The sequence below is a fragment of the Lemur catta genome, chromosome 2, assembly GCF_020740605.2.
Source record: "Lemur catta isolate mLemCat1 chromosome 2, mLemCat1.pri, whole genome shotgun sequence".
NCBI classification, from domain to species: domain Eukaryota; kingdom Metazoa; phylum Chordata; class Mammalia; order Primates; family Lemuridae; genus Lemur; species Lemur catta.
The window spans coordinates 98,160,275-98,232,363 of record NC_059129.1 but is presented as its reverse complement, the minus strand read 5'-3'; positions in this window follow the sequence as shown (position 1 = coordinate 98,232,363).

The following is a 72,089-nucleotide window of genomic DNA, read 5'->3' as shown; positions in this document are numbered from 1 at the left end:
TTAAAAATATGTACATTTACATTTTTGATAGATGCTCCCAAATTTCCCTATAAAGAGGTTGTTCTAATTACACTCCCACCAATACTGTATGAGAGTACTGTTTCAGTTCTTTAATAAAATTTATAAACAAATTTTTGTTTTTCACCAATCTGATAGTTAAAAAGTAGAATAGTATATTGAGTACATATGGTGTTTGTTTTTCCATTCTTGCGATGACTCAAACTACACAAAAGCAAATTATGTACCCAAAATGTGTGTACCCCCATAATATTCTGAAATAAAAAAAGTAAAATAGTATAGTGCTGACTTTCAATTATTTTGAGTGAGGTTAACTACTTTCTAATATTCTAGAAGGCCATTTGTATTTCATTTTCTGTGAATTACTGTTTTGGGCAAATTTTTTTGAGTTGTTGATATTTTCTTATCGATTTGTTGGAATGTTTTTATGTATTGCTAATAATCTCTCCCATTTGATATTTGTAAGTTGAAGAAAGTACGTTTTCAGGTAGAGAGAACAGTAAGTGAAGATATCTGGAGACATACGAGAACAACAGAAAGAACCATGGAGCTATTTTTTTCCATGTTGTGATTTCTTTTCTTGCAGAAATTAAAAATTGTTGTATAGTCAAATTCATTGTTTTTTATATTTCATCTTTCAAGACCATTCTATTTTGAGGTTGTAAACATTTCTCCCATGTTTCCTTTTAGCAATTTTATTGATTTCATTTTGTATATTGAAATCATCTACCCATCAATAATTTTTGTGAAAAGTAAAAAGTAGCCTGATGGCTACTCTGTTACTCTAACAATGTTTATGGGACAATTCATCTTTTACTTACTGATTTGAAATGAACCTTTTATCAATTTTTAAATTCTTGCTTGTATATAAGTTCATTTTAGGACTCTCTGTTCTGCTGTATTGCTCTATCTTCCAGGTGTAATACTGTACTGTTTTAATTAGTATAGCTTTAAAATATCTTTTCTTCTCTGCTTGGACTTACCTTCTCATTATTCTCCTTTATCAGAATATTCTTGACTATTCTTGCAAGTTCAATTTTTCATATTAGCCTTAGAATTAGTTTGCTTCGTTCCAGATATTCCTATTGGTACCTTTATTGGGGTAGCATTGAAGGGACATGTTTAATTTAATAATGAGTCCTACTAACTATTCATCTGAATTTTAAGGTGAGTTTTCTTGGAGTCAACAACTGTATGAGAACAAGTATTAATAACATTCTCACTATACAGAGGCAGCAGAGATCTTCTGAGAGGTCCAAAACATTCCTTGTTCCTCCAGTTCACAAAACTGACAAGTCTCGGAGAGGGCCTAGGCCTGGATGGTCTCTCTTATACCCTTGATCTTTCTATCACAGTCACTGTCTACCCATCTAGCCAGTCTCATTTATGCCCTTATGGCAGGGAGAGGTGGGTCCTGGAGGCCAGGGACACACCTGTTGTGGCACGCAGCAGGCACAGAAGCATGGCATAGTGAAAACAGCAGGGCAAGACCCCAGTTTCCTTCATGACATTGCTATTTTCTGTCTGTGAGATCGTGGGAAAATTAGTTAACTTTTGTAGAAACTCAGTTTCTTCTTCAAAAAATGATAGATAGTACTTAATTTGCAGAGGATTAGTGGGACTGTGCCCTATCCAGTATTTGGCACTTTGCAGGCACTCAATAAATACTATGTTCCATCACTTCAGAAAGGTGTTTAATTACTTTCCCATGTGACATTGTGATCTTTGGGATCCCTTTGTAATGTTAAGTTTACTAGACTGGAGATGTTTTTCCCCCACAGTAATCACAAGTTTGCATGAACAAAGAATGAATCAAGATTGATTCATTTTTGGTAAAAAAAAGTTTTCAAAGACAATTGTATGATTATATATGATATTTATTTCACAGTTTTGCATCATAAACAAAAAGTTGAGAACTTCATCAGTTTTCCTAAGGCTCCATCTTAATCAGGTTGTATTTAAATAATTTTTGCTTTGTTGGACCTGGCTGTTATTATCTCTGCTAATTTTCTGTTTTTTCAATTGTAGGAGTTCTGTCTCTACAGGATGCTCATTTGTCAATGGCTTTGCTCATAATTCCAGCAGTTTTCAACCATAACTTTTGCTGACTTTATGAATTCATTCATCTTTTGCAAATCTGGCAATTTCACTTTGGATTTGTTTTTCATTGAATTTGCATGATTTTTAAAATAAAGTTTGTGACATCTGAGAGCCAGTGTGGTAGGCTGAATAATGGTCCCCCAATCATGTCCTCGTCCTAATTCCTAGAGCTTGGGAATGTTACCTTACATTATAAAGGGGAATTTGCCAATATGATTAAGTTAAGGCTTTTGAGATCTTAAGGATCTTATCCTGGATTATTCAGTGGGTCTGATGTAATCACAAAGATCCTTATAAGAGGGGGCAGGGGTCACAGTGAATAGTAGGAGACATGATGATGGCAGCAAGAGATTGGATAGGTGCAGCCACCAGCCAAGGAAAGTGCTCTGCCTATGGAAGTTAGTAGTGGCAAGGAACAGATTCTCTCTCCAAGGAACTTCCAGAAAGAATAAGCTCTGCCAATACCTTGATCTTAACCCCATGAGACTCATTTCAGACTTCTGACCTCCAGAACTGGAAGAGAATACATTTGTGTTGCTTTAAGCCACTAAATTTGTAGTAATTTGTCTCAGCAGCAATATGAAACTAATACAGCCAAACACTGACCCAAATTCTGCTGAAAGCATGGGAGTAAACAGATGTTGTCATAGAAATGTGAGGTAGATGGAGTCAGTGCATTAGTGAATATTTTCATCATGACTTTGGCTTCTCCATATAGCCTGTCACTATGGTATAGGAGTGTCTGTGTGTGTACAAATGAAAACTAATATTCAAAGGGCAATTTATATAAGCATTTTCTCTCCTCTATCTTGGAGCTGGGATTCTATCTTGGAGAACTACTATATGCAGTGGAGGAAATGGTGAAGATAAAAACTGAAGAAGCCACAGAGGACTGATGACTGAACATAAGGAAGAGCCTGAAACTGTCTGAGGCACAAAAGAAAGATGCGGACAGGTAGTGAGATGCAGAGCCAAGTGATGCTGGAATATTTTCAGAGACAGAGAATGAGAGGAGCTGTGGCTGTGCCAAGAAGGAGGACTCTGGGGTGGGAATGGGGGGACAGAGATAAGTAAGGAGGATTTTAGAAAGTTTTACTGAGTGTTGTGTGTGTTATAATTTATACCTCTGCTGCTCCCTGACCAGCTCCCCTTCCTGAAAATCTTCAGTAACGATCTGGAATTAGGCTTTTGTGTTTAAAAATAGCTCTCTAGAGCGGCTACTCCTAAGGCAGGAGGAGGCACAATTTTGTTTGGATTGTATGTTATCAAAAACTTTTATTATTTCTTACCAGAGGCTTCTAAGCCAGGTCTCCCAGGCTGGGACCCAAAATGCCCGTAGCTCTGGTCTTTAGCACTTTGGGTAAAGCCTTCCTGTTGATTGTCTTCTTAGAAGGTGCCTTTACGGCAATTTGTGCTTTCTGGGCAGCTGCTTTGTGAGCAAGGCTTTCGGGAGAGAAGCCTTTCTAACCTCGGCTTTATGCTTCTGTTTCTCATTTTTCTCTGAACTTATAACAGTCAAACATCTGTCATTTTGGAATTCTTTTCTCTGGCTGCAGTCTCCTTGGTTTATCTTGTAACTGACTGTTTTGGATGGATATTCCTTTCTGGGACAGCTCCTATACCGTTTTGACAAGTACCGTGTGGGAAGTTGAGAGGAAAGTCAATGAACTGTGTGCGTTTGCACACCAAAGCTCATATCATTACACCCCTTCATAAGCCATCAACCAAAGTTCGGTTCTGATCAATAACAACTGTGATTACAACCAGATTCCCAGCATGTGGCCCAAAGGAAATGCGGACTACACAGCCAATTTTCACATAGCGCTTGGTAACTGCCAGCCTAAAGCAAGGGAGGCTTCTGGGCAGTTTCAATTAGATGACTCCTTTATTGTGTCCCCTGCCCTGGCCCCAGAGAGAATTAAAGACGGCTTTCAACTTTGAAATATCCTCTTCATGTTATTGGGCTCGTGGGTGCTGCTTGAAATTATCCTAAAATGTGCTGTGAGATTTGAGTGTTTTAATTTTATTATCACGATTTTCTCTCCCCGTTGAAGTTTGGCTGAATGATTAACAGTTGGTCAGAGAGGTCATTCAGGAGGCACAACTTACTGCGAATTCCACTGCAGATCTACATGTGTTCACGCTTCTCGCTCCCAGCAACGACTCCCTCACTGGAAAGAGGGGCTCTGTCCAAGTACTTATGGCCTGAACGGATAAAGTCAGAGAGAACATAATGGGATTTATTTTTCTTTAGGGTCTGAAAGTCCTGTGTTGCAGTGTCCATATGGACTATCTTTTCTTGCCAGTGCTCAGTGAAACATGGCTGAGTCCGAAGAGCCAGGGCCCCCGGCTGGCCCGTTTAGCAGGCAGGCACATGGTGTGGCTGGTGTATGCATCTTTTTTGGCGCTGAGGGTATAATTAAGTCCTGAGTGATTACGATAGAAAACTAATAGCTCTGGATGTACCAAACAAGAAAAAGAGTCTTTAGTGCAAATGAAAAGCAAAGATTGTGTCAAGAAATTTTTGACAAAGGTGAAACAAATGGACAAGTCTGAGTTACTGTAAAAAAATATTTTTTTTGTATGGATTTGGTGAGCAGAAGGAATTTGTCACTCACAGAGTCATTTATTAAACAAAGATGACAATTCTTAGATAAATATCTATGTTTTGCCTGGTGGCTGGCGTGCCAGGATTATTCTGACAGAAAGTAAATAGCAAGGTGATGTGTAAGACTTAGGAGGAAAACAGTATTTGGATCAACACATGTTATTCTGTGAAAAGATCCAATCAATTTTACTCCCATTGCCAGAGGAAGAAGTTGTGTAGCCATGTTGGGTAAGGCTTGCAAATTACTCTACAATCAAGAAGTAAACAATATCTATACCCTACAAATTGAATTTTTATTAAGAAATTCATCTCTGGTTACCTCAGGGTTTATAAAATCTTTTAGAGCTGTGGAGGAAGGCAATATATCTCAATGTACAAAACCAGAATGATTGGGGTGAGGAATTTTAATTTTTAGGGTCAGGAATATGCCTCACCTTTTAAAACAGGCTTAATGAGTAAGGGAATAGACCAACATTGCTTTAAAAGCCATTCTAATTCTTCTTGTGTTGTCTTTTATCTATATTACCATTGCTGTTGCTAGTTTCATGTACTTTACAAATTGGGATTAATGGCTTTTTGCATAAGAGTTTCAAGGTCACAATTTCATAAATGGAGTAAATAAATAAATCCTTCTCTACCATTGACTTTCTGTGTACTTAACATCTATATATTCATTACTTTCTGCATTCATAAGATGCCAGTACTGCTATTAATAAAATTTATATTTCCTGCACAGGGCTGCTTGTTGAACTAAAAAATATAAGTAGCAATGCTTAACGTAACATTTTTCAGAGATGAACAAGTGAAAATGTTTATTCTGCTCTTACACTGCCCATTGTCAGATTCTCTTTTATAAGAACAGGTGATAAAATTGAAGCTGCAATTGGAGAATTTATTATGTGAAAGGTATTTTACATGTAGGTTCTCATTTAAAAAGGGTATTACCAACCTTATTTTATGATGGAGGAAACTGAGATTGGAAGAGTTTAAGGAACTTGCCTATGTAATCAACAGTAGTATCAGAGCCAGGTTTTGACCCCTGGTCTTTGTTGATTCGGAAAGCCTGGCTCTCTTTACAATTCCCCACCACTGTTCAGGAACTATATCCCTTTACACCTCTGCCACTGGTGCCTTCCCTGGCCTCTACCAGGTGCAGAGGCCTGTGACATGGAGCATTGTTGAGGTAAGGTCTTCTGGTGTGGCATCAGTCAGGGAAGGCTGGATTATGCTGTGGCATTCACAACCCTGATATCTCAGTGGCTTAAAATAGCGAAGACCTATTGCCCATCGGTTGTGCAAACCACATGTCCATTTTGGAGGTGACTGTGATTCACAATTTCCTCACTCAGGGCCAGGCTGTTGGAGCTCCCATCATATGGTACATTGAGGACCTTGTGACAGGTGAGGGAACAGGGCCAACCGGACATTGGCTCTTCGAGCCTTCTAACCAGAAATGATACATGCATGCATGCACTTCCTCTGTCATTTCATTCTCCAAAGCAGTGTACTTGGCCCCACCTAACTTCACAGCGGCAGGTAAGCGTGGTACTACCATGTGCCCAGAAGGCAGGAAACAGGCATTGTCAGTGAATAGCACCATACCACATGTATTCAAAACAAAGCTATGTTGATCTTAAAATAAATACGTATTGGCTTAAAAAAATTCTAATACAGAATAGTTGCAGTTTTAAAAGTTCCCTAGATCTGTTCCTAAGGTCCAGAAAGGCATGGCTGTTCCAGAGAATGTTCTAATTCAGTTACCTACATTAATGACTTCCTTGTAGCAGAGTTCAGAGGTGATTTCTTTTCCTAAAAAGGCACTATTTATAATGATTTGTTTGTTAGCTGGATTTTAAGGAAGAGATAGAGGTAGACTTAAAAGCAACCAGTACAGATATGTTGAAAAATAATTTAAAAGGATAGAAAAATTATCCTAGTTCATCTGAGCTTTCCCCCTCAAGTGTTCCCACTTAGATAATCCACAGGACAGACTGAAAACCAGAATTTAGACTTTTAATTCAAATGCAATAGATCACTTGGTAACTTCTTCTGGATTGTTTTTGTAAAATAGGTGTAAATTAACTCACAGGTGTCAATTTGAACAAGCCTGTGAGGCAAATGACAGGAAGATTGGTTAGAGAAATTTCTCCAGCAGAGAGGACAATGTTGGTTGGGGCTTGAAGGCAAGAGAAACCTTAGCTGTCATAAAATAAAAATTCTGTGCACTGATTGCAATTAATAGCCTGTCACATAAAAATAGAATGAAATCATCTGGAACTCTGTCCTGCAGTTTAGTCTAGAATTTGTGATTTTTAACTCTGGCATTTTAATTTTGTGCTTCTTTCAACATAAGCTGAGCATAGCAACCCCACAAAAGCACACTATAACTCCCGGAGCTCTTAGCCTCTGCCTGGCAGTGCCTGGCAGTGCTCTTGCATGCTCTGTGAAAGATGCAATCACACAATCAAAGTAATATTTTCCTTGAGATTTCCTGGGGTAGACTGGTTCTGCAATTTTCCAGTAATTGTTTTGGAAAGACAGCCCTAGATTTGTTTTTTTCTCTTAAATCTTTTCCCCTCCAATCTCCGCACTGCGGGTCCCGGCTTCTCTTTTGCCAGCCTCACTTAAGTACCTGGGATGGGGGTGGAGTGGCCTGTAACATTCATTACCCGGTAGGATTTGGTGCCTACTCGAGAAATCCCCTCTATCTCTGCAGGCTGGAGCCCAAAATATCTCCCCACAAAATGTGAAAAGGTTCAAGAATTCTTGGGCATCGTATCCTGCGGCATGAGGAGCTGAGGTGGCCTTTGGAATTAATACACTTCTCTTGTTTGGGGAAGCAACTAAGGTTTATGGCATATAGATTTTTTCCTTTTACTTGTCCGCCCCCATAGCAAACCTGTGAAGTTGATTAGCCAGCCACAAGCGATTGCTATTGGTATTTTTTTAAACTCCATTTCACATATAAGAAAATGGAGGCTCTGGGTTGTTGGCCGAGTCCAACAGCTAGGAAATGCTGGAATCTGGCTTTTCAGACTCCAAGTCCTAGACTCTTTTCTTGTGCCATGCTTTTTGGTATTCTGGCAATAATGCTAACAATAGTCCAATGCACCCAACTTCCTGCGAGGCGCGGCTGCTGGGTGGCGCCTCTCGCGGCGGGTCTGGCGCCCTCTGCTGGCGCGCGGCCGCCTTCCCTGTGGCTCGCTCTGCTCCGGCCTTCCGTCTCGTCTCCCTGCGGGCACGTCCTTCAGCAGAGCGCGGCCCTCGCGTGTGAAGGTAGGAAACTGCTCTGGTTGGCACCTTGCTGAAAGAAAACATCAGAGAAAATCCAAGAAAGTAGCACGTGACGTTTCTGGCCCAATATACCCGTGTGTGTGAAAGTTCTCTTTCTCCTCCCATCACTGAGGGGCCCTTCACTGACCCGCTCGCCCTCGCCTGGGCTCGGCGCTCCACGCCCTCCTGCGGGGGGTGAACATCCTTCCCCAGAGCACCCGGGGGGCGGCCGGGAGAAGGGGATTTGTCGCCCACCGGGAAGCCTGGGAGCCCTGGCGGGGATGGGCCGAATCCGTCAGACGCTGGGGGAGCCAAGACGGGGAGGACCCCGACTGGCCCCCGGGAGGCAGGCGGGCTTCTGCGGGGCGCTCGGGGAAGAGGGAGTCACCGGGTGGGCCCGGCCCGTAGAGGGGCTGAGACTGCGGGCGCGCAAGGAGACAGGGAGCCCAAGTGCTTAAGCCGGGGCCAGATGGGTGGCTCGACTAGTTAGGATCTGGCGAATAAACGAGGCCAGGGTTCCCACGTGCTAGCTTGAGAGTTTTGTGGCATAGTCTTCTCTGGGAAAATAGAAAAATAACTGTATGGCTGCGTTGCCCCATGTCAAAAGGAGTTGTCAATTTGCATCATCTGTAATACATGGTCTAGGCGTTGTTAATTAGGATTCTCACTCTGATGGGTCTTGGAGCAATTTATATAAATTACAACACCTGTCACAACATTATCTGGAACACGTACCAGAAGAAAGGTGGCAAATTACCTATATCGGTGGTTCTTGAAGTGTGGTCCCTGGACTAGCGGCAGCATTATCACCTGGGAACTCATTCAAAATGCGAATTCTCAGGTCCCATCCCAGACCCACTGAATAAGAAACTCCGGGGGTGGGCCCAGCCATCTGTGTTTTAACACACGCTCCAGGTAGATTTTGGTGGACACTCAAATTTGAGCAGTATTGCCTTAGATTATAGTACAAATGACTAATCACCGGATCATTTCTACTGTGGAAGGACTATAAACGTGATGAGCGGAGGGAAAGGACGCAGGAATGTAAGGCAAAGGTTTGAAAGACACCTGCCTATGTTGTGTTCTGAACGGTTCAGATTGTTTGAAGTTTGATTGTTAGATAAACTGAGGTAATAACGATACCATACAGTGTAAAGGTGAATTGCCACGACACAAAAGGCAAAGTGGGGAGTCTGAAAGAAATGATGACAACTAGGATTGATCAGGCCCACTCTATGACTGTCCTAGGGCACTGTCGTGGGGCTGCCCTGTATTCTGACACTGTGACCTTCTTTGATATAGATGCGGTGAAAACATATCTTCCTGAAAAGGTCAAGACCAAAATTATTTCATAGAAATTAATTTTCTTGGGGAAAAAAAGGAATTGGCAATGTCATGTGAACATTTTATTGAAAAAATGTTAATTCAGTTTGGGGAATGATAAATGACAAGGCATCAGAAAGTGTTTTCTTTAATCTTTTATTAAAACTGTGATTTACAAGGCTTCAATTAAAAAAATACACAAGGGCCATAAGCATAATTCTAGTCTTCATCATCTACTTATTTCTTTCTTGAAACACCAGCATTTCTTTAACATGGTGTTAGATAATAAAAGTGCTTCTGGAGAATTTAGTCCTTATGGCTGAAATTCTTGAAATTGCAAAATAAGTCACTGATTGTCATTTTGTGGGAAAGAGATGAAGAAAAACCTGTTTCTAATTACTGGGCAGCTGGTATGTTTTAATTGTTTGCTTTTTATAAGCAGTAAAATAAAAGGAGTATTCCTTAAGTATCCTTATACACTATTAATGCAGTGCTTCTCAACACTTGTCCTGCATCATGATCCCCAGGGAACTTGTTAAAAATGCAAATTGCTCACCCCTTGAGGTTCTGATTTAGTAGGGGTATGATTTTTAACAAGCATCCAAATGATTTTGGTGCAGGTGGTTTGAGGACCACACTTTTCCAAACCCTGCTCAGAGCCTACCCATAATTTACATGCTCATTATTTGAGCATATCTAAAAGTGACTGACAATTCATAAAGGCCGGTTTAATTTAGATAAAGATTTAACCGTGAAAACAGATGCTTATTCCAATAGATCCTTGTTATTTAATATTTGGCATTTGGGGGAAATGAGTATTATACTCAAAACAATTTAAAAAAATTAGTACTTTATTTTTTTGGAGCAGTTTTAGGTTTACAGAGAATTGAGCAGATAGTACAGAGAGTTCCCATATATTTCCTCTCCCTTACCTCTCAGTTTCCCCCCAATAACATCTTGCATTAATGTGGTACATTTGTTACAATTGAACCATTAGTGATACCTTATTATTAACTAAAGTTCATAGTTTACATAAGGGCTCACTTTGTGTTGTATATTCTATGGATTTTGACAGTTGCATCCTGTTTTGTATACACCATTACAGTATCCTACAGAATAGTTTCACTATCCTAAACATCCTCTGTACTCCTCTTAGTCATCTCTTCCCTACTCCCTGGCCCCAAACCCTTGGCAACTATTAATCTTTTTATTGCGACTATAGTTTTGGCTTTTCCAGAGTGTCATATAGTTGTAATCACTTAAGTATGTTGCCTTTTCAGATTGATTCTTTTCACTAAGCAATATATATCTAAGAGTCCTTTGTGTATTTTAGTGGTTTGATAGCTCATTTCTTTTTATTGCTGAATGATATGTATTATATGGATATTCCACAGTTTGTTTATTCATTTGCCTTTTGAAGGACATCTTAGTTGTTTGCAGTTTTTTGCAATTATGAAAAGCTGCTAAAAACATTTGTGGGCAGGTTTTTGCTTACACATAAGTTTTCAGCTTATACTGAAATATCTAGGAGTTCCACTGCTGAATCGTATGGTAAGACATTACTTAAGCTTTATAAGAAACTGCTAGTCTTCCAAAGTGACTGTGCCATTTTGCATTCCCACCATCAAAGAATGAGAGTTCCTGTTGTTTCACATCCATGCCAGCATTTGATATTGTTAGTTTTTTGGACTTTCACCATTCTGATAGGTATTTGGTGGTATCCCATTGTTATTTTAATTTGCAATTCCCTGGTGACATATGTTGAACATCTTTTCATTTGCTTATTTGCTATCTGTATATCTTGTTTAGTGAGGTGTCTGTTCAGATCTTTTGCCCATTTTGTATTTGAGTTGTTTTCTTATTGTTGAGTATTAAGAGTTCTTTGTATATTTTGGATACAAGCCTTTTATCAGATATGCTTTGTGAATATTTTTTCTCAGTCTGTGGCTTGTCTTTGAAATCTCTTAACAGTTTATTTGGCAGAACAGAGTTTTTGATTTTCATGAAGCCCAACTTATCAATTTTTTTCTTTCATTGATTGTGCTTTTGGTATTGTATCTAAAAAGTCATCACCATACCAAAGTTCATTTAGATTTTCTTCTATTTTGTCTTCTAGGAGTTTTATAGTTTTGCATTTTACATTTAGGTTTATGATCCATTTTGAGTTTTTTGTGAGGGTGTAAGGTCTGCATCTAGTCCCTTCTTCTTTGAATTACTTTTTGCCATTTTTTAAAACATCAATTGACTCTATTTGTATGGGTCTCTGTTCTCTATTTTGGGCTCTCTGTTCTGTTCTGTTGATCTATTTGTCTATTCTTGTACCAGTACCATACGGTTTTGGTTGTTGTAGCTTTAGAGTAAGTCTCAAAGTCAAGTAGTGTCAGTCCTCTGACTTTGTTCTTCTTCAGTATTATGCTGGTTATTCTGAGTTCATATTTTTATATTTTATGATATTTTGTATTAGTTTATATTTTTGTTAATACACAAGATAACTTGCTGGCATTTTGATTGGGATTGCATTGAATCTATAGATCAAGTTGGGAAGAACTAAAGTTTTAATAATATTGAGCCATCTTATCCAGAGAGGTAAATTTTTTAATATGTAAAAACATTTCTTTGTAAGCTTTAAACCTTTAAATATTAAAATATTTTAACTAATATTTAGAAAATATAATGTTCATTTTTCTAACTTTCTAAAAGTTTATGAAATAAAATTTGACATTTTCCTTATGATGGAGGATCATCTTTGTAAGCTTTCTTGCACTGGATGTTAATATAATTTGTATCTACTGCTTATTCTTTCTCTGCATTGGGTGTTTTAGTTATCATTATGTTTATTGTTTGCATGTCTCTGTCAACAGCTGGATCATGGGCTCCTTCAAAGCCAGGATCATATTTTGGCTATTGATGTTCCCAAGTCTTATAGATGCTTTATAAATGTTTGTTGAAGGAGTTATGACTATCTCTAACATTCATTTCTCTCTCTCTTAATTTTCTGTTTCAGATTTCTTGTACTCCAGAAAAACAGATAAACTTCATTAAGAACTCTGTGTTTAAAGAGTCAGTAAGGCTCTAAACAAAACCCGTAGTACAATCTTTATGAGAGCTATTGTGGCTTTTGGAGAAGTACAGTGCTACTGTGTATCTTCAGCTATGTAGAAAATTTGAATACCAATGTGTCTTCTATCTAAATAAAATAATTAACATATTATCATATTTTTTAATCTCTCCCTCTCAATATATTAATGCATACACACACATGTTCTGTGCCTTGTGAAAATTAGTAATGAGTAGTGAAGTCTTATATACTTCAACATGATTCATCTATGAATAAATATGATGGAAATACTTTATTACACTTAAGAAATTAATAGTAATTACATATCATTTAGCAGGCATTTCATATTTAAGTTTTCCCGATTGTTACAAGAGTGTCTCTTTTTATGATCCATTCTGTGTTCCCGAGTTGCATTTGGCAGGTGTGTCATGTTGTATGATGTGATGTGTCGGTTGTACCGTGTGGCCCTGGGTAAGTCCCTCACACCCCTGGCAGTGTAGGATGATCTCTAACCTCATTTTGAGCTCTGAGAGCCTATGAGTCTATCATTATAGGCTATTTCAATTCTATAATTTTGTGATATATTTTTAAGGAACCACAAAAGTAGAAATGTTATGCCGTGATTTGACAGGAACTGATAAACTACCAAGTAAAAGAGCAATGTATTGAAGTCAAATTTAAAATACTAACCAAGCTCAGGCTTATGGCTGTGGAGTTTTTAAAAAATTTCTTCTATATACAACTCAGTTGTGTGAAAGTAAAAATCTATCTATTTATGGAGATTGATGTCTTTAAATACCACAGAGACCCAAGAAGAGAATTGAGGCCACACACCACTTACTGAAGCTTTTTCCAGTACCTTCTGAACTACTGTGAGCCTACTGAGATATTAAAACTTTTTAGACAATTGAATTAATTTATCATGCCGAAATAGTAATAATTTTTAAAGATTAAAAAACTCCATTTTGTGATAATTTCAGACATTTAAAAAATTACAAAAATAAAAAAAACCCTAGGTATCCTCAACCCAGATCCCTTAGATGTGTACATTTTGCACAGCTAAAGTACAACTATCAAATTTTCCTTAAGGAAAAGTGTTTTTTTTTTTTTAAACTTCAGGAATATCTTCATTCTTTTTCATATTAGACTGTCCATTAATCTTGGACTTTAAAAAAAATCTCACACCTACTTGCTAGCCTGGGTAAGACTATTCTATGTCATATCCTCATGGTTATCTCTAAACGTTCTAATCTTATCTCCAATATTTTTCCTTATAAGGAGCTAGAGAGACACTAAAAATATGGTAGGTTAGGTTCTAAATTTGCCTTTGATTTAAGCTTAAGGTTTTGTTCTGGAGAACTCTGCCTAGAACATAACACAGAGGCGAAAAAAATATTAGTAAAGCACTTGCATGGCAAAATTGGCTGTAAACTCTAGAAATGAATGTTGGCATCTTAGCTTCTTTCCAGTTAGAATTTTTAAAAATTGTTATTGCCCAGGGTGCTTAGGAGATTATGGCCTTTACTTTTCCATTTAAGAGCTAAAAGATTCTGAAAATAAATTACATTCAAACTACTTATTTTTGTTATTTTTGAGAAGAATATGTAACATTTAAATAGTGCTGGGCAGTGCCTCTCCCCTACCCCTGGCAGCTGTAGTATACTGTTCTATCTTTCATATATAAGCATTTCATTTTTATTTTAATATGCTCCAGACTAAATAAGCTTAGGATCCTCAAGCAAAACATTTAAAATCTAATTGTAATTAACCTTGACTTGTGTTATGATTTATAATTAACATAGGCCTTTCAATTACTCTGGTTGATTTTATGAATTCTGACACTTGTCTTGAAAACTCACAGAGAGAGACATTTGGAAGCAGTATCGATGGAAATATGACTAAAAATTCAGGAATTTGGGCAGGAAGTTATATAAATTCAATGTTGATTTATATTTTATTTTTATGTATACAATTTAACCATTTCAAAATTTAATAGAATATTTTTATATGAAGTTCACCATTATGTTCATCTTCCTGAGAGGATTAGTGAGATTAAGGGAATAATGTTAACTCAAAGCTAAGAAATTAAACTGTGAAAGCCAAATAGTCAGGCTTCAAGGAGTTGCTGTAATGAAAGTTTATGAAAAGAAAATTGCGATAAGCATTAGAAAGCTTCCACGTATAACTCACTTTTTTCTTTTTCTTTTTTTTTTCTTAAATGGGGAAAAGGTCTTTGGTCAAAATGGATATGTTTGACCACCAAACCCACTGTAGTCTCATACTGCTATTTCCATGACCTTCAGAATATAATTAGTGCCCTACAGGTGCAGTAACCTGATATCTCTGATAGCTAAGATCACTTTCTTAAAGTAGATTGCCAAGGTAAGATATAGACCATGAGGATAAACTTAAATGTATCACAGAAGAAAGCTAAAGTCTGTCTGTGAACAAGCATTAATACCAATTAAATCACGTTAAGAATAAAAAAAAAGTTGGCTGGGTGGAAGAAGAGAACTAATCCACATGGACCAGTTTGGATGTGTTTAGCTAAGTGACAGAAAATTCTGACTAAAAATGGCTTAAACAGTGAGGAAGATTTAGGATCTCACGTAACAGGAAGTCCAAATGTGGAGCAGCTCCAGATTGGTTGATTCAGTTGCTCAACAATAGCAGACTGCTAAATTCTTTGCATCTTTCTATTTTGTCATTTTAGACCTGTTGACTTAGTTCTCCCACATGGTTGCAAGATGGCTGCCACAGCTCCAGGAATCATCATGGCACAATGACATCCAACAGCAGGGGATGTTTATCCCCAATCATTCCTTTTTTTTTCTTCAATAAGAAGAGCTTTTCCCATATTTCCTACACATCACAGTAACTGAATTGTATGCCCATGTCCAAATGAATCCTTGACATGGGAATAGGAAACCAGGAGGTGGGAAGTGGGGGCCCCCTCTCCTGGGCACTGGGATATATAGAGGAGAGGGAACACCCAAACAACACAGGCGCTCTTTTAGCAAGGAGGAAGAGAGGACTGTGGGCTGACAACAGTATCTCTTCTAATATGGGTAACTTCTTTTTCCCACCATTAATGAAACTTAAATATTAATATTTAGTGTGAAGGGATTGGGAGGAACTATCAAATGGGTTTACCATATATGCATCATGAGTTAATAATAATGCTCAGATGAACTCAGCTTAAAGACATTGAAGGAAAGAAAGAAATGTGAACTGATTCAGTCAATGATTTTTAAAAGTTTAGCTGTGCTCTGAGGCTGAAGCACATCAGTGCTGTGACCCACAAAAGAGCTGTTAACCTTGTTCATCTCAAATCTTTCTTCAGCTAGCTGTAGAAGAAAATTTCTATTTTAAGCTGCAGAGCCTTCTGAAAAATATCTGGCCATGGAGTTTTTAAGGATTCAAAAAAATGATGTGTTTGGTCTTATCTTAATAAAATGTACTCTCCTGAGGCATGTTTGAAGTAGGTAAATAGAAGCGTGTATTTCCAAAAGAGATTTTGGTGTATATACCTATATGAAAAACATGCAAATTTTAAATACATTTGAAATGTAAAAATGCAATTCATTACTTATCAAATTATATTGAAGACAAGAAATGTGACTGATACTTCTTATCCTTTACTTTGGAACTATGTTGAATGGCTTGGTCCATAACTTCTTGTTCTTCCACTTAATATAACAATAACATGAATAATCTAATCCTTAGGACCCTTTACTTCACCACTTATATATGTGTAATGAATTATATAATTTTGGTTAATTGCATGTCCATCTAAGCTCTAATGATGGTTTCTGGATATTTATGCATGATTGGCTTGGGACAGCAATCTCTTTGAAGAGGGGGACAGTGTACAGGGCTTGAAGTTTTGTTTTTCCAATGTGAAAATAATTATGAAAAATCAAAATAGTGGTGGCGAGGGTAGGCATGGGAGAGTTAGTTGAGATTGGGGCCTAATGTGCCTGTCAAACTACTCCTTGGCTATGGTGAGCTCCTCAGAGGCGGGGACTATGTCTGTTTTATTCATTGCGATATCCCCAGCACCAAGCAATGTGGTTCAGTTGCATTCTCTAAACACTTGTTGAATGACGGAATTACCAGAATCCATTCATAGTTGCCAAAAGTAGACACTAAGTAATTTGCTGCATGAAGTAATGAGTGCTTTCTTTGTTTTCCTAAGTGTGAACTTCCTAAAGGAAGAATGGAAGATTTTTTTTCAAGTTGAGTGGCCCAATTGTGCAGAGACCTCCATTTCCCTGCTTTCTGGCATAAATTTCATGCAGTTTTTTGGTGAAAGAGTACAAAGGAAATATACTTTCTCAGTCCTTTTATGTCTGAAATACCTCTATCTCACTCTTGTATTCGATAGGATCCCTGGGTATTGAATTTCAGAGTCAAAATTCCTCTCTGAATTTGAGGCCTTTTTTTTTTTTTTTTTTTGCTATCTTCTAACATTTAGTGCAATTTTGGAAATTGTCTTCAGCCAAAGGAGCTGCCTGTGAATTCAAATAAAGAGCTATCAGAGCTGATATAGTCGATGGAGACAATAGCGTCTTCATGTTGCAAGATCAAAAATCACAACATAAATATAACCAATAGAGTTTGTGATCTTGAACTTTGGAGTCAGACAGACCTGGGTTTGGGCCTTAGTGCCCCTGCTTCTTACTAGCTGTGTTGCCTTGGGAAATTACTACTTAATCTCTAAGTCTTAGTTTCCTCATACCTAAAATGTAGGAGATCATAGTATTCCACCATAGTAGTTGTGACAATTCAATGGGAGGGCTCATTAAGCCTTTAGCATGTAAAAAGCCCTCAGTAAAATTTAGACATTATTCACGATTATGGCTATAATTAATAATAACAATACTTATATAAATATCTTGATTAGAGTTTATGAGGCAGACCACTTATACAAGAAGCACATTTCTTTTTAAATCTAAAAAAATGCATAAAAATATTGAAGTGCAAATGCATAGTATAAATATGAATAAAATAAAAAGACTTTGTTTCCCTACAACTTTAACCTCACTTCCCAGAGGAAACCACTGAAAAATATTTTAAAATTAACTTTTAGGTAAAGTATTTCTCAACATTCATTAAGATGATTAATCAACTTCAAACAGTGTCAGTTAACTCCATGCCGTAAAAATTGGTGGATGTAGACTATTTACCCATTTTCTTTCTACCCCATCCATACCAATTTGTGCTACTATAGTTAGCTTTTCTATGGATTACTTCTTTAACTTTAAATTATATGCATAAAAGAAAGTAATACCATTTATAATAGCCATAAATAAAATAAAATACCTAGGAATAAACTTAAAAGAAGTGAAAGATTTCTATAATGAAAACTATAAAACATTGATGAAAGAAATTGAAGAGGACACACAAAAAAGGAAAGATATTCCATACTCATGGATTGGAAGAATCAATATTGTTAAAATGTCCATACTATCCAAAGCAATGTACAGATTCAATGCAATCCCCATCAAAATACCAATGACATTCTTCACAGAAATAGAAAAAATAATCCTAAAATTTGTATGGAACCACAAAAGACCCAGAATAGCAAAATCCATCCTGAGCAAAAAGAAGAAAACTGAAGGAAGCACATTACCTGACTTCAAATTATACTACAAAGCTGTAGTAACCAAAGCAGCATGGTACTGGCATAAAAACAGACACATGGAAAAATGGAACAAGAAATAGAGAGCCCCAAAATAAATCTGTACATCTATAGTGAACTTATCTTCAACAAAGGTGCCAAGAACGTACAATGGAGAAAGGACAGTTTCTTCAATAAATGGTGCTGGGAAAACTGGATATCCATATGGAGAAGAATGAAACTAGATCCTTATTTCCCACATTTGATAGAATTCCTTGGTATTGAATTTCAAATTTGAAACTATTTCCTCCAAATTTGAGGCCATTGTTTTGCTATCTTCTAGTGCAAAAGATGCTATCTTTTAGTGCATCAGATGACAAATTTGATGTCATGATGGTTCTCATTCCTATGCAAGAAACTTGTTTTTTTGTTGGTTTTATCTCCAGGAAGAGCTTTCGGAACTTTCTCTTTGTCCATTGGGTTTTAAAATTTCACAGGGATTAGTCCATGTCTTCTGTGTGGCTCTCACTGGGATTCCCAGTGGGAAGACTTATGTTTTTCTTCAGTTCTGGGAGATTTTTTTCAATCATTTATTTGATTATTTTATCTCTTTTTTTGTTGTTCTTTCTTTCTGAGACTTTTATTAGATGAATGTGTGTTCTTGAGGATTTATCCCCTATGTATAAACTTTTCTTTCATATTTTCTATATCTTTTTGTTTTGATTCTATGATATATGATCTTTTTATATTTATCAATCATATTTTTAGTTTCCAAGAACACTTTGCTTTCTGTTTCTTTATTTTTTTGGAGGGTGGAATATCATCTATGTAATCTGAAATATCTCTGGGAATATTAAGTAGCTTTCTTTCATATTTTGTAAATTGCTTTCTTTGTTCATCTTGGTCCTTCTCTTTTGGATTATTGGTGCTCCTCAGATACTGTTAATGCTTTTGTTCAGAATTGTTACTGCAGAATGAAGTTCATTAATATAATTAACTGATGTGGGTTTTCTTTGTCATTGTCATGAGGCACTGATTTTTTAAAAACTCTTTTTTTAATTAAAAATTAATTCATACCAAGGCTAAAAATCTAAAAGCAAGAAAATATAATAAACAGCAAATTTTCCTCTAACCCCAAGTCACCAATCTCTCAGAAACCCTCTCAACTATCAACCACTGTTATTAATTTCCTTTGTCTTCTAGAATATCTCTAAGTAGATACAGAAATATGTATGTTCCTGTCTATCTACCTACCTACCTATATACCTATCTAAACATACACATTTTACAAAAAATGGCAACATGTTATACATGTTGTTTTTCACTTTGCTTTTTTGTAAACAATTTATCTTGCAGAGTATTTTGTATGTGGATATATTATTCTTTTTCATGGTTGCAGAGTTTTGCATTGGATGTGCTAGAATTTATTGAACCATTCTCCTACTGATGAGACATTAGATTCCATCTAAACTTTTGTATTACAAACATTACTGCACCAAATATCCTTGTAAAAGCTTTTTGGTGTTTCTTTATAAATATATTTAAAAGAGAAATTTCTCAGTCACAGAGTATGTGTATTTGAAGCATGGATTAAAAAAGAAACCCAACTCATGTTCTATTTTTTAATTTCTTGAACATGTAATACATGTTCATTGGACAAAAACCCCCAAAGTACAAAGGGGTATAGTAAAAATTAAACGTCTTACAACTCTTCCTCGTCTGTTAATCCCTTCTGCCATCCTACTCAGTCTCAACTTTGGTTATCATGTGTGTGTTTCCTCTTTTGGGGATAAATCCTATAGCTTAGTCAAAGCTTTGGGAGGCATTCCTTTTTAAAATTGAGTAAATATTTTTGCCATTAAAAGTTGTCACATTTGACTACTTTTAAATTGAGCCATTTGAGCCCTCCCCAGCAGTGTGCCCAGAGTCAGGTCCTGAGGGTTCCTCCTGTGCCTCCTTCATCCACTTAAGCTTTCCCAGCCCCACGTTCGATCTGGATGCCAAGGGTTTTTCCAGGGACTCACTTGATCTTCACCAATATTATAACGGAGCAGATTCTTACGGTTTTATAATTTCTGTTCCTTCCTTCTAGTGTTAGAATCCATGGCAAATGACAATAATAAAGAAATGGTGCTTGGCTTTTTTGGTCTCTCTTCAGCACTATAGAAGGTAAATAGTGCAATTAGATTTTTGTATAACAACTTAAAGAGGCCAGTGTTTGATGATGGACAGCTTTCGGTGCAGAACAATGTAATTGCTGAAATGCTGCTTGTCTTCCTACCTTTTCATTACTGTAATCTTTGTTCAATTCCACTGACTTTTACAAGCTTTCATTTCTCCATCTGCGGATAGTCTTGAGTATATGAGGTTTATAATAACACTGATCTACAGAGAGGCATATGCCCCTTATTATAGCTCTAAATGAGAATAATATCAAGGAGGCATAGCTTTTGCATTGAAATGCTCAAAGATAGGTAGTTAATTAATTTTCTTTGTGAGTTTTGGGGAACAATGTGAAGATTTACATTAGTAAATAAAGCAAGACTGGATAGTAAAATGTTAATGGGATTTTAAAATCAGGAGATTTGGGACTGAGAACCTTCTGTATCTGTATAAAAGAGTTGAAAGAGATTTAATTTTTACTGTATAAAGTGTGTGGCATTGAGAAAGTCAAAATAATATCCTTGGGTATCAATTTCCTCACCTGCAAATGTTCACAGGATTGTTATGTGGATTAAAGAGGTAACATAAGCAAAGCACTTTGTCAAGTGCTATCAAGTGTTATGTAAAATTATAATCATAGTGTTGGAGTGAGAAATGGGCAGCTTAGTAAACTTAACAAGAATAATTTTCATTATAACTTCCAATGTTGCACATCATGCTAAAGTTTTAGCTTCATAAATGTTGTGGTTTTATAATTCCATAAGTGGAAAATATGAAAGGCCAGATACTTTTTTGGATGGGGCATCTCAGTGATTCGGATTCTTCTTGGCCTCAATAACTGTTGCAAGCAGCACATTGGGATCTGAGCCAGGGTAGGTATGCAGATGTAGGGGGAGACAAGGCCAGAAGGACTGGTGAAGCCAGACTGGGAAGGGCCTGGAATGCCGCCCAAAGGGGCATGGATCTTAGCTGTTGGGTACTGGAGACTTGTGGAGCTGTCACTTTGGGAGGGTGATGTGGAATATAGAAAGATGTCAACAGATGTGATGAGAGGATAATCTTCAGTGACAAAGGATCCAGAAATGTACCCATTTGGAAGTACAGTCACCCCTCAATACCTGAGGGGAATTGGTTCTAGGGCCCCTGCAGTTATTAAAATCCACAGATATGCAAGTTCCTTGTATAAAATGGTGTAGTATTTACATATAACTTACTTCACAACCTCATATTCTCTCGTATACTTTAAATCCTAAGATTACTTATAATACCTAATACAATGTAAATGCTATGCAAATAGTTGTTATGCTGTATTTTTAAATTAAATATATATTTTTAATTATATTATTTTTAGATTTTTTAAAAGTATCATTTTTTCTTGCAATGTTGGTTGGATCATGGGTTCTGTATCCTGAATACAGAGGGCTGACTGTAACTACATAAGGCAGGAGTTTCTTTGGCAGGTTCCCAAGGTGGAGGCCTGGGTCTCCCAAAGTTCCTATAGAGGGCATTGCTGTTGCTAAATCTACTTCTGTGGGTGAAGATTCAGCCAGGAAGTAGAGGCTTACCTTTGCATTCTCGAGGGATTTTATAGCCTCCTGGCCACCTGACTGACTGTGGAAGAATCTGGCTTTGACCTACCTGCTCACCAGGTGCAAGAAACTATTGCAAAACAAGCTCAGGGGTGGGCACAGTGGCTCAAGCCTGTAATCCTAGCACTTTGGGAGGCTGAGGCAGGAGGATCGCTTGAGCTCAGGAGTTCAAGACCAGCCTGGGCAACAGTGAGACCCCAGTCTCTACAAAAAAAAAAAAAATAGAAAAATTAGCCAGGTGTGGTAGCACGTGCCTATAGCCCCAGCTAATCATGAGGCTGAGGCAGGAGGATCGCTTGAGACCAGGAGTTGGAAGCTGCAGTGAGCTATGATGATGCCAATGTACTCTTGCCTGTGTGACAGAAGGAGATCCTGTCTTAAAAAAACAAAAAACAAAGCTCAGGGCATCCCTGAATCTTTACTCAAGAGGCTGGGTGATGGAGTGGGGCACTGCAGCAGACCCAGGCTGCAGGTCTCTAAGTCTATTCCTGCAGGGTGCAAGAAAGGTTTATAAGAAGGAGGAAGCACACAGTCAGAGAGCAAAATGAGCTGATTGAGGAAGAGGCTGGGAGCAGGGAGATTACTGAGGACCACTGCCGTAGTAGGACAAGCATGAAGTAGCAGTGTCTTAAGTTGGGAGGTGGTAGTGGAAATGGGGAGGCACAGCCAGATGGCACAAACAGTGTGAGAGAAGAATCAGTATGACCCATAAAGGTGAAGCCAGAGGGAGGAGTCAAGGATTGTGTCAAGACTTCACACTTGAATGGCTGAGAGAATGAAAACAGTACACAGTAAAGGAAAATTGGGAGAAGGGGAAGATTTGGGCAGTTGGAAATGCAGAAGTAAAGTTTGTAAGGGTATGCAGAGTCGGGGAGATAGAAAACAGATTTGGAAGGTTCCCATTTAAAAGCTAAAAGAAATGCCTTGGTGTAATAGAAGATTCTTCAAATTATATGACAAGGAAACAAACACTTTACTTTCACAGAAAAGTTTATTCAGATTATACCAGATACAATCTGAGAGAGGATGTTCAGCAAGCTGTGCTAGCCTTCTTGTAGGCCCACGGCATGGGGCACATCACAGCACTCAGAAATACTCATTGAATGAATCAGTGGAGCTGCACTGGCTGGCAGACCCTGAAAGTAGCAATTTGCATTAGGTGGAACTCATGAATTTTGAGGAGTCACTTACTTAACCACCATGTATACCAGCAGTGCCCAACTCTGCTGCACATTAGAATCACCTGGGGGGGCTTTAAAAAATCCTGAGTCCAAGCTATAACTTAGACCAATTAAATCCCACCTCCAGGTAATTTTAATGTGCATCCAAGGATCAGAAACACTATAAATACCCCCTCTGCATTCAAAGTACAGTTGGTGCTTATCTTAAAAAATATTGTCCTCTGGAAAACTGCCCTTGTAGAGTTTATTGTCCAGGTGTTCTCACCATAGGAACTTCCCACATGTATGAATGGCTGCATCACCACGGTTGTATAGAAAGGCGCGGGAAGAGAAGAGGAGGGAGAGCGACTGGGAAAGGAAAAGTTAGTGAAGGAAGAAAAGAAACAGGAAAAGACCATGTCATGGAAACCAAGAGAGGGGACTCCCAGGAGTGTCAGTCACTGGTGTCAAATGCTACTGATGTCAAATGCTGTGGCTGGCAATTTAGGGCTGGTAAGGACTGAGAAGAAGCCAGAGAGTGTTGTGCTGAGTTTCAGGATGGTGATAGCAAGAGTAGTCAGAGGAATGGACTGGCTGCCCACCAGCCTCGCAGCTGTACTTTGATTGACCTACACTGCGCTGTCCCACAGTGTTCAAAAATTTAAAACAAAATTAGTTTCAACATTTAAAAATTGGGAGGTTTTGTATAAAACATAATTTTTGACTTGTCTTGAAAAACTGGGAGATCTGACAACATTAGGACTTTGCTCCCTCTTGGCAACAATTGGTTGTCCACCTTAGGAACGATGAACTCTCTCTCTGTGAACCACACATTCGCCACCCCCAATAGGTATCCTTTAAACCAGGCTCACTTCTTTTATTTGCACGGCCTCCCTGGCTTCTGTAGGCAAGTGAATTGGGACTTTTTTATTTGATCCAAATATTATATCTGGTTTGTCAGAGAAAGGGAAAGGAGAAGTCCTGATCACCTTTGTAGGAGGAGCGAACAGACAGAGGGAAGGTGGAATAAAGGAAATGCTTCTCAGGGTTAGTCTGGAATAGGAGGGACACAGAAATGGGGAAGGAAGAGAGAATGCATGAAGATGCAGAGAGAGATGAGGAAGGAGATGAGAGTTAGTATCAGTAGAACAAGTTCATGACTGCGAGTTAGGTGGAAGACACAGCATTGAAGTTTGAGTGATATGGAGCAGATTTGAAACAGTCATAATGGGAACTAATGAAAGGAAAATTTAAACTCAGGGGTGGGGCATGGAGATAGAGGGAACTGGCCTTGGAGTGTACTGAGTATATAAGGATTTCTCATAACTTATTTCTTTTTTCTATCTTTTTTTTTCTTTCCAATAGTTGAACATGGTAGAGAATCTCATGACTTATTTAGAAATACCTTTTTCTTATTTATTTGGAGACAACAGTTTTAAAGTAGAAACTTACATTTTGTGGCTTTTCAAGTTCTGTTATTTTAAAACCAATCTTTTTCAAATGTACAATTTTAAGAGTATTAAGGAATAAATCCCATATAAACCATTAATTGTATAATGAAACTTAATTATCACTCAATTGGATTTTGCAAAGTTTTCTGTTTCATTATTTTCCCAATTTAGCACCATTTTTATTAAATTATGTAAAGGAATAGTTTAAAATCACTTTCACCAAAATATTCAAATGTTGTGGTACAACACCAGTGTTTGTATTTGAAAGAACGTAAAAGCAATTTGTTTTTATTGAATGGAACAAATGTCTGTTTCCTACAGAAACTTTTAATTTCTTTTGGTATTCAGATCTGCTTATTTTTAGAGATGGAGGGCATCATATAAGCTGAAATGGTGTTGCATCAAAATTATCCTTCATCAATTTGTTTTACACCACTTATTTTTAATTGATGCTGTTAGCGCTAAGGTTGCTCATGGGTAAATTTGTTTTGCTGATGTAAGTACTTGGAGATTGTTACATGGAGTCTGGAAAGCATTACAAATCCTAAGTGTGTATTTGAAAAGGCTATGGCTTATAGAAAAACAGGAGGGTCAAAATCATATTGTTTTATTGAAGACTATGAGTTAGGGACAAAATTGATTTTCATAGTAAGAGTTTGCATAGCTATTTTTTTCTTCCCTTCAGAACTGTGTTATAAAACTGTACCACTTGATTTTCTTCATAACGAGGGAAATCTTTCTATGATTGACAAGGCAGTCTTAGTTAACTAAATTATATTAATAATAATTTGAGGGATAGATATTGGGTGCTGGGATTTGAGGTGGCCGAGTAGTCCATTTCATCTCCTCTCTGAGTTTTGAACCGAGAGACACAGGAAATAAACAATGAGAATCGAACACAGACATAGACATAGGAATTTTATTATGAATAAAAGTGGAGATTGTGGCTTTGATGTGGGGCCAGAATTAGTTGGTGGGAACACCACAGGAGATGGGTTGGGTCTGCAGAGTGATATTCCCTTAGCCAGCTTCCTAAAGGACTATGGCCCAACCCATACCCACTGGCTCAGAGAACCCAAATGAGAGTCCACTCATAGATAGCAGCTGCAAACCCACTGATCCACGCAACAGAGCAATTGGACCAGTGGATGTCAGGCTCTTGGCACAGGACACAGAAAAATTGCTCCTCCTGCTGGAAGCCAGTGAGTAGGATCCAGAGAGTCACAGTGGCCATGTGGTCTTTCCACTAGAACAAAAGTTCTTAGTTTATGAGCCAGTAAGAATGTGAGGATGTGAAAGGATGGTTCCACTTAAACACTAGGAAACTTGATTCCTATGTACGTCCAACTAAGTGCCATATTGCATGAAGTTTTGGAATTAGAGATTAATATCTCTGGGCTAAACAGTCCTACTTTTATCCCAGTGATTCATTTAACATGAGTTTGATGGAAGGAGAAGGGCAGCCACATAGAAAATGAGAAGCACCATACTGTGTGTTGGGTAGCTTTTTTACATGTTGGGAGAGAATAACATAGCATGAGCTATGGAATTGTTTGCCCTTTCCTTTTCTTCCCTCTTCCCACTCTTCTTCTTCCCTTCTGACTGTACCGCTGAGGCAGGTAGCAAACCCATGACCCTGTGTATCCCCTAGCTCAAGCCCAAAGCTCACTTCTGTGCCCCAGTAATTGGTAAGTAATAAGCAAGCCTACCTTGCTATGGTAAGGCTTTTGATTCTTGCCGTGATTGAATAGTTGCCTATGATTTAAAACAAATAAAAGAGCCAAAGGTTTTTTTACTTATAAAAAAAAGTCATTTTATAAATTTATCTGTTGCCTAAATTTTATTTGGCGAAACATGATCTGGTGGCTGCAGAAAGCGCTTATTAATGATGATCAGCCAAACTCAGACTTATGCTGTGTTTCCTAGCTGGTGTCCTGGCCTCCAGACTGGCTTCCAAATCTTCCACAGTTCACCAGAAACAACTACCAAATTAAATGGAAAAGCAAGGGAAGGCTAATCACAAAGTTCAGGATAGTGGCTACCTTGGGGTAGGTGGGTGAGAATGGGCAGGGGTGGGGTGTGGGGAAGGTCTTATGGGGCCATTACTGGTGGGTATTTTTAAATTGGGTGGTAAGTACATATATTCATTTTATTGATATTCTATCTTTACAAATATTATTTGTACCTTTTATGAATATTTTAAAATAAAAGAAATACTTTGTCATTTTAAATTATAGCAATAATTTAAAACAGAATTCAGATCACCTTTCTTCTTGGCTCTCTGAAGCCTCTGTTCACCAACTTCTAGTAGTATGAATTTAAAAACTCAATTATTAATTCATAAATGCTTAGCATATGAAGCTATGTTAGTCAGTACTCTGAGTGTGACAGAAATCCAACTCAAATTATTTATCCAAACTCTCCCTCCTGCCAAAGAAAAAAAGAAAAAAGAGAAAAAAAGAAGTTATTGACTTACATAACAAAGAAGGACAGGTGTGCAGTTAATTTTGAGTCTGGCCACACTTGGGCTTATTTCTCTCTCAGCTGTGTTTCTCTTTGCATGTTGGCTTTGGTTTCTCTTACTACATATGCCTTCGTCTGGCCAGGAAATAGTCACTTGCAATTCCAGCTCACATTGTCCATATAACTTGGGGTTCTAGAAGAAAACATAACATCTTTCTTGATAGCCAAGGCTGGCAACATAAGTTGTGGGATCCTTGTTCAAAAAGCAGGAAAAAAGTGAACTAAAGGTACTAAAATGGAAATTTTTTGTCTTTCTTCTGTATTCTCTCTTTCAACTTGTCATGGTATTTAAAAAATTTTCTATTGAATGTCTTTCACTGTAAAGAAAAATTAAAAATTTAAATTATGAACACGAATCTTACTGTTTATATTGTGCAATGCCAGTTGTCAATGAAATATAAGAAGAGCCTTTAATTCAAATATGCAATCACTGAAATGACACAATTTATATTTTTTTATATGTATACATATTTCATTCTCACTAGAATAGTGGAAGCGCTGTGCAAAACTAATTTAACTGTTTATATTTCACTTCTTAATGCACTTACATTCTACCAACACTCTTCAGCATACTGAGTAAGGAAGAACTGAAAGGGAAAGGAACTATGGGTTGTCCTATCTTTCCCTTTTCTGCTGTCATCATTATCAGTGAATTTGTCTAATAAAGGGAAGTAACACAAGTAAGAAAACATATGATAAAGTTATTTGGTCTTGTTTCTTAAAACTCCATTGCCTTCTTTCTGTGTTGGAATAAGTTCTGGTATGAATGAAAGACAGGGCCTTTTAGGGATGCCAATGCCCCCATTTGTTCAGTTTTAAATGCAAAACATTTATTTGTACTCACTTTGAGTCTTACAGAATTGCCACACAGAGTGGGTCTACTGGAATGCTGTGCTCATTTAGCATCATAAATGCTATATCACAAGTGAGGTATGTATTTCCTCTGCTCATGTGCATACCCTATCATTCCACTGGACTCCACTTACAGAACACAAGACCAGAGCTGAAATTATTAAGAATTTCAAAATGTCAACAGCAGAGCATTAAACCAAGTTCAGGACCCTTCTAAGCACAGGGACTTTGCAACTAACAAGTCACATGCATGAAGCCAGACCTGCTGATAACCCTGACAAGGATTCTGATTGTCCCAGTTTGGGTCAAACATCTGTCCTTAAACCTATCACATGGTCCAGGTATATGGAGCTCTCGGATTGGCCAGGCCTGGCTCACTTGTCCACAGCTAGAGCTGAAATCACGGTGTTATCAGCCTCCCCAACTAAGAGAAGTATGAGTGGATTAATAAAATGTGGTATATGTATACCATGGAGTACTACTTAGCTATAAGAAACGATGGTGATATAGCACCTCTTGTATTTTCCTGGAAAGAGTTGGAACCCATTCTACTAAGTGAAGTATCCCAAGAATGGAAAAATAAGCACCACATGTACTCACCATCAAATTGGTTTCACTGATCATCACCTAAGAGCACATTTAAGAATAACATTGATCGGGTGTCGGGCAGATGTGGGGGGGGAGGGGATGGGTATATACATGCATAATGAGTGCGATGCGCACTGTCTAGGGGATGGACACGTTTGAAGCTCTGACTTGGGTGTGGGGTGGGGGGGTAAGGGCAATATAAGTAACCTAAACTTTTGTATCCCTACAATATGCTGAAATAAGAATGAAAAAAAAAAAGAGTTAACAATGGGCAGATGGCATATGTTTATTGTAAGGGGCTTTGCTTCTGCCCCTTCCTGCCCTTTACTTTCATTTCCTGCCAGTATTTTAATCCTCAAACACTCCATCTGATTGTTTCAAGGGCCTTTTAAAAAATTGTTCCTAAGACATCCAGCTTCCTGCATGACGGTGCTCTTGCACATGCTTTTTTTTCTTCTTGGAATGTATTTCCTCTTCTCCTGGAAAACTTAAAATTCTTTAGCACTCAGTTCAAATTCACTTTCTCTCTGGAGTCTTCTCTGACTTCCTCAGGGAGAATAGTTGCTTGGACCTTAAACATTTGCAGTCTGTGTTTATTTTTCGGTCACAGCATTTATTGCTTATATTCCTAAGTATTTGTTTTCTTATCTATTCCTCTCCACCAGACCCTGGGCTCCCTGACAGCAGGGACTGTGTCTTACACATTTTCCAGTGCTCAGTATAAAGCAAATGCCTATTACATAATAGGTCTTGAATACGTGTCTGTTAAACAAAGAAATGAAAAGCTTGTGTCATTAAGTAGTGTTTTCAAGTTGCCTTCTCTGATATTAATCCTGTACCCTAAAGGGATGCTTTCATAAATGAATCCTGTGTTTAATATATCACAGGGGGCATCAGAGAGTTTTCAGATTCTTCTTTCTCAAGCACTGTGCTGTCTTCTGAGTAAACTGAAGCCTCTCTTGCTTGAAACTCAGAAAGGAAACCAATTAAATGCAAAACGCAGAAAAGTAATATTTAAAATTCAGATAAATTTCTGAGAGTCTATTTCCTAAGATGAAGCACACTGTCTAGGGGTTGGTCCTTGGATACTAGATAGGAAGTCAAGATGTGTGCTCTCTGTGGACAAGAAGCAAATGCTGCTTCCCACCTTGTCCCACTGGGCAGATCAGCTGGGCTACACATGTGACAAATATGATACTGGTCATGCGTCACCTTTTGTCTTGATGTTCATTCTCACACAATTATGCTTCTTTGTAGCAGTGCTGTCTAGAGGGTGCAGGAAAACAATATGTTCTTTACTTACCTTGAGATCCTCTTTCCAGACACCGCATATTTAGAAGCTCCAAGACTAAAGGACCACAGCTCAAGATTCTGCCTTTGGAAAATTTGCTCCAGGAAAGGAGCAGCCATTAGAACAATGTAGGTAATTTCCCCATGTGAGAAATAGGGGTAAGCTGAGAGTCTGGAAGCTCTTCTGAAATGAATTGTATGGAATTCCTGGGTCCCAACAGGAACGATAAAAAAAATGGAACTAAAGTGTACAAAAAAGGGGCAAAAAGTAAAATGACATAAAAATCAGTCAGTTATCCTTAAGATAATGGTATGAATGTGTGAATTAGGCTTAAGAGTAAAAAACAACAAAAAGAAATATGACAATTCAGAATTGTGAGAAGAAACCTTTATTGTCATAATATCTCTGTTCTGCTTAGTAAAATCCTGATCTATTTCTTTCTACTGTACTTTAGGTTTAATCTTTAAATCTTGGCTGTTCTCCAAGGAAATAAAACATATACAGATCATTTTATACAGTTCTACTTAAAATATTGTTTTCTCTGTATAAATCACACTACTGGCTATTACTTGCAGTTTGACATCACATTAAAGTGCAGAAATAGCTTCATGGTTTGAACTTATTTTCTACTGCTTCATAATAGTAAAAACAAGCTGATAAAAGAAACCCTTAAATCTCAGCTAAAATTGAGTTTATAATTAAAAGACTGCTGGAATTTTAAAAACATATAAAAATTGCACTGTTCGTGTGTCTACTCCCATATTTCTAGCCCTGAATACTTTTTTTTGCCAGTTTATTGATTCATAAAATGTTCACTATCCATTATACCTATAAGAAAACTGTAAACCATGATTAATGTACTCTGTAAACATTATATTTGATTGGTTAGGATGCTGTACCATCATAGAAAAATTAATCACTTAAATCAATATTGAATTGAGATATATGGTTAGGATATTTAAAAACCCTCTGTCTCTAATCATTATTTGGTGATTTTTCTAGTCCTGAAAGAAGATGAATGTCATATCAGCTAATGACATCTGACTCAGGGTATCTTGTAGCTAACAGCCCTCAAGGAGAGGCAGTCCACTAAAGGAGGTTGCTTTAAAGGGTAAAGGAATGAATATGACAAAAAAAAAAAAAATTAGAAGTGCCAGAAAAAATAGGCTGTAAATTGATAGTAATGAATGTGCAATTTTCCTCTTACATGGCAACAATAATCTATCACCTCCCACACCCTTCTTAGATGGAAAAAACTTAATTGGCCTTGGAGGTAACTTTGACTAAATGTAGTGTCAGAATAACAGGTGGTTAGAAATGTGTTAAATGGCACACTAATTAAAGTGATGCCCATATATTTTCAAAACTTTAAAGCTTACCATTAAATGATTACATACATTTGAAGAAATGTGTGGCTTTTTTTTTTTAAAGTGGAAATACTCTAAATCCAAATTCAATAGACAGCTCTCATTGCCTTAAATTCAGAATTAAAGTAAAACTTACTTTTTAACCTTTTGATACTTCATAACCAGAAAAAGAAAGAGAATTCTTGGGGGAAAAAGTTGAGGCAAACAATTGAATGTTCAAAGCCTTTGTGTATCCACGTGAATGTGGAATATATACCATTAAACAGATATTACATCACCCTGCTATTATTAAATTTAGCATATGTATACATGCCAGTAATGCAACACAAGGTTTCTACTTTCAAGTTTGGCCTCATTTAACCTGGTCTTTATGTTTTGGAATTCTATAATTCAAGTCATTCCTTTAATCGTACAACCAAATGTAAGTACTTGCTATTACACAGGACTGTTCTATTTCAGAAAATATGTTTAAGAGGAAGGTGAATTACTTAACTCCACTTGGTTCTGCATGCAGAATACTGGTTCCCAGGTATATTGCTACTAATAGGAAAAAGGGTTTTGTGCTCTATTGATGTTGCAAAAACACCTGGTAAAACAAAGGTAAACATGTTTTTATAAGATGAGACTTCTTAAAGCCTATGATATGACTAAGGTGCATTGTGACTCTCTGAGAAAAAGATAATGAACTTAGCATTGCCCTAAATGTTTTGAACATGAAATCCTGGACGGCGGAATCCTTGACCATAAGATAGAGGAATGTATTGCCCAAAAGCAATTTGTCTTATTTGTGAAGGTCATTATCTCTGTCAGATGAGGGTTAGAATTTGAACTGTGAGTGAGGAAAGGGATACCTGCCCACTAAGCCAGGTCAGGCCCCCCCGCCCCTAGGCTGGAATCCAAAGTGTTTTCCCTGCATTAGGATGGGCTTTGGAAGAAATGGATGATACAGATGGGTATCCTCAATAGCACAAAGTCAGGAATGGATGAAGCTGGGTGAGGTGCAAGGGGACCCTTTCTCCCTGTTATATTTAGAGGTGTTCTTTCAGTTTCATAGAATTTATTCTGTAGTATTTATATTCACTGTCTTATTTTTTTATATTAACCTATCAATTAATGATTAGAACATCAATGAATGGATGATGAGGGTGAACTAGGGCTTGATCCTAACAGAGAAATTGAAGGCCAGTTCCTTGGTTTGAGGAGGTTGAAGAGCTGCCCCCAGAGCGGTCTTCCATTTAGGCTGTGGAACTTTCATGTGCCACATATCCAGGACTTCCTCACCCAACCATGTCACCCACATATACTTTGAACTGCTTTTAGTTTATTGCTACTCATTTTTGTAACTACCCTTTACTAAGATCTTAAATATTTTCCTGTGTTCCTCCAAGTTTGTCCCTCTGTGACAATATTTGTGGCAGTGATTTATGTTATTGGATTATTTCTAAGTAGCTCTCCCATTCTGGCCCTGGAAGTGGCCCACCAAGGGTGTTAGTGGTAGCTATGGGCCTCAAGTGCAATCAGTTAGGGGGTGCATTGTCTGCAGAAAATTAAAAACAATAATAAAACCAGGTTGGTCTGCTTTTTATCATCATCATGCTCCAGCGATTCTAAACAATGCCAATAATAAAAATACTCCTACCTCCAGGGGCAGGCGGCTCCCCCTCCAATGACTATCTGTTAGAAATTTGTGTTGGAGAAACTAAGCATACTTCACTTTTATACTTTGTGCTTACCCTTCCTAACCTATCCCAAAGACAATTTAATTTCTCTTATTTGGTAAAATGGAATTATATAAAATTAGGAATCTTACCCACAAAAATCAAAACCCAGTTTTTCATTGCATTGCTCCTTCTTGATTAGTTTACTGAAGGAAAAATATGTATGTAATAAAAAGCACTAGGCTTAAAATACATTAAATCCTAGACTTTTCTTTATTTTGAAAGAGGAAGCATCATATAGTATAAATTACTCTTGAATGCAAAGACTTCATTTGTAGTGGTGGCTCTGAAACTGACTGTGTGGCCTCAGGCCTGGCATTAGATCTCTGGGTCTCAGTCTCCTGCTTTTAAAGTCAGGCTGAGGTACTTAAAAGTCATTAGTGAAGGAACTAGCCAGATTGCTTAACAACATGATCAATGCAACTGATTATACCAAATTAAGATGATTTTTAAAAATCTGGATTAAAGAAATAATAATTGATTATATAGCCATTACAGTCTTGCCTATTTTCAGAAAAATAAATATGTAAGGCCTACCAACTCTCAAATACTAGACTCTGGGCATTTCAAGATGGTCTTTCAGATTTCTAGAACTCTTACACGAGAAGAGAAGGAATTCTTTCATGACTCAGAAATTCTCTTGCAGACTTTTAGGAGGTAAAAAGTCCCCAGAAAGGCATGATGTTGACAGCTGGCAGACATTTTGCAATCAGGTTGAAATCAGGCTGCCATAAAGATTTTGCTATTCTTGCTGCCTCTGTGCTTCACCTCATTGTTTTCTCTGAAGTTTCTCCCAGATCTCCTCTCTATTTTCAAACCCTCCAGAATATACAAAAACAATCAGAACTTATGGTGGACATAACTGAATCCTTCGGGTTATCACCTGGGGAATGGGAATTTTAGACATGGTTCCCAAAGATCCATAAATGCAGTTGCTTTTTCCAGTGATCACAAAGATTGATTTTTATTCATTCTTTAAAAAAATGTTGCTTGCTTAGTCTGTGCCAACACCATTGTAGGGTCTGGGATACAGCAGGGAGCAAATTCTCTGCCTTTGAGAAACTTGCCTTCTCCTTATGGGATGGGTGTAGCAGAAAACAGATGGAACCAAGATGTGCCTATGCAGTTTTTGATTCATTTAGAATCCTTGTACAATATACCTTTTTTTCTAAACATTGAACACAGCAATGTAAGAGTAATGTACTTTTGGGGGTTAAAAGTTCCTGTAAAGATTTCCAGATGTCAGTTGAACCTTATAGTTTTGACTTAACCTGAGCAGCCTGCCTGCCTTTCAGGTCAGGCCAATCCAAACTCCTTAGGCCTGGCCTCATCACTTCCCTAAACCAATACAGTCAGAGGCTTCATTTCATTTTCTGTATCAGTGCCTCCCAAGCTTGCCTATGCCTCAGGGTTATGTAGGAAATCACTCAAGGTAGCAGTTTAAAAAACATATGTTATGTATGTGTAATATATATTAATATACATGTGACTATTCTTTTAGACATATGAATTGAAATTTCTAGGAATGAGGGACCTGGGATCTGTATTAGTCACAGTGCTCCAGGTGATTCTGATTAAGCCAGCTGGATTCATTTTCCAAACCAGATTTTAGAAACTATTCCTAAAATTAGTCTTTCGAATGCAAGGATTTCTTCAACCTTCTCTTCCAAAGTAACCTTTACTGCGTGGTAAGGGAGAAGGTATTTGGAGTCTGCCTTCCTTTCTAATGCCATCATTCATTGCTTCATTACTGGCACCCTCTGCTTCAGTCAAACTCACTTGCTGACTTTTCCTTGGACGCCATCTGCCCTCCTGCTTTCGTGTCATCTTCCTGCCTTTCCTCACATTCTCCAGGCCCTCTTCCCTCTCACCCACTCTTTCAAGGCCCATTTGGGTCTGACCTCTGAAATGAGAACCTTGCCACCAGCCACACTGAGTGTCATCCTTTCTGGACTCCCCTGCCTTTATCCTTTGAGTCACTAACTTGTCACTTGTAGTCATTTGTGACCATGAGGTCCAGTTAGAAGACTTCTAAGTGACTGGAACACATGACATGTCATTTATAGCATTTCATTAATGATAAATGAGTAAAGAACATTTAGCAATACTCTTAGAAACTAGTGCTGCTGTTTTGTATTTTAGAAGACATTCTGTAAATTCAGCAAAGGCATGCACCGTACCTGTCTTATTCACTGGAACTGTGCTCAATGTCTAGTGTATAAAAATCTATAATTATTTGTTGAACTAAGTTAGGAAAAAGCCTATATTATCATCTCAAAACCTTTGGTGTTGCTTTTTGTTAATTGTTTGGTGCCTCCTGTAATGAGGGCTTGAAGCTTTTCTTTCCACTTTTCTGTTCTCATTATTTCTGTTTTAGCACATGGCAGGAGTTTAAGCTGCCCACTTGACTCCATGCCTAGTTCCTGTCCCAGAATGAAGCTGTTTATCAAGACTTCAGAAGGTGAGTAGAGTAACCTGAGTTATCCTGTTAGTTCTCCTGTTATTAAAGTAACATATAAAACTAGAGGCTACTCCACAATGAACATTCCATTAGTTCCAAAAACTCACTGTGCTCCATAAAACTGATCTTGTTGGTATCTGGGCTTGTTTATTGTTATGGGGTTTAAGGCAGCTTTGAGGATCTGACTTTGATTCACTAGCGAAATTTCTGTTTTATATTTTTCTTCATGCTTATCTTTCCAAGCACTCTTAAATTTTTCTGATTTTAATTTTGTTCATGCCTTGTACTTTATCTTCATTGGATCTGATCTTTCCAATAACTATCAGAAATAGTCCCTGGTATGTTTGAAAGTAGAAAATCCATTAATTCTCACAGTAAATTGTGTAAGACAAAAAAAAGCACTTGAGAAAGCAGTAGCCTATACATATCTGGATTTAGAAAGCATCTTCTGCTGTGAACTCTGTAGTTCTAAATATTCCTTGGTGACACACATATCTCGCATGAAATGGTAGTGAAACTTTGCTTACTTTGGTGTGGATATTTTCTGGAAGTTAGACAGTGGTTCCTTGACTTATGGCATGTTAACTAAACTACATAATAACTACAGTTTGATTCTAAACAGACCCTTGAGATTCAGGTTGTTTTATCCAGAGCTGAAACCATAAACCCTGATATTTCTACTTGCAGTAACTAAAGGCTTCATTCATTAATTTAATCAATATTATTTATGGAGTATCTTTGTACCATAGGGTACAAAGATGAAATAGACAGGTACATCTTCGTCCCAAGGAAGTTATAATTTATTCAGATAGAGAGATATTTAGCAGAGTATTATACTAGTAATAATTTAGATACTGTTGTGATAGTGGTATAACATAAAAATCTAGTGTGTATATATATATATATATATAGAGAGAGAGAGAGAAAATATAGTAAGAAGCCCCAACTTCATCTGAGGTTTGAGTTGCAGGGAGGCATGAGAGTGGGAAGTTTTCAGAAAGGCTTCCCAGGATGGGTGTTATTTACTCTAGGGTTTGAAAAATAAGTGGGAAACAGCAAGGCAGAGAGAGGAGTTAGCAACTCCACAAATATGGGAAGGATGAATGCATATAAAAACTACATTATTATGATAAAATATCAATTATGCTCATCAAATCCTACTTTATATTTGTTCTGTCACTGATACTAGGTAAGAAGAACTGTATGATCTGTAAAACCTGTTTAACCTGGTTAAAATAACTAATTATAAAGAACTAGAGTGCTGTTAAGGAAACTTTGAAGGTTAGGAGATGAGATAGAGATTGTAAATATTTGTAAGGAGAAAAATACCCGTTATAGACATCACATGAGGGTTCTAACCCATTCTAGCAATTATTTACACTGAGCAGAAGAAAATTTTTCTTTGATATGTTTCTTGACACATATGGATTAGGACATATTTTAGCATTGTAGATCAAATTGTACCTAATATATTATCTAGCCATGAGAAAATGCTTGCGGGTGTTTCATAATGTAACTATTGTGTTCACCATATGTCTAAAATATCATAAGACAGAAAACAGAAAGAAGGAAAGTCAGACATAAAGGAGAGTACAGGTAAGAAGAAAACAAGCAAGATTGGTAAATGTAACACTTAATTTTATAAAAAATATGTTTAAAATCAACTAGAAAATTTTTTATTCTCCTTCAGAAAGTTAAATGCTCATTAAGAACTGTAATCATTTTATATTCACAAGAACAATAAACATATGTTGAGTGGAAAATAGTACATAATTTTCCCTATTACTCAATTTGGAGCCACTAGTCCTTTAGTTGAATCCAACATACAGTTCCTGTGTAAAATTCACTTGTGTTTCCTCCCAATTATGGATGCTGTACACGGTTTAAGGGCCAAGAGAGGGAAAAGGAAACTAATATTGTAGTTGCGGTCAAATGTTGGCTGGCGCTGCAGTCAATCTGAGGTAGCTACTTGACTTATGTTATTGAATTTAATTCTAATAGCAACTTTTTTTACACGCGGGAAAACCAAGGGTCAGGGAGATTAACTAATTTGCTGAAGTATTTGAGCCAGGATGCAAATGCAGTCTAAAGCCCATTTTATTTCTTCTAAATTAAAGAAAAAATGTTCCTCACCCCACCCCCAGAGAAAGAATGCCTGATTTTCTTTATTATTGTGGATTAGTGGTTGCCTATAAAATTCTGAAAGGTCTCATAAAGGTAAACTTACATCTGGTGTGTGGTTCAAAGAGAATTTTCTTAACTAGATGTTAAATTGTTCCTTCAAAGAGCTGAGCATAGAAACAGAACTTGGATTGCTAATGACTTTCTTTTTCATATTTGTGCTTAAATTTTAGTTTTCTTTCATTACAATTGTAATGACTTTTATTCTAGATTAGAAACACATAAGAGCACAAAGAAAAATATCCCAACAAACCAAAGACAACTGGTTTATTAGCAATTTGATAACATTTTCTCCTAGTCTATTTTCATTGAAAATATATTTCCAAAGATACATTCATACCAAAGATAAAATTTTGTATCATTTTTCACTTAACACTATAAGACTTTTTATCTCTTACTAAAAACTGTTCATAAAGAAAATTTTTAATATATGCATATTATTGTATAACTTAGAAACACACATGAAATATTTACTTCCTAAATCAATTATTATGACTCATGTTTAGAACTATTAAAGGAAATATAAAGTACAATAAGAGTAAATATTTTCTTTCAGTGAAAATGTTCCTAAAAAATAATTAACTTGTTTTAGATTAAGACATTTGTCAAATGGGTTAAATTCACAGAAAAACTCCTAGGTCAAACTGTTTATCTTTCATCCAGGTTTTTGGATTAAATTTTGATTCAATTCTTTAAACTTTACTGTAATTTGACAAGGCATTGCTTACTTTTCCCTCCTCTTAAGATATATTTGGTAGGAAGCTTTTTATTTTTTGCTTTTTGGCTAGATAAAGCAAATTATTCAACAATTATAGAAAAACAACAAACATACCCCTTTTCTGGACTTGTAATCAGCAAATATTTCATCCAGGAAAACCTGAAGCATTGATCCACTTTATATATATAGTTCTACCTATAGTCTGATATTTCCTTACCTGGCAACTGAGTTAAGAGCATGGGTTCTACAGTTAGACAACCTGAGGCCAAATTCTGGTTCTGCCACTTAGGCATTGTGTGAATTTGAAAGAGTTACTCAAACTCTGACCTTATTTTCCTGCCTGTTATGTGGGCATAACAACCATTACCTACCTCAGGGGGCTCCCGTGAGGATTAAGTGGATTACCACATGGAAGGCATTTAGAACAGTGCTGGGTACACTGCAAGTGCACAATAAATGCCAGCTATTATCATTGTTATGATGCCCTTTTCTTTCATTTGGTAATAAAGAGCTTGTTAACTGGATCTTTGGTTAAAATGAGCCATTTTCAGATTAAAGCCTGATACAACCTGAATGCCTCTGAGGGCACAGAAGCTATATCCCTCAGGTAGGCTATTTGTTGTTTCAGCTCAGTACCTGGTGTCAGGTATTTATTTGTAGATGTTTATTTCTGAGATTACACATTGGTTGAGTTGCTAATTTGATTATCGACAATATAATTTGAGCCCTTGGAACTCACTGTAATGGTGCTGAGATACCCTGCAAGTAAAGGAGCTGATTCTGTAGCAGAAACTGATTCTCCAGCAGAACTTCTGCCTGCCCCTGTCCCCACTTGGAGGGAAAGAAGAAAGTATGGACTGAGGACAATGCTAGTCTGGGTGGGGTAAAGGCTTTGTTATGGGGAAGGAAGGATGAGTCAGGAAGTGTGAGTGGACACTAGATTGTAGACCTTGACTGTGTCAGTAAAGCCATTGGATTCTCGTCTTTGAGAGGAATAAGATGAAAGAGGATCATCTTTCCAAGGAACCCAGAGTATGAGTCACCAATCTGTTTATACCACAAGTCCCCCAATTCTTGTGTTCTTAAATTTGAATCATTTCTTCCTCAGCTGGAGTATGTAAGGAGGGCATTGTCTTCACATTTCCACTAATCACCAAGTAGATTGGTCCTTGAGGAAAATATTTTTTGGGCATATAGTTCTTCCACAATTCTCAAGTCACCAGATGGCTGCCTCTTCTGTTCCTGTAGTGCTGGCCTTGGGCCCCAGTGATTTTTTGGGTAAAATTTCTATTCTTTGGGAGCCCCCAAAATTGAGATTTGACTGTTATAGAGGCATGATTATGTGGATTATCATTTCTTTAATCCCTTAACTGTAATAAAATTTTACTCTTATGAGTAGTTATTTGCTAGGCTATATATACTACATACACATGCAAAACAGATACTCTATATTTTCTAAGTGCTATAGTCAGAATCCCTGAGAGTTGTGCCTAGATGCAAGTGGCTGCGTTAGTCTAAAAGGTTAATTATTTTATCAGCTAAAGAAGTTCTCAAGCATCTTCCAGAACAAAAATGTCTATGTGACAATGTTGCTGGATAATGAGGGGAAACATTTCCATTAATAATATAGTGCTGGAACTGGGAGACAATTGCAATGAAGTTAAAGGGTGAGAACAGAATGGCAGAAGGAAGTAGGTGATTGAAAGTCTATCTAATTTATATTGTGTTTTGCAACAAATTCTGTGGAGAGTTTATGTACCACCTCAGACAGAAAATGGCAGACATTAGTTATATCCAGATCTGTATTTCCACAGTTTGTTTATACTGTCCTTTTAGCACTGCCACATCATGTTCATCCAGTTATGTCTGTGTTCCCCACTAAACTGCTGATCCTTGACCTTAGGGACAGGCCACTTATCTTCTGGTCCCCAGCACCTAATATAGGCATGGTATGTGGTACATGCTTAACCAATGTTAGATTCTTGTTGAATGAGAATCTGTGCTTGTGAAAGTCAGTGTAAAATAATAGATGATTGCCACCAGTCAGTAGTGGCAGCAGCCTAAAGAGAACAACCCTCATTACAGAGAGTCAGTCTTAGAAACCGGCTATTTCACAGGGGTGCGGTCAGCAATGACAGGGACTGAAACTGACACTTGATTTATTTTCCATGACCAAGAAGTAGATCTACTAGGTAACATCTGCAAATTATGTTATGCAGCATTTTTGGTGAAAAGTGAGTATACACAAAAGATACTGATGGATACTGATGCAGACCTAGGCGTATATCTGGACTCCTCTTCCCATGGAGACTGATTTCCTTCCCCAGCTAGCAAAGATGCAGGAGTTGGAAAAGAAATCAGCTCTGGCTTTGTCCCATGTCCAGAATTCCTTGGCTTGCTAGGACGGGGTGACAGGGTGGTTCTCTGCTTTGCCTGCATTGGGGTTAGTCCAGGAAGCCCATGTGAAAACTTTCCCCTGTAGAGTGCTTGTCTCAACTCCCTCTGGTCATCCCACACTTTCTTTCTGTCCTTGGGTGCTGTCCTGCTCCAAGGCATGAGAATAAATTTATTGCCTCCAGCTGTATCCTTGGTTTAGGTATAGAAAACCTGTTGCAGGCATTGAGAGGCAAAGGAAGGGGAATTCACCACCATAGCATGCTCTTACAGATCAAAACCAAAATACACTCAAATCTGTCCACTGCCTCCATCTCCACCACCAGCTAGTCCCATCTGCTATAACCTGTATGTTAATGGTGCTTGCCAGGTGCTAAGTGCTGTGTGATGTTCTTTTGGGGGGTTGCTGCACTGAATCCTGAAAAGGACCTTGTGAAGGAGGAGCACCCCAATACCTTTATGATCTTGGTAAAATTGGTTACTGAGAGTCCCCAGAGCAAATATTCTATCAAACCGTAAAAAATTAAAAGCTCTTTGTGTGGCTGGATGCTGGTGCCAGAATACACTTTTGAAGCTCACTTGAGGTTCCAGAAAGCAATATAGCAGTGAAGAACATTTAAGCAGGAGAAAAACCTTATGATTTATGTGTTTTCCTTTTTTCATTTTAAACAGTGCAGATGCTGATCAGGATGGAAACCACGCAGGGAAACCCTGGTCCAAAATGTCATTTCACTTTGGTCTCTTTAGTGTTATGCAGTGTGGTTGCAAGATATGCTGAAATGGAAAATTTCATGCTACTGTATTCTGAGATGTATTTACATGGTATTTTTGTAGTCTGTGCATGTACCTTCTGTTTATTACTAAATAAGCTCTATATTCATGGTTGTTGATTCAATCGAAGACTAACATACTAACATTGAAAAGATGAAGCAAGACTAGATCTCAGGGTAAAACATGCAGGCTAGAAAATGGAAACTCAGAAGTAAATACTGACATCTGTGAAGAAAGAAGCAATTTTCAGTTTGCTTTACATGGTTCTTAAGGATCCTATCATGTTTATATCTGTGTACGTTATTTCTCACTACACAACTAGTGAATGCTTGTTTAATATCCTTAGATAAGGGTGAGGTTTTACTGAGGAGCTAATTCTTCCTGAAAAGCCAAGAATAATAAGGGAAAAAACAAATACAGCAAATTACCGTCTGCATTGATTGCAAATAGCTTTTTTTTCCCCTAAAGAAGGCTTCTGGTTTTTGCAACCTTAGTATCAAAGGAGTGATTTGTTCAGAACTGTCATTTGTAGTATTTGCCTCCAAATTATGGACTAAGGATATGTCAGGACATGAATGGAAATATTCTCTTTCTGAGAAACACATATTCATGTTACATGTGTGATTTGAAAATGCCTATTGCCCTGTAGATTCTTTATTTTCCTTCATTAACCTCTTCTTTTTGCTTCAGAATTACCTATAAAGAAATGAAATAGAACTGGATTTTATATTAAAATGGTGGGAATTTCTTTTTTCAAAGTTGAAAGATTTTTTTTTTTCCCCCAGAGAGATTTGCTGCCATCTGTATCTTTGGGCTTTACATAGCTGATAAACAGCCCATGGATTATACAAACATAACTGCATTTCCATTACCTACTCTCCACAAATTATAGCCTGCCAATAGAACTGCCATGGAATAGAGCAGGCATTTGGTTTTAAACTGTCTTCCTTTTCTTAAATCCTTAAAACAAGGCCATGATTCTTCATATTCAGTCAAAATAGAAAATGCTCAGGCTCAATGCACACAAGGAAATTGCAACCTCGCTTTCTCCCTCCCCGCCCCCTTTCGTTGGACTGCGACCCTTTGCTGCATTGCAGTCCTGCAGACCTCTCAGGGAGTTGGAACCACGGCTGGGGTGGAACTGCACGCCAAGCACGGCTGCCTCTTTTATAGCCAAACCACAGATTTTCACTGGAGGTCATCTTTTACATTCTATTTCGATTTTATAGAGCTGCTTTCGATAAAGAGAATACAGACACATTGCTGAGATGTGTGCAGCATGACAGTTTTATGAAAAGAAAAGAAAAACGCAAAGGTTACTCAGCTACCTACCAGTCTCATCCAATGCTGCAATTTTTGGAAGAGACAGTGGGAGAAAGAAAAGTTCTGATTTCAATATGTGATGGTAGATAGGAGAAACTATTTTGGCCTGATTAATTTGCTTAATTTTTCCTTAACAGAAATATTTTAGTAAAAGAGACAGGATATGTTAGCTGCCCTACTCTCTCACTCTTTCTCTTTCTCAAAATTTTATTTTTATTATGAAATAATATCAGATTCTCAAGTGATTTGAAATAATTTTACCTAGTCTCTTTTTGACAATGTACGACATTTCTCTGCTTTGCTTGGATTTCTGGAATTGTGGGGTGGGATATTTCCCTGTTCACACCCCAGACGGAAGCTTAATCTCACACTTTGCAGGTTATTGAAGGAGGAGAGGCTTGTCCTGCTGGTGGGGAAGTGTTCTGGGATGGCCTCCCCTGTGCCCATGTCACCTAGGCAGCTCAGCAAACCCTCCTCACTGTGGTGAGGTATATAGCCACACCGGGTCCACTGCAGTTGAGGCCAAGCAAAGAAGGGTTAATAGCGTAGGCGCTGTGACCTTAAGTGAGTCTTTCTACTCTCTGAGCCTCAGTTTCCTAGTCTGAATAATTGGGATATTAAAAATTAACCTCCTCCTCCCCCAAATGTTATTGTGAAAATTAAACAGGATAACACAAGTGAAATTATGTTACAGAACGATTTCATCAAATAGAGGCATTTTGTTTTTGTTATTTTTGTTGTTATTTAGGAAAATGAATGTTCCTCTCCTTACTTGCCTCCCCAAAGGTATTTGAACTTCCTGTGTAGTAGACTCACGCTGTCTTCTCAAATTCTTTTTTCTAGCAGGTATCAGAAGGATAAATCAAATATTTGGTTTGTTGTCTGTCTCTCCTAGTAGATATTAACTGCAGGAAGTGAAGGACTGTATCATTTTGCTCAGCAAACCTGTTTCTTTGTAGGCCAATACCTAGCACATAGTAGGCATTCAGCAAGTAACATTGAGTAACAATGTCTCCTCTTTTGTTCCTCCATTTCTCCCTTCCTGTAAGGGCTGCCTTACTGGAAACTGTGAAGGTGTGTGGAAATACACTGGGCAAGTGAGAGTTTTAGTCTGAAATAGCCTGATGATTTTATATTTCACCAAAATATTCTCCAGTTTCACTATGGTTTGATTTTCTTAGCACCTACCTTCCTTTTAGGAAAACAGGCCAAATGTCTTTACCAAAACATGTGGTTTTAAAAAAATGCTTCAAGGAATTTAAGAATAGAGTGTTTTTATGCTTGTTCATTGAAACCAGACCACTGGCTAAAAATGCTTGTTTCAATTGCTGATTTCTCAATTCAAGCTAGTTCAAGTGAAGCCTAGACTGTTTTTTGAAGGTTACAATTAACCTCAAGTCATGAATGTGAGAAGAAAATGATACAAGTGTTCATTTTATTTCTGGGCATGTTTAGAACTTCTAAGGACTTGCATAATAGACTGTGGTCTATAAATGTAGTACATTTATGAGTTAGTGGATTTTAAAAATAATTGTTTTCATGAATATTTATTTAATTTATGTTGAAATCTTAATAAAGTATGCAACTCTTATGACCTGTGGAATTACTGTAATGTTTTGAAAGTTGTTCCTCATTCTGTCTTTCACTGAGTCAGTGTATGATACCATAGAGAAGTTTGTAATTTTTGTATCAGAATAATTAAAATTAAGATAATATATAGCATTTTTAGCTACCTCAAGGACTGTAGAGCAAAAGTGAAGTGGTAGTAATTTACTACTTTATTGTAAACGTAAAACATATTCAGATGAATGAGGTTTAGTTTGTAGCACCCAGAAACAAGCCTTGGTAGAGGAGCATTCTGCATTAGAGGGTGGTGGGTGGGTTAGCTAATACCTGCCTGCCTTTCTGGGCCCTCCAGGAACAGAGTGAGCCTCACCATCAGTGTGGTCACTCCGTCCAGTGACCAGGCAGGATTTTGAAGACCTGGAAGATTTCTTTAACTCAGGTTTGGGGCAATAAAGGTATTAATTGAGAATGATTAAACCCATACTGTGGAATATGAATTGCATAGACTTGATTTTACTCTTGGTTTAAGTGACATTATATTAAACAAAAATATCACACAGTATACCAGGGCACTCTGCTCTTAGCTTCTGGGCCCTCCTGATGAGGAACTGATGCTTCATAATTTTGCATCTCTAATGATTGTGGGAATTGTTTCTGCCTAGTCTGGTTCTGATTTCTCCTGCTTGGTGGTTGTTCAGGTTCTCCAAGTCCTGTCCTCTCTGTAGTATTCTGTTCTTTCCTGTTCATTTGTGTTGGAATAAGAACACTCTTGTTATTGGAACTCTTTTTACTAATTGCAGAGGATTTTCACTGTCTGTATCAGAAGGTACTCAAAGTTCAGAGTTGATCTCTGTGGCTTCATCATCTGTGTTGCTTCCATGGTTACTTCCTCTACGATGTTATAAAGTGTTTGTACCCATTATTTTCCGAAAATGACTTTTCTATTTTCCCAATTCTTCACTTTTTCCACTTCCATCTGCATCATTTTCTTGTTTACCTCTGAGCTAAAGTGGAAAGGGGGTTATGGTTTCCTTAAGCTTTTTGATAGGCAGAGTAATTTCCTCACTGGATTTGAACTGACGATGGGTTTCTTCATTGGGCAGACATGTAGGCATCAGTGCACTTTGGTATAATGGGGTTTCACTACTTATTCAGAAATTATATAACAAATCTGCCAGTCATAAAGGCTTTAAAATTCTCTTGGGTCAAAATGTATGTTGGTTTCGTACGTACTATTTTCATGTAAATAATGAACATAGACAGGTAAGTTCAATATTCTGCTTTGTGTCATGAATGTAGATTTTTCATAATATGTGGTTTTTCAAATGGTTTACTAGTTGGAGAATTTTGTTCTGGAAATAACTGCTTTCCCTGCTTTTCTGTGATTGAAAATAGATGTTGATTTACTGAGACTTTGAAAGGCCGTGGTCTAAGTGAGAATACAAATATGTTGTGCTCATGTTGGAGTCCTAACCCCTTTGCCTTAATGTGGTCTCTAGAACTATAAAATAGGCCTGATGTCAGAAGTCAATTGAGAACATATGTTCTCTGTTAATTGCATGTTTATGAATAGCCTCCAAATAAAATGTTAGAAGGTTTTCTTCTCCAATTGCCTATCTTAAATTGAAATCCAAAGAATAGTTTAAAAGCTTTATTTTGAAATAGTTTTACATTTACAGAAGACTTGCAAAGATAGTAGGGACAATTTCTGTGTACTTTCCACCCAGCTTTCCCTAATGGTAACATCTTACATAATCACAGTACCCTTTTTAAACTAAGAAATTAACATTAGTATAATACTTTTAATTAAGCTACGGACTTTATTTGAATTTCACAAGTTTTTCCTTCTGTAAAGGACAGGTTTTTAAATCATTTTTATTTATAGAGAAAAGAATTATTTTATTAAAAAACTCAATAAGAGATTGGGCAGTCTAATGTAAATAAATTTCGGGAAGCTTCTCAGGGAAAGTTAATGATGAATGTTAAATAAATTTATAAGATAAAATATTTTAAAAAATTGACAACTTAATTTTGGTGTAGAGAATTGATTATTTTGACCAACTAGTGTAATGGATATAGTATTATTTATATGATAATTTCTTTCTAATGGATGTAGTTTTGCTTTTCTTAAAAATCAGGAGTGAGCATATGAGGAAATTTCTATGGCAATCTCTCCTTCATCCTGCAATCTTTAAATTCAGTAACTCTCTCACAAGCTTTTTCGTGCAAATATAATGAATTTTGAAAATTGTGGAAAATACTGCCAGTTTTGATAAAAGCTAAAATGATTTTTATTTTTAAATAAAGAATACATAAAAACCACAACCATCAATCTCATGAAAAAAAAAATAAAAGCTTTAAAGAGGGCTTATATTAAAAAAAAAAGATAAATACAAAGGTGTGGGGGAATAACATGATTATTTAATCTCGTTTTCTTCATAAAAAGACATTATGAGAACCCTTCTGTTTTTTCATTTTATTTGGCAGCTTAGCAGCCATCATTATTAATTGTTATTAATACATATAAAAGATCATTGTTTATGTCCCACTTTGCCCTTTTGTGCTCCTGTGTGCTTGGTTAAGGCATGATACCTTGAGACTGCTGACTTCAAGTGTTCCTTTTTCATAAATACCTGAACACTGGGCTCAATAGCACATAAAGTAACTATGTACATCATTAAAAAAAAAAGAAAAAATGAATTTCTGACTTGAAAAAGCTCCTAATGACTCAATAAACTAGAGAGTTGGAGGACGTTTAGTCTTTGGGGCTTTCAAAAAGAGTTGAAGCTTTGCTCTCATCTTTTATCTGCAAAACAAATACTATGTAGTAATGTTGATATTAAAGTGAAATTTAAATATATAGATTTAAAGTATTTCCAAAACTTTGACCTAGGAGATAACGTTGTGATTTTCAATAAGAGAGAGATTTAAAAATGTAAATGCTGGAAAGAATTCTCAGGAAGGTAACAGTGAGGGTCATCAGTGCAAATCTAAGGGGCGTAGATTAAAAAGTGGGTGCCTGAACTTCTATTGAATCTGGCAAAGGAAACTTTAAAATTGAAATTAGATTTCTTCATTTGTAGGTGAGATATATCAAGGAGAGGTTTACAGGAAAAGTATGTTTTTCCATTGCTTCCCATAAAGTTTCATTTGTGAAGGTAAATTTTAAATGATGGCAAGGATGATCAGTGTTGTTAGGGCCAAATTCTAATTTAGGTATTCTCACTTGGCATTCAGTGGTGCCACAGCAGAGAGTTTGGCCTTATATCTATGGCTATTCCCGGAATGGAAGCCTATTTAAAAGAATTGTTGATTATGAAAGGTTGGCTTATGTATTGATTTTTATGTAGGCCAGTGTTGTGGAAAGGTTTAAACAAAGAGGTGGAAGCAGGGCAGTTCTCTCAGGCACCCCTCCTTTGGATTGGACTGGCTCGCCTTACGGTGAGGCCACGGGGCAAGGGAGAAATGCTTTCCAAGGTCTTGTAAGTATATTTTTGCCTTTATAGTTGTACATTCTCCTTAGTACAGAACTGCCTCTTTGAATTTGCAAAGCCCGATATCACTACAGTTGCCGTGGTGAAGAAGACCTACTGTGTAGTGCCTTGTTGCTGATAGCCAGTGACAGGTGCTGTATAGAGGCTGCCTCTTTTGATTAGTATTGTATTTATTTTGGGATTATAGGAGCAACCTTTTACAGGTCCTGGAGAAATTCCTTAGCTTTTCAAAGATAAGCACGAAGGATTGTCTCGGTCCGTTTTCTGCTGCTTAGGGTACTTGAAACTGCATAATTTATAAAGAAGAGGAATTTAATTTCTTGCAATTATGGAGGGCAAGAAGTCCAAGATTGAGGGGCACGTCTGGTGAGGGCCTTCTTGCTGGTGGGGACTCTCTGCAGAGTCCTCAGGTGACACAGGGCATCACATGGCGAGGGGCTGAGCAGTTTGCTTGATCTCTTGTCCTCTTCCTCTAAAGCCACCAGTCCCACTCCCATAATAACCCACTAATTCATTAATCCATGAATGGATTAATACTCTCATGAGGCTTCCAATCACCTCTTTTTTAAAAAAAATTTATTTATTTATTTCAAAATATCAAGGGGGTACAAATGTTTTTGTTACCTGGATGCACTATATAATGCTGAAGTCAGGGCTTTCAGTGTGCCCGTCACCTGGACAGTGTTCATTGTACCCAATAGGTAAGTTTTTATCCCTCACTCCCCTTCTCGTATTCCCCTCTTCTTAGTGTCCTATGTCCTTTACGTCTCTTTGTGCCCATAGGTACCCATCGTGTAGCTCCCACCATTCACCTCTTGAAGGCCCTGCCTCTCAATACTGCCACACTGGAGATTAAGTTTCAACATGAGTTTTGGAGGCGAATTCAAACTATAGCAAGAGTATTATTCATTTAGATACAATAAACATCTCCTTTTTAGCTCACCTAAATAAACTTAAGTTTATACTTAGAGAAAGAATGGTGTTTAATCCAAAAGTAATTCAGTTTGAATTGCAAACTTTTAATGATATTAATTGATTTAATTCCCTTTGCTGGCATTAACTGGGGGTTTATTATATTTTATTTGCCTCTGTGAGTGACATAGCCAAGCAGGGGACCACCAAGAAAGGGTTGCTTTTGGAGAGATTGTAAGACTCCCAGCCAGTGGGAGGCTGGGGATGTGCTTCTCTTCTTTAGGTGGAGAGGATGTGGGATCCCTTGCTTTCCCGAGCTTAGGGATGCCCCAGACTAACTCCAGAAAAGAAAAATCATCAAGATCTGACTGGTGGAGCAAAGAATTCAAATTATAGACAATAGGTACTTTCCTAGGGTTTGTTAATTCCTCATGCGATGTTGTTATGTGATCATATTAAGAATGAAATAGAATTTAATGAGCAACTGTTATTATTGTCCTTTCACTTGTCACCTTTGTACCCAGCCCCACCTTGGTCCCAACCTTCAGCAGATACTGAAGGAGGCATGGGGGAGACAGAATTTTGCTCTGCAGGGCAGGGGGAAACCATAAAATAGCCAAAGGATGCAGACCACAATTTAAAGTGCTTTCTTGGTGTATATATTAGTTATCTATTGCTGTGTAACCCATTACTCCAAAAATTAGCACGTTAAAGAAACAAACATCTATTATCTCACAGTTTCTCTGGGTCAGGAATCCGGATGTAGCTTAGCTGGGTGCCCCTGCCTCAGTTTCTCTCATGAGGCTTCTATCCAAGTGCCGGCTGGAAATGCAGTGCTGTCTGAAGGTTCAACTGGCAGAGGATATGCCTCCAAGCTCACTTATGTGACAGTTGACAGGATTCAGTGCTCCCTTGATTTCTTGACACATGGGCCTCTCCATAAGGCAGCCCATGGCATGGCAGCTGACTTCACTGAGAGAAGTATTTCCATATTCACGTTGTCTCTAGGTCCAGCCCACACTTAGGAGGGATGATGACATAAGAGAATACCAGAAGATGGGGGTTACTGGGGGTCCTCTTAGAGGCTGACCACCATAGTCCATTGCAGCATTTCCTATTTCAAAAGAAGATTGCACAACTAGTAGTTTATATATCTATGTAGAAGTCGCTAATTAAGAAAATGCCATCTCCAAAGTAAGGCTATTGGGGAAAGTATGGCTAAACTTGTGGAGCATGCTCTTATAATTGTGTTTGAAATCTTTTCTGTCCCTTTCAGTGAACATTTCTCCTTCACCAGGGTCTAGGGTCTGCTCTTTAGTCTGAATCCTGTGTTCCTAACCCATTGTGTCCTTCTTTTCCCCATATTAAATATAACCTATTTTCTCTCTCTTTTTACACAGTTTTACAAGATGATTAGAAAAAAAATCTGAGAAATTAATTCAGAATGAGATTTAAGTAAATGATAATTTTTTAAAAATGCGTTCATCTCCCGAGGTCATAATTGTATTTTGGCGTGGAATTCCCTGTGAGCGCCTCATCTTCCAAGTCCTCAATTACTTAAATGTCACTTCCTCTGAGTGGTCTTTCTTGACTAATCTCCTTAAATAGTTCCCATCACCTCTCCAGTTGCATTCAGTTCGTTATCTTCCTAGCACCTCCCATTCCTTGAGAGTGCCTAGTTCATTTCTGTGTTTATTTATTTGTCCACTTACTACAGTTTAAGCTTCATAAAGGCAGGGACAGAGTCTCTTTTGTTTGCTATTATATCAGCAATGCTTAGAACAGTCCCTAACCCATAGTAGGGACTCAAGAAATATTAACACTTGTTACATGAATGAATATGGGATTTTGGGAACTAAGGCAGGAATAGGGAAAACTTTTTGGCCAGGAAAGCCTTTAGGTATTTCTCCTATCACACCTTCCTCCTTCAACCTTGTGTTGTTTGACTTGGGTTTGTTTGACTCAAACAGTTCTAGACTGGACTGTAACGTGGTTGCTGACCCCACTGGACCTCTGAGTCTGGGAAGTTCAGCTCTAACATGGTGCTAGTAATAGCTGCTTTCTCTACAGTCAGGAGGCTCATAGGGTGTACTTAGAATGTCTCCCAGCTTTAAAAAGCTATGAATCTATGATTTTTTAAAACCACCACCACCACCACCAACAACAAAAAAAAAAAAAAGAGGAAAAAGAAAAAGAAAAGAAAAAAAATGTACAGTTTTGGTAGAAGGGGCCACTTCACCTTTGCAATTCAAATGTATTCTATTTTTACAGTGGTGGCTACTACTCTCAGGTGTGATGGCCATAATCTGGGGACCCTTAAATAATTGTAGGACAACATGGAAAATGACAGAGAATATAAGCAAATCATAAGAAACCACATTCTAATAGGTCTGTAGAAGGCAATGGCTTAAGGTTGAGATTAAAAAAAAAAAATCAGTGAGGATGGTCCTGCCCTGAACAGAATGACAATTTAGATTAAAAAACAAAACAACCCCCGCCCCCAAAACCTTATTCTTTCCTTGCTTCGGTTTCATTTTCATCCAATGTGGAGCGTGAATTGATCGTTGAGTATTGTGGTTTAATACAGCTCATCATTGTGTTTCTTTTCCTTTGCAGCAAAGTGGGCTGAAAGCTTGAGGGATTTCTCCTGCAATAATTCCCCAGATCTCATTCCTGGTCAGCACTGTGCAGCTCATTTCCATTAAGCTGATAGTCCTCCTTTTTCTTTTTTGCTTCCAGACTCATAATTCTGCGCTTATCTGCACTGAACTTCATTTGCATTTATTAGCTGGGTAGGTACTTGAAATATCTAAAACCCTTTTATCTGTCTGCTTTGTTTCTCATTATTTTCTGTCTCTTCCAATTTAGTATTAACTGCAGACTTGAAATGTTTCTTCTGAAACTGTTGTTCAAATTCTTTGCATACCAATGGAGGGCCTGGAACTGATGTCTGCTGGGATCTCAGTAACCTGGTTTTGCCTTGAAAAGCTGTAATTTCTCACATTTTGCTTTTCTCACTTGGCTGACTGAGTATGAACTGTTTATGGAGATTCATTTAGTTCTCTGCTGAACATTTGAACTATTGAGCTTCTCCCCTGTGGTAGAGGTGTGCTAAGGAACAGGGCACTGAACAGGGGGCTGCTTGCCCTCATGGAGCATGGAGCCTCTTTTGGGTAGAGAAATGTATATATTGTCCACATCATTTTGTCCTCCACTCAATCCTCCCAATTTTCTTGACTTGCACTTTTTAATGCTTTGGGTCTTCATTGAAGAATATTATACAAAACAACATTATGAAACTCAGGATTATTTAAAAGGCATTGTTTACTCTATTTCATATATATATATTTTTTTTCTTCACAAAGACTCACAGGAGAAATTTCTTTCAGATTTCAGCATCAGGAATGTTTCTCCCAAAACACTGGTTTATTTTTATGTTACACCGTGACTCAAAAATAGATTTATACCTGCTCTTTGTGTTGGCTGCCAGTTAGTTTACAGGTAAATTTGTAACCTACTCTCAGAAAAATGCACCTGATCTTATCATGAGGCTTTAAATATTAACTTCACTAGGGGTTTGGCTTGCCTTTCTTGCCTTTCCTACTTCTGTGCACTTCAGAATCTCCATCTTCCAACATTGTAGGATTCCTTCATTGGCTTTAAGAAAACTAAAGCCTTATTTTCCTTTAAGTATTCCTTCAAACTCTCCTAAACTCTTTCTATAGCAAGAGAGGGGATAAGTAAATAGATAATTTATGTGAGCTTGGAGTGTGATTGTGTTTGAGTTGGAGGTGCAGGTTCAAATCACTCACCCTTCCCAAACTGGTGTTCCAGGATGAGCCTGGACTGCATGAACAGCTGTATAAACTTGAACAAGTCACTTATCTTCCCTAAATTCTAGGCTTCTCATTTGCAAATTGAAAGGATTTGTTTGGTTAGACCTGCAATGTTGTCCTCAGCTCTAAAAGTTTGTGTTTGCACAATAGATTTGTAATTGGGCCACCAACACCTGCTTTTCCTCTTCGAACCTCCTTGGCAGGCTTCCCAGCAGTTTTGTGTGTTGAGTGTCTGATGCTGGGTTGCAGGGGTGAGACACTCAGCTCAGAAATCTCAGAGTCTGGTAAGAGAGACTGAGCAGCAAACCTGCAGGGAGACTGCTCTGAGATAACAACTAAGGTAGAGAGAGGTGAGGGCAGGATGGAAGGCCACCCAGAGGAGGGGCCCAGCTCGGACTTGGATGTGAATAGCATTTGGAATGGCAGGAAGGCACTAGCCAGGAAGGCAGTTCTGGCTCTTGAAAACTGCATTTCCCAGCATACCGAGGCACAAAAAACTAGTTTCTGTTTTGATAGCAGCAGTAGCAATTTTGTCCCTTTGGAGAATGGAGGTGGTGGGAGGTGACACTGGAGAGTCAGCAGAGACAGGATGTTAAAGGGTTGTGTGTGCTTTGCTGAGACATTTGGACCTCATTCTAAAGATCATGGTGATCCACTGAGGGATTTTAAATGAGGGGAGGAGATGGGGGCAGATTTGAAAGTTAGAAAGACACCCTCTTACATAGTATGAATGATAGATAGATTCTAGAGGTTAGCTAAAAAGTTGGGGGAAGTTTTCTTCTAAGCCCTAGGAGAATATATCTGTTAGGAGTAGAAGTTACCTAGGTTTCTGACTTGAGCAAATTGGTGAAGAGTGGCGGGGACATTGACCATGAATGTGGAGGGGAGCAGGCTGTAGGAAAAAGTGAAGTCTCTGTCACAGGCTGAGTTTGAAGGGCCATTGTAACACTTATATAGGGATGACCCAGGCAGTTTAAAATATAATAATTATCATAGGAGCTAATATTTATTGAATATATATTAAGTGCTAGTTGCTTTACATGTATTATCTCATTTAATCCTTGCAATCATTCTATCATCCCATTTATAGATGAGAAAACTGAAGCCTGGAAAGGTTAAGTACCATGTCCAAGGTCATATAGCTGGTAAAGGGTGGAGCCAGCATCATTGAGCTCTATATCTGCCTTTTAACTACAGCCGTATGTTGATCAGAGCTTAGGATAGAGGTTTGGGATGGACATGGGCATTTGGTGTATTCTTTGGTCGATGACATGGGAGAAGATGGAAGCCTGGGAAACACCAACATATTGGGGTCCAGTGGAAGAAGAGGGGCCTGTGAAAGAGACTAAGAGGTAGAAGAGATGGAGGAAGGAAGAAAACCAAGGACTGTATCATGTAGTGCTCAGGAACACTGGTGCCACTAGCTATTATTGATGGCAATCTAGTTATTATCTCTAAGCCTCCTTTTTTTTTCTTTGTAAAATGGAAATAATGTTACTTCAAAAGCTTCTCTCAAGTATTCATCAAGGTAGCATTTATTAGTCTGCTGTGCAGCTTATAGTAAGTGCTCAGTAAATAGTGGTTACTCTTATTACCCAAAGCAGAAAACAAGAAAAGAGAGTGCTTCCGGAAGGAAAGGGTAGCCACCACTTTCAAATGCTGCAGGGAGTTAAATGGGCAAGGGGGACGGTATAGCATGTGGGTGAGAAACACAAAGAGTAGAGTCCCAGAGTTTTAATAATTGTGAGAACAGCAGGGAAAAATTTCCCTCAGTCATGCATCTGCTATTAATTTTACATTACAGAGAACATATATCCCTGGTATCAGTTTTCTTCAAAATCAATCACAGTGAATTCTGTGAATTATGAATGCCAATACAAATGAAATGAAATGTCAGTCATTTATAATTACTTGAAAATAACATTGCGTTGAAAAAGTTTTAAGACAGTCTTATCATGTAGAGCATTAAAACCTGCTATATGTTGATGATAAATGAGTGGGGTTTCCAAATGACAAAGGAGACTATAGTCTAAGATTTAAACTTTCCTCTGTTTTAGCACTCTTCCCACCCCCGTTCCACTTCATGGTGTCATTTTATAGAAGCAAGGTGGTTCAGGAAACCAAAAATCAAAAGAGGCCTTCAGATTTGTGTGGCCATTTTTCTCTTGATGGAGTCCTTGATGTTGGACAATTTTCTTTACCTCCTTAGAACAAATTTCTCATTTGTGAAATCTGAAGGATGCATTTTGGATTTGTACATAAAATCTCCCCATTTTAAAATCATGGCAACTAGTTAAAAATTCACCATAGGCTAAACAAATCATGTTTGTGGGTGGAATTTGGTTTCCAGACCACTAATTTGCAGCCTCTGGTTCACACAAATTTTTGATATAAATCTGAAATTTTAGTTAGAAAGGATCGAGAGCATTCACTTTGTGCTTAGCCCACAAAAATTCTGGATAAACCAAAGGTTGGGAGAAGTTTGGGGGAAAGTTTTGGCCTTAAGGGAGTTATCTTCTTCCAAAGATAAAATTTACCAATGAGAAACTCAGAATACAGAGTTTTGGAAGAGTGGAGTTATAAAGGGATTGAGAGAGAGTTAACCAAAGTATCCCTTTTTTATAGGGAGAAATCTAAATGCCAGAAAGACGTAAATTCCCAGGGCTGGTAGTAGCAAAGCTGGTTCTTGAACCAGGATTTCTGAGCCCTGGTCAAGTTTCTTTCTGGTCCACCATGTTGCATTCCACAGGATGGTGTCTTCTAGTAATAAGGATACTATTGGAGTTCAGAGGAGGAAGCAAACATTTGGGGCAGAAGTTTTCATCAAGGATATGAATACAGTCAAGTCTTGGAGTATGAAGGAAGGGTAACCATTCATTTGGCTTGAGAGGAAGACATGGAATAAAAGCAAAAGCAAGACCAAATCAGGAGTTGAGAGTAAATATGCTACATTAGGGTGTATTGTTCGGGGTCAGTCAGGAAACAGAAAGCATATCATTTATTTTAGCAGAGAGAATTCAATATAAAGAATTGCAACCAGGTATTAGAGAACTGGAAACGTAAAAGGGGACCAAGGTGGTGTCACAGAGGCAGTAACTGCAGGAGTCAATGATCATCTCTAGGGTTGGAGAAACAGGATGTTGGGATTACTAGAATTTGGAAGTTTGGAGGAGTGATCCCAAGAAGGTAGGACGCAGTCCTCAGAAAAGAGACTGCTGCTGGTATCTCTGAGGGGACACAATAAGGCTGGCATTGGGAGTCTGGGGGGAAAAGAAGCAAACTAGAACTGTTACTGCAATTAAAACCAACTAACTGCTCCTTCCAGGGTAAAGCACTCTTCCTGATGCTGACAGAAACAGGGAGCAAATGGGAAAGAAAGAACGAGATCCTTTCCCTCTCCCAGTCCTTTTCTGGAATGCCCTTTATTGGCAGAACGCAGCTGGCAAGGTGGAAATGTGACATGCAGAGCCCAGTTCTAGTGCCACAAAGCCAAGCTGAGAAGAGTGAACGTGAAGCTGGAGACAAAGCATTTCAATAACCGGCACAGTCAGTGCAGTGGGCAGCAGTGAGGAGCATGACCAAGCCGGATGCTTCTGTTGGGGCTGGTGGGAGATAAGGCTGCAGAGGTTGCCTGGGGCAGGTGACAGACTTGAATTCAGAAAGGACTTACAGACTAGGAGGGGACGTGGGATTCTGAGTCACGATTGTATTATACTCATTCAGTTGGGTTCTCTTGACAAAGCCATTTTTCTGTTTAGGTGAATAGATGGATAAGCAAATGTTAGTTTTAAGAGAATGAATCTTTCTCAGGAGTCAATAGAAGCAAATAGTTACAAGTCAAGTCTTGAAGCATGGAAGGAAGGCTTTGTTTAGCAGGGGCATACCCAGAATTTACAAGGTGGAATTTAATGTCAACCTCCCCTTATTCTGTAGATAGATATATACTGTTTCTCCCACTAGGCTATTGGCTTCCAAAGGGAGAAATTATGTCCTGTTCACCTTTGTACCTGCCGGGTTCAGAAGATTGTCTGAAACTTAAAAAGTCCAAAATAAATGTTAAGTAGTTCTACTTATATGACATTTTGTAAAACATAAAATATGACAGAGACCATGCTGCGTACCTATCCAGGCAAGAACCAGCTTCACTACAGCTAATGGGTGTTTATCACCGGGAGCATAGAGACATCGGAGGCAGTGCCATGCACTAGCGAAATGTGGTGGCGTCACGAAAGTGTCTTGTATTAATCAGCTTTCTGTGTAACAACTGTCAAATCTCAGTTGTTTATGAAATAAATAAGGGTTTATTTTTCCTCATGTTACATGTCAGTGGTCAAGGGATTTGCTCTGTGCTTTAGCTCAGATCCCCATGGGTGGTCAGATTGAGGTCTGCTCCACACACTGTCTTAATTCTAGGATCTAAGATAAAGGAGAAACCCTTATGTGCAATAAACCCACTCTCATGACAGTGGAGGACAGTTAAAGATTTGTCTCGGAGTTAGCATATGTCCCATTTGTCAAAGCAAGACTTGTAGTCAAGTCATAGGGCAGGAAAGTTTATTTCTCTCACTGTGGGTAGGAAAGAATGAATGCTTGCGATCAATAACACAGTCTACCAGATTGGTGAGGCTGTGCTGCCCAACTGTTTGGTCTGGATGTTGATGGGAAGGTATTTTATAGATGTTATTTATATGTACAATCAGTTCATTGTAATGTAAGTAAAGGAGATTACCCTGGGTAATGTAGGTGGGTTTCATCAGTTGAAGGCTGGAGAAGGAGAATTCTGCCTCAAGATTGTAATGTAGAAATCCTGCCTGAGTTTCTAGCTTGCCACCCTGCCCTATGGATTTTGGACTTGCCCTCATTGCAGCTTCCCCCATCTCTTACTGGTTCTGTTTTTCTGGAGAACCCTGCCTGATACAGTCTTAAGTCTTGGTGTGCTGTTTTTCATTTGTTTCTTTGCCCAGTTTAAAGCAGAGGCAAAGTATAATCAAGAATATTTCTTTTGTACTAGGATCACTTACCTTTAGAGAATGAAATTTTAGTTATTATAGAGTCAAGGATAGAGAATACAGGCCAGCTCCTGACCCGGGCTCGCATATCAAGAGCAGAGTGGAGAGCAGGATAACTAGTAAATGGGTGAACTAGGTGAAAAAAATCACCGATTCTGAGCTGCTGTCTGCTAGTAGGAACACGTCACAAACCTAAATATCAAGTACCGTTCTGAATTTGTGAATAATATTCTGGCTATATGATCACGATTAGTTTCTATCAGACCGAATTCATATTTCATAAAGTAAGTTTTGGGGCTCCCCTTAGATAATGACAGGTCAGGAGCTCTGCCTTGTTCATCTCTTCTTGGTACCTGACATCATGTCTGTGAATGGGTTTTTTGTTTAAATATTCATTAATTTAATCTCTTAATAAATTCATATTCATTGAACATCATTATGTGCAAGGCACTGTCCCAAGGCTGGAGATAATTTATACATAAAAGGTACACAGTGCCTTCCTTCATGGTGTTGACATTCTAGTAGAAGAGTTAGACATGAGACAACTGCAGACTCCATTAACTGCTACAGAAAGAGTGGGGCCAGCTAGGGCTGGAGAGGTGTTTCAGGCAGAGGGAATATATGGGAGGCACGTGGGACAGAACAAGGTGGACTAACTCTGAGGCCCTGAAAGAAGGCGAGTGCAGCTGGAGCTCAGAGAGCCAGAATGAAGGGATGAGGCCTGAGGATGCAGGGATGGGCAGGAGCTCTGTGGACACAATAGGGACTGTTGTCTATACCCTGTGGTACCTGGAAAGCCATTGCATGGTGTTAAGCTAGGGTGTATAGTTTGTTGATGAGTGAATTAATTAGTGAGTAGGGGGCCATTTGAGTTATATAGATATGGTAATTGTATTAAATAACACAGGGAGCCTGGAATTTTTGATGATTCTATGCAATTGTCTTAATTTTAGAGAATAATTTCTTTCCTGGTTGAGCATAATGCATGTATACATACAGCATAGTGGATATGTATTTTATTTCTATTAATATATCTATATAGATATTTGTGGTTTTGGGCCCATTTCCTATAAACAGAAAGTCTTTTATGAGAAAAAACACTGATCAAGTTTCTGATTTATAAAAAATGAGTAACAAAATAAGGACCATTTATTAAAGAAATACATATTTAAATTTTTAGGGAAGTATGATAATGAGAGAAGAATTTTTTCGAAAGTGATGAGCATAGATTTAATTATTGAAAGTTAATAATACATGTAAAGATTCTGTTCCCTCAGATTTATTGAGGTATAACTTCCCAATAAAAATTATATATATTTAAAGTATGCAACATGATGTTTTGATATACATATACCTTGTGAAATGGTTACCACAATCAAACTAATTAACATATCCATTATCATGTAAGGATTCTTAAAAAATGTCTTCAAAGCTGCCACTTGGATTATAAATATCATAAACCAACATAATGTCCGTACATTTTTCATAATGGATGATTGAATCATATACAGTTATAGCTAATCAAAAACCATTACAAATGTATTTACTCTCTTTAAGCACTTTCATATTTCATTACAAATGGCTGATAGAACATTTCCATATCTATTACAGTATTATATTTCCATTCAATTTACTATTAAGATTTCTTGAATAGCTACCGTATAATAGTAGCTATTGTGCATTATAAATATTTCATCACCTCCTTTTGGTAATCCATTTCTCATTTGCTTGCCAAAAATTATGAAGTGCTTATTAAACATTGATAAATAATATTACAGCACATGATTTGAAATATTGTTGTCTTGCAAATCAGCTTATTGATAAACCTTGAAGTTGGTGATAGTTTAATCTGTATTATTCAGTCTTTATAATTCATTATAAGCAATGAATACTGCTATGTCATTGGATTGGGGGAATGGATTATTCCCAGAGAAAGCTTCACCAACTTGAACAATTTTCTTGTTATACAGAGTTAATAATTAGGTACCTGCCTGTTAGTCTGGGAGGGAGGGAAAGTAGGAGCGCTCTTTTCCATCTAGAAACTGAGAATCATAGGGAGTTTTCAGGCCTCCTGTGCCCAACTTTCTTTATATATTTTCTTTATTTTGAGCCTTTCTTTTGTCAAGTTGGGCATCATTTTGTTTAGTTTTTCCAAAGTTAGTGGCTTAGACATTCTGCCATGCGTTGAGAGAGACACTTAACCATTTGTGGTGAGTAAAAATCCTGTGCAAGGAAAAATCTGTTATAATTAACAGAATCACAGAATGTGAGAGTTGAAAGAGAATTTTAAGAACCATTTAATCTGGTGATGGTAAGTCCCCATATTCCAACTGCATGGCAGACATTACTAATTGAACATAGCACTCTTTCCTGTTGAGTCTGGATTCAGTCTAATAATTAAGACACAGCCCAACAGGCTTTAGTGGGAATCAGTGAGACTTAGGTGAAATCTATTTGCTGTCCTTGATCATGTCCAGCATCTCATTTTATAGGCAAGAAAGTGGAAGCTTATAGAAGTGAAATGACTTGGCCAAGGTAACTTTTGGTAAGGGACAGAGCTGGGGTCTGCACCCAGGTCTCCTGACTCTAAAACTAGCATTCATCCTATCATCCTTGATAAAACTTTTCTTTCCTTGTACTTTTAGCCTGCAGAGGCTCTTCCAAATGACAATCTTTATTTTCTTATGTAATTTCAATAATGGAAATGATTCTGAGACTCCTGAATTAATTATTTGAATTGTGTTGTCACTTTTGCCTGACATATTTTTCTTCTCAAGCTTGGTGCTTTTCAGAGGAGTCTGTAGATGAAGTATGGATGCTCAGTAATACATATGGTAGGAAAATATTTTGGGGTATTAAATGCATGAATACCTGATATAAGATTATGTAAAATGTCAATTTTATGTTACTGCTTTACACACTGAAGCTACTTATCTTAATTCCAAATTCAAATTCATTTTCTAATGAGCAATTGAATGAAGGTTTTGTTTTAGTGAAAATTTTTAGGAAAGACAGCCATGATAATTGTCTTGTTTATTTACAGGAAAAAAGATGACAGACCATATATAATTCCCTGAAAAAAATCTGAGGCTTTAGGAAGAAAGATGTTACCTTTTCTTTAAAGGAGGATAATGAAGGAACAACTCTGATTATATTTAAGTAGATGCCCAGTATGGTACCAACTTTATGGGTCCTGAGAATTGTAATGGGCCTCCTATTAAAAACCACATTAACCCTCTATTGACTATAATGACTTTTGTCTTTTGGAAGTTGGTGTTCTTTCTTTATTCCATATGGGACTCATTACCCTGAAGGAAAGTTAATAAGCTCTCTTCCAGACCTGCTTTGCCATGAAGCCTTGTTAAATTCCAAGACTAATAGGAAATGAATTGAGCTAATAAAAAGATACCTTAACAGTTAAAAAAATCTTAGGGAAAAATTTAAAAAGACAATTGGCAATAGCATTAAAGAATAACCTTAAACATTAGCTACAGAGCTCATAATGATCTATTTTTTAAAATATATAATTTGTTTTATAATTTGCTTGTCCTGATGATGCATGTGTACTTCCACCTTACCTGTGTTGGCTCCACGATTAACTATTTGGGATAGCATTCATGGTAACTGGGAGCTAAAAAGTTGCATCAGTTAGCACAAAGTGCTGGTAATTAACTTCCCAAGGCACCTTTACTGTTGAGTAAAAAATAGGCTCGATAAAATTTATACCATGTCATATGCTGTGACAGAAGCTCATCCATCCTCTGATTTCAAACAAGGTATTAGAAACAGGTTGAGTTTCTTGACAAATATAACCTAAAATTGACATTTATATAAGACCAATTCATTTTATAACAGTGATGACTCACTTTGGAAAGGATGTATAGTAACAAACTTAGCAGGTATTTTGAGCTGACGAGGAGTGCAAATTCTTGTAATTTGACATTGTTTCCAGGAACTCTTGGGAAAGTGAAGTCTAAGTCACAGGAAGTCTAGGGACTTTCAGTTGCTATTTGTGGATGCCTGGGGAGCTCAGATGAAGGAGGAATGTCATTTCTACAATTTGTAATGGGTTGGGTGGCACAAAAAGCATGATGGGAATCTCAGGAAAATGAGAAAAAAAGAGTTTCCCATTTTTTGAACTAAAAAGAAAAAATTCTGATCCTGCAATTTTTTTTTTTAGGAAAGTTAACAAAAGTAAACACAGAAAAATTTCACCCATATCTCTTCAAAGAGTGACATACTCTGTGAACACAAATAAGTAAAAGTTAATGTTCTTAAAAATGTAATCTTTACTGATCCATTTCTATGGAAAGGCTGTTTCTTGAACCACTCTATCTTCCTCTGAATAGAGATGGCAGGAGTTTTAAGTTACTAACTGTTCAGTGCTGATACAGCTTTGGATGTGTCACATAATCTCCCCCCGTCCTCAGTTTTTCTCATCTTTGAAATGGAGTCAATAATACTGGCCCTATTGATTCCACAAGGCTAGTGTGTCACATGTGAGTTGAGATCTGTAGAAGGAATTGATGATCGGTGAAGGACTATATTTTAGCTAGAAATGGAATTCTAGCTGAGCCTTATTTTTATTTTAGGAAGTATAGTGAATTTATCCATACATTTCTATTTTTACTAACCCATATTTGTATGATGCATTGCACTTATTAAAATATTGCCCTGAAGAAGGACTTAGCAATTGTAAGAGCTCAGAGGCTAAGTCATCCCACTGCCCGCTCCAGATGTGTTTTCACACATTTCTCCTTAGTTTGCTGGTATTTTTTTGTTATTTTTGCCGCATTATAAACCATGTTTTAGTTGGAACCACACACATAGAAGAATCAATAGTTCAATATCTTTGGCAAAGAGGATAGGTTGGCATAACATTTGTAGCTGTGAAACAGTTATGTAGTCAGTATATTCCAGTTTTGAGGTCAGTTATATATGACAAGCTTGCAGTCATTATAAATAACGTAAGTCAGGAGAAGAAGATTCCATCTCCAAATCTCACCATTCTAAAGTGAAATATTTGTGACAACACAGTTACTGTGGTAGAGGAAAGGGACCTGACTGATTTGTACACTCCTTCCTTTTCTTATTTTTGATTAGATGTTGGGACAGCAGCAGCAGCAGCAGCAAGTAGCCCCACAGCATTGCCAAGGGCATCCTAGGTGCCAGGCCCAGCGCTAGGTGTTCACATGCACTTCACACTTACACCTCCTAACAACCCTGTCATACACTTCTTTCTCTATTTTATAGACCAGGGAGTGAGACTTGGAAAGGTTAAATATCTTATCAAAAGGTATATAAGCTGGAAAGTAGAGATGGCAGGATATGAAGCCCGATCAGTCTGATGCCAAAGTTCAAACAATTCAAAGCTCTCCATTGCATTGTCATTCCCCCCCCACCAAACCCTGTGTGTGCCTTTTTATTTATATCCAAGATATTAACTTCTTATGTAACTCACTGGAATCTGAGTTCTCTGCATTGTTTCAGATTTATTTCTTTTTCTTTTCTTTATTGGAATAACAAAAAGAAAGGAAGGCAGGAGGGCAGGAAGGAAGACAGGAAAGAAGAAAGGAAGGAAGGGAGAAAGAAAAGCTCACTTATGTTAAATCAGTTTTTGAGGGTTTTAGTTCTTATTCCTCGACAGGATGATATACTTCTGTTTTAAAAAATTATCTGTTCTCCTTCTGTAACTAATTTGTTAATCATGTTTTGGTGACTGACTTGGGCACATTTCCCAGAAACTTTAAGGCAAACCCTTAATAAACACTAATAAGTCTGAATGCAGAAGCAGCCTATTATTATTCATGGACAGTATTACGTAGAATTAAACTTTTAGAAACTGCATGAAACACATTCAGCTAGACACGAAAGTAAGCTGAATTTCCATTTGGTTTGCTTCTTGCTGAGCCTTCAAATTATAAAGTGAAGCAAAGCCAAAAGATTAATACAATGAAAACAAAGATTGGGAAATTAAATGACACGATGCAATTTTCTGCCTCATCGGGCTGGCACCAATAATATGCAAAGGAAAGTCTGCTTAGTGTTGGTTAGCTGCTGTATAAATGCAGGACAATCAGTCTCCTTCTCGAGGGAGACCATTTTCTTGAATCATATAGTTATTGACTCTTCCAATTACCAGAGCCCCCACGCACAGTTCAGCTTTATCTATTTTTTTAACTTGCTGCTGTACTCTGCACAGTATGATTATTATTATTATTGTTAGCATTTACACAGGTACATGCTTTTACATTATTTGAAATATTTTAGCGATAGCTTCTGGGCATTCATAAAAACCTGGAGCCTACTGCCATATTCATAATTAAATAATAGTAATATTTTAGAAAATGGATCTTTATGGGTAGTTGAAAGCCGTAAAGAACTATCTCTAAATCACACCTATCAGAGGAACATTAGCTCATGGCTGATGTCTCACATTTGGGCCTCTGTTGACATGCCACCCCTAATGTATCATTGCTGATCATTGTCAAGATTTGTTCTAAAGGGATTTGGGTAATAAGAAACAGCTCTAAGCCACCCCTAATGTTATTTGAAATTACTTTTATCACAGTTGTATTCAAAGGCAGTCATGTCTATACTACCAAAATTCTCCAGGTGATTCAGAAGTCCTCTGGAGAATTAAATTGTGTATTCAGTTTCAAATCTGCCTCTAACTCTGCCACACAGTATAAACCAGTCAACACTAATCAATCTCTTGCAAAGTGTGGAGCACCATGCTTGATCTGAGGAAGAGAACAGATTGCTGCAGGCCTTCCAGCACCTTGGAGAGAGACTGTCCTCTCCCGTACCACTTCTGGGCCATCTGCAGGCACCAAGCAGGAGAGGAAGAGAGTGCTTGGACACCCACCTACCTCCCCCACCACCCAAGGCCTGCGATAGCTTCTCTCTCTCCTTCCAAAGGCAAATCCTTTCAAAGTGGAAATGTGTGTGTGTGTGTCTGTGTGTGTATGCGTACATTTGTTTTTATTCATTGTAATAATAGAGGGCAAAATGTGCAAAGGAAATAATATTTACTACAGAGGATAATCAACTTTCTACCTGTTTGGTAGACTTCTACTTAGCTATTCCATTTTGGAATTTCCTATAGAAACTTATTTTGAGAAATCGATTTTAGACCTTTTATCCCTGTCAGATTTCTCAAATGTCTTTGAAGATACTGATTTCAAATTTCCCATTTAAACCATCAAAATCCTTAAAAGATGTGTAAAGTTCTTTCAAATTATGACAAATGGAAATTAAAGCTGCCCAGTGGTCAGACATCCAGAAATGGAAAAGGAAAGATTGGAATGAATCATATCCAGTAGAGCAGTAAAAGGGTCCATATATTTGCCAGATTTTATTTTGTTCCTTTTTACTTCTTGCTGCTTTTTAAAGGTAGACATTTGACTTTTAGAATGGCTAGCTTAGGATTTACTTAATTTTTGTAAAAGAACATGCTTTGTCGTTCTTCTCTGGCTACCTTCTCATTCTCATTTGTATCTTTGTACTTCACAAATATGATTGGGATGGTGATGGAGCCATCTATATTTGAGACCCCCTAATGTGATAATTTTTAAATGTGATACTAAGCCTTGGAAATAATAATGCTGAATTATTGTATTTCTCATCCTGGCTCTTCTCATTACTATTTTTTTCTTCTTAATGGAAATGAGCCACCTTTACCTTAGAAAAAAGAATACTTCACATTTTGTGCAAAATTCTGAAATGAATTTAGGACAGACATTATTTCACTTGAGAGAAATGCACTGAAATGTGTAATCTCACTTCTTAGGACCTTAATCGAGTGCACAAAGACTGAAGAATTTCTTTTTGGCTTATTATTAAAATGAAAGCTTCAGGTTTTCCTTGCTGTCTTTCTTGAGACACTATAGCACGGATAAGGACATGGTTTATGGAGTATGACTGCCCTGACTTGAATCTGGCCTCCAATATTTACAGCTATTGGCCTCGGGTGAATTACTTCACTCTCTGTGCCTTAGTTTCTTCAGCTGTCAGATGGGGATAAGAATAGGACCTTTATCACAAAGTCCTTGTGAGTACAAATTGAGTTAATACACATAAAGTGCTTAGAATAGTGTCTGTCCCTTTTTTCAGATATTTTTCACTGTCTAAATCTTCTTAAATAATAAAATAGTTCAAGAAAAATAAAAGTTAATAAAAAGATGGTGACAAGGCCCTAATGATTAGTAACAGTTTTCTGGGCTATGAATGCTCCTTTCGATTTTCTTTATCCAATATTTCAGGGACTCTTGATGCTTTCATTACCTTGGTGGAAGAAAAAGAAGAAATGAAATGCAAAAGCACAGTGGGCAGATTTTTAATAGAATGTCTTCCCAGATGAAGGAGCATTATAAGTGCTTCAATCTTCAACATAATTTATGGTTGCTGAACTTAATAATAAAATGCATTTTGGCTTTATCTACTTTTTTGGTTTAGGTAAAGAGAAACACAATCCTTGGTGTATCCTCAAGAAAAAAAAAGCTTTATAAAATTTCAAGGGATCCAAATGTTTCTACAGTGGTACAAATTTGTTCTTATAAAAATAATTGTATCCTGAGAAGAGAAATAAAATAAGGAAAGATTTTGGGGAATTTCTTAACTTTCCAGAGCATACCTAACTATGTCCTTTGGTTATTACTAAAGAGGTTTTGTATGGGACTAGCGGTAGATATTGCTATCATTTTTTTTTACTTCAGATGAATTGTTGCTAGATCATTTATTTCCAGTGATGCACAACCTGATGTGGATGTCCCTCTCCTTAGCCTGGCATGATTCACTACTACTGAAACATTTTTCTACAATGTGTTGATTTTTCTGTTTCTATGATGGTATTGAAGCTACCAGGATTCTTTCTCCTTGAAAATGTAAAATATGGGCAAAACCTAAAAGCATCTAGGATTAATTTTTATTTAAATTAAAATATATTTTCATAAATGACTCTGTAAATGACACAGGTAAAGTCATCACTTACTTATGGCACATGGAAACATACTTTGAACTATAGCTTCTGGATGCCAGTTGTGGTTCAAAAAAGAAAATGCCTCCCTTTTCACTAAATTCACATTCCATTGAGTTCCGAAACAGGAATTAACCCTGTGAGAGCAGTAATTGAGAGTAGTAATTTTCAAGTAAGTGACCCCAGGAATCCTAAGGTCAGACTACCCTAAGGTTATTTAGTGATAGTTTATAAAATTTAGAATTTTGCTTCAGTCAGCCCATCAATTACTGAAGGGTTAAAGATGAGCTTGGGAAAAGGAAGAGGGGGGTTTTAGAGGCCATTTCCTCAAGCTTTTAGCATTCCTGTATGGCAGGTTGAGTCACACCAGTTTTTATTAAATGATGCATAATTCAGTGATAAATTGGCCTAGCTCTGCCTGTTATGAGTGGGGCCTGAGGTGTTACAGGGGTCAGCACAGAGGCACTGTGGCTGTTTCATGTCATTAGTTTTCTGTGAGTTGCAACGTGTAACCACTCTGGCACATGTCTTTCATTAGTGGCTACAATGCACGCTTTGTGTGTGAACATCCTTAGATGGTAAAAGCCAATTTAGAGCGTTCTCACCTTCTTTTTATGCCAGTGGATTCCATCAGACCCACATGTGTGTGGAGCTAAAGGCTTTTGTGGTGGGGTCAGGCTCATTTCCCATTTGCATTGCATCCTGCCTGGCTGATCCAGGCTAGAAGCTCTCTCTGAAGTTAATGGGTGTTGAGCACTGAATAAGACCATAGTGTCAACTTGCCAAACTTCCTCCTCTCTGGAGTTCAGAAAGCTCTTGTAATCCCACTTCCTTTATAAAGCTTTCTTTTGCTAAGTGGAAGACAGTGAGTTATTTTCTTCCATTAACTCAAGATATCAAACCCAGACTTTTGTTTTCTATCAACACGTACACCCCTTGCCCGCCCCCTACTGGTCCACATACTACTAACAATGCACTTAGCTTTTAGTAAGGTTTCTGTGTGTGCAAGCAGTTGCCTGTATGTTAATTAGTCCCTTGTGGACACATACATCAGCAATTACTACAAAGCTAGGATGTTTAAACTCATTGAGCATCTACAGTCAGTGAACAGGTTTATATTGATAAAATAGATGAAGATCATGGTTTCTGTCTTACTCAATTTCCACCTCTTTCTTAGAGTTGTCTTTTCAGTTGAGATTAGATATGTTTGGAAAGAGAATAGTTAACTGCAATAGGGAAGGCTCTGTGAGAATATGGTCTTGAGTTGGACCAACAAGTGTTTATATCTGGGCTCTGTCACTTTTTACATATGTGGTATTCTCATGTGACTATTTGAGTCCCTGTTTTCTCAGTTGAGAAATGGTTACTATAATACTTCTCTCTTGGGATTGTTGTGTTAGATGAGATTTTATACACAAATGTGCCCAGGGAATTTCCAGGCTCATAGTCTGTAGCCATTCATTCATTCATTCATAAAGTATTTTGAGGACCTACTGCCATGTACTAGGCACTGCTTTAAGCATGGAGGAGGAAAGAGACAAAAAGGTTACTATAATACTTCTCTCTTGGGATTGTTGTGTTAGATGAGATTTTATACACAAATGTGCCCAGGGAATTTCCAGGCTCATAGTCTGTAGCCATTCATTCATTCATTCATAAAGTATTTTGAGGACCTACTGCCATGTACTAGGCACTGCTTTAAGCATGGAGGAGGAAAGAGACAAAAAGAAAATTGTTATAGTGAGATGAGAAAGATAATAAACATAGTAAATAAGTGTATTAATATTATATTGTATGTTAGAAGGATAGGTGCTATGCTGAAAATCAAAGTAGGGTATGGAGTATGGAGTACAGGGCAGTTTTAATGCCATAGGATGGACAGGAAAAGCTTCTTTGGGAAAATGGCATTTGAGCAAAGAGTTGGAGGTGAGTGAGTGAACTGTCTGGATATGTGGGGGGGAGAGCATTTGAGAAAGGGGGAAGCCAATGGAAGGAGTGTCCTTTGCACATGCTTGGCCAGTGAAGCAGGGGCAATAGTAGTAGGAGATGAAGCAATAGGGGCCATTTCACTTAGGACCTTTAGGCCATTGTGAGGACATTGATTTTTATATGAAATAGAGAGTTGTTGGAGAGGTTTGATCAAAAGAGTGACATGATCTGGTTTAGTGTCTTAGGTTGAGTTCTCCTGGAAACAGACTCTGAGTGCTATAGTTCCATGCAGTAGACTTATCTGAAGAATGTTCTTAGAGACAGCACCTTTGAGGGAGTGAGGGAGCAGGACTGGGCAGAGGGAGAAGCTGAAATGCAAGGCATTTGCAGCAGAGGCCTCAGCTAATCCACAAGGAGTCCTGGAGCTGGCAGGGCCCTTCAGAGCTGTCCCAAGTTGAGACAAAGGGATGAAGCTTTTGTATCCTCACATCGCTTAGTCATTGTTTATACCTCAGGTAAAGGGCAGCAGCTCTCTTGGGGTGAGGGCAATTCCCAGAATGGGATTCAAATATCAGCTATTGGCAGCCAATGCTTTCAGCTGCTAGGGTAGTGAGTGCCTCAGTCCCAAAAGGGGAGATCTGGGTGAGGCCTCACAGCATCCACTACACTTAGGTTTTATCAAGACCTGTAAAGCATAGCTGGCTGCTACGTTGAGGATATGCCATAAGGGGAAGGGGGGAAAGGAAGATGACAGTTAGTAGGCTCTTACAAACATCCAGAAGTGAGGTGATGTGTCTTGGGCCAGCATGGTGGCATGGAGGAGATAAGAAGAAACAGGATTCTGGACACATTCTGAATGGGGTGCTGATGTATTGGATGGAGCATGTGAAAATAAGAAAGGAGTCAAGAATAACTCCTAGGTTTTTTTGGCCTGAACAACTATATGGATAGAGCTGCCATTAAAGGGTGAGGGGAAGATGGTGAGAGAAGTAAGTTTGGGTGAGGGGGAGTCAGGAGCTCAATTTTAGACATATTGAGTCAGACATGCCTACTAGCTATTCAAGTGGGTGTGTTCAGTAGGCAGATGGATATATGAGTTTGATCTAGAGAGGTATTTTTGGCATATTTAAGACCATGAAACTGGATGAGATCACCAAATGCAGTGAATATATAAGAGAAGTTCTAGAAATGCTCCCTGAGGTCTGGTTTCTTCTGGCTGCCTTTATGATTAGTATTATAATAAGTTACCTCCTTAAAAAAGATCTTTCCCTGAGCAAGCTATGGTGGTCGTCTTACAGACAGATTGTGGTAGACAGAATAATGGGCCCCCCAAAATGTTCATGTCCTAATTCCCAGAACCTCTGAATATGTTATTTTACATGGCAAAAGGGACTTTGTAGATATGATTGCTAAGTATCTTGAGATAGGAAGATTATCCTGGATCATCAGTGTAATCATAACGTTTCTGAAAAGAGGAAGGCAAGAGGTTCAGAGCCAGAGAACAAGATGTGAGGATGGAAGCAGAGGTAAAAGTGATGTGCTTTGGAGATGGAGAAGGGAGCCACAAGAGAAGGAATGCAGGTAGCTTCGATTAATATAAGCTGTGGAAGGCTAGAGCCTCCAAGAGGAATGCAACTCTGCCAACACATTGATTTTAGCCTATAAAACTCATTTCAGATTTCTGATCTCCATAACTGTAAGATAATCTTATAAATTTGTGTTGTTTTAATGTAGTGATTTGTTATAGCTTCAATAGGAAACCACTGAGCTTAACATAGTCTGCTTTGCCCTGCCTTGCCACAAAATTTAGAGGCCAAATTTTTTGTTGGGGCATTAGGAGTGGGTACCTTTTAGGGCTAAAATACTGATGTTTGCTTGTAAATAAAAATTCCTTTCAGTTGTTACATCTATCTAGCTACCTATCTTATCATCTATAATTTTCTATTCATCTGTCCATCCATCCATTGCTTGAGTTTTGGAATCAAGCAATACTAATTTTAATGTCTGGTTTTGGCCATGCACTAACTTGGGCAAGTTATAATACTTCCCTGCTCTGAGGCTCATTTTCTTTGTCTGTAAAATGGGAATAATAATTTCTTCATTATAGGAGTGTTCCTCGTAGATTGAGAAATGGAATGTATGTAAGGCCAGTGCTTGGAACATAGTAAGTAGTCAAGAAATGGTGGCTGTCATGATAGTTATCATTATCCTTCCACAGTAGCTGAATTAGGACTAGAAACCTCAACACCTACCTTCAAATCTTCCTCCTTTATGACCCTTGTGTTCTATTACTTTAATAATCCATTTATCAGACCATTGGTATTCTGCTGCCAAAACAATTTATAAGCCAGTTAACCCTGGTGGCTGGACACTTCCAGCAGCATAACATTGTCATACATGTCACAGACAGTGCAGGGAAAGAACTGTTCACCGCCTTCAGCAGCACATTATTCACCGGGTCCTCTGCCATAAAATGTGCTATGTATGTGAAGGATCCCTCAGTTATATTTTTATTTTACAGCACCTTGCATTGACCATTTTGGAAAATAATGATGTTCCTCTTATCAGCTCATCTTCTGCCAGTGGGTAATTTATTTGAATGGGTTCTTTCAGCAGCACTATTTACAGTGCAGGTGTAGGTGAGGCATTGGCTGTAATAACAGTGGGCCACGGTTGCAGCAGGCGGGATTTAAGGTACTCACTGCTTACACTGGTGAAATGGATACTAAGCAGGGTTTGCTATTTTCTGGAAGAGAAAACATCTGGAACTAGACACAAATTATTCCCAGAAGAAAACACACCTTTGAATTTGTGTAAAAATCTGAATGCTGGTGTTCATTTGGAAGTCTGGCTAGTATGGGTATTTAAGCCTGTGCTTTGCTTATGTCTTTGATGCCTCATAGAAAGGGAACTTGGCATAACATAATCGGGTGTGTTTAGTAACTTTGAGCGGGGAAACACCCGCGACTATAGTTCTTTTCTACCCTCATCTTTTTCTCATACTAGGAACAATTATTATCATCCAGACTTCTTCAAGGAAAGGTTTAATTTTTATCTCACCCCCCCTTTCCAATTTAAAATGAGTTTTAAAGTCCTTTAGGAAGATTCTGAACCCTTAAAGATCACCCTATTGTTTTATGAGTAAATGCAAAACAAATATTTTTAAAAGTTATAGTTTCCACTGTCCCTGCGGTGGGCGGGCATGGAAGTTGTAGGGAGAGAAGGAAAGCATGTTGCGGAGGTGGGGCAGGGAAGGTTGTCATTCCTCCAATTCCTGCATCCCCTCTCTTCAGAGGACAGTTTGAAAACCTCTCTTGTAGACAAGGGCTTGAACTCTACTTGCTGCCTCTACCTTTCCCTACCTTTTACGCCAGCTTATTTTTAGCATGGAAAAATTGAATAGGATTTTTCCATCTCAGCTTAAAATATTTAAACTGCTTGTGTCAACTTTGCTGTCATGGGGGGCCATGCTGGTCATCGTCATAGTGATGAAAGCCATTTGGCTTCCAAATATTTCTACCTACGAACGTATTAGTGTAGTTTTATGCATAACATTTAAATTATCCTTAAGCCAATTTCAACGACTAAGTTTATCCTTCTAGTATTCTTAATCCCCTTCCCTTCCCCACTTCCGTCCCCACCCTTCTGCCAGGTTTCCTAGCATAGATACTCAGGAACAGCCGATCTAGTATGTTACATGGATTTTGGTTTTCCTTAAGAAATTGATCAGCTCTTGTGTCTCACACTCTCCATGGCTACCCTTTGTTCTCTGGGTCTATAATCAAATTTAATAGAGCAGTAGATTCATGAGTT